The 72089-nt window shown below is 40.2% G+C and overlaps 1 protein-coding gene across 4 annotated transcripts; it reads left to right on the top strand.

The window, feature by feature from the left end:
- The first annotated feature begins 28706 nt into the window (after window positions 1–28706).
- On the top strand, window positions 28707–56701 carry VEGFA (vascular endothelial growth factor A). 4 transcript variants are annotated; one of them, XM_087935622.1, is made up of 9 exons: window positions 28707–28847; window positions 29644–29800; window positions 35901–35952; window positions 42382–42578; window positions 44417–44493; window positions 45773–45805; window positions 48754–48807; window positions 49938–50069; window positions 52456–56701. In XM_087935622.1, the coding sequence occupies exons 2-9, from the start codon at window positions 29735–29737 to the stop codon at window positions 52475–52477; spliced, it is 633 nt and encodes a 210-aa protein (XP_087791748.1). In that variant the 5' UTR covers window positions 28707–28847; window positions 29644–29734; the 3' UTR covers window positions 52478–56701. The 4 variants fall into 4 exon arrangements, with proteins under 4 accessions (XP_087791748.1, XP_026551344.1, XP_026551345.1 ...); XM_026695559.2 differs by having other exon boundaries at window positions 48754–48825; XM_026695560.2 differs by lacking the exon at window positions 48754–48807.
- The last annotated feature ends 15388 nt before the right edge of the window (window positions 56702–72089 follow it).

Here is a 72089-nt window from a genome sequence, read left to right as displayed (position 1 = left end):
AGAAATACTGAATAACTCTGTTTCTTTTCAAACAAAGGGTGATCCATGACACAGCTTCGCTCCTCACACCAGTAACTATATCATTCATTTGGACCATTCTTTAACATGCTTGAAGTAGCTTCTTTGCTAAAGCCTTGTGAGCAAAGAAAAATCATACAAAAATAGCTAATGCATAAATTAAAACAATAGATAGAGATGGTTTTAGATTGCGTAGTGCTTTTTCAACAATCTTCTGTAAAATCGACATGTATTAGATCATTGTAGTTTTCTGTGGCTCGGCTAGGAAATACTGGGCATGATTGGTGCATTCAGTCTTTATCTGGTGGCATAAATTTTTGTATCGGCTTTTGAAATTGGCAACGTGACCAGATTTGTTTTTCCGCCAGAGTGATCTCTTTTTGGATTGAAGTTTCCTTATTGTTATGGGTAATCTGTTTTTTTTTTTTTTTGGGGGAGTTGTTGTTGGTACATATAGTTTGATGATTCTTTTGACTTCAAGTAAAAATATGTTGTAATGGTCTTCAACAGTATTGCATCCAGTGAATAGAGATTGCCAATCAAGGGATGAGAGATCGTTGTCTATAAAATCATAGTTGCCTTTTTTGAAGTTATAATTGGGGATTACATCATTGTGATGATTTTTGTGTGGGCGTATGTTGAGACAAAAGTCAATCATATTGCGGTCACTGTTGGAAAAGGGTTCTTTAGTTTGTATTCCGTAAATTAAATTCAAGCTATCGGATGGAATATGTGACTACTTCTTTAAAAAGCTATCCACTGCCATAGCAGAACCTCTAAGCATAATCTTTGAAAACTCTTTCAGGTCCAGCTCCTTGCCTAACCTATGGTCACAAGCCACGGTCATCTCCTTCTTCAAAAAGGGAGACCCCAGCCTAGTTGAAAATTACAGACCAATCTCCTTATGCTGCATCACCTGTAAAGTCATGGAATCAATTATTAACCAATCCATTATCCTCCACTTAGAGACAAACAACTACTCTCCAATAAACAATTTGGTTTCGGAAAAAAACTATCCTGTAATCTGCAACTCTTACACTGCAAAAACATATGGACTACACAACTCGATCAGGGCAAAACAATAGACGCAATCTACATAGACTTCTGTAAAGCCTTTGATTCAGTGGTACACGACAAACTACTCCTAAAACTAAAATCTTATGGTATTTCTGGACAACTGCATAACTGGATAGAAGCATTCCTGTCAAACAGACAACAAATGGTCAAAATTGGGAGTGTCGTATCAAATTCTATACCTGTCAATAGTGGTGTCCCCCAAGGCAGTGTTCTAGGACCAACTCTCTTCATACTCTACATAAATGACTTCTGTGATCATATTAAGAGCAACTGCGTTCTCTTCGCTGATGATGTAAAACTGTTCAATACCACAGACAATACTGCTACCCTTCAAAAAGCTCTTGACTATGTATCGGAATGGTCAAACAAATGGCAACTTCAAATTTCAACAAATAAATGCTCTGTCTTACATATTGGCAATAAATAAATAAATCAGAAAATAAAAAACTAGCTGAATAGTCGAGACCTTGTTGATGATCCAAGCTCTGTAAAGGACCTTGGAATACTCATCTCTAATGATCTAAGTGCTAGAGCCCACTGTAACTACATAGCCAAAAAGGCATTAAGAGTTGCTAACCTAATCTTACATAGATTTCTCTGGTAATATCACACTACTAACTAGAGCATACAAAACATTTGCTAGACCAATAATCGAATACAGCTCATCAGTTGGAACCCACATTATGTATCTGATATTAGCACAGTTGACAAAGTCCAGAAATATTTCACAAGAAGAGTTCTCCACTCCTCTACTCGTTGTAGAATACCTTATGCCACCAGACTTGAAATTCTAGACCTAGAAAACCTTGAATTACGCCGTCTTCGGTCTGATCTATATAAATGGTATATAAAATCATACATTGCAGTGGCTTACCTGCCAATGGATACTTCAGCTTCAACAACACAAGAGCACACAATAGATACAAACTCAAGGTTAACCGCACCAAACTTGATTGTAGGAAATATGACTTCAGCAACAGAGTGGTCAATGTCCGGAATACTCTAACTGACTCTGTGGTTTCTTCCCAAACCCCAAAAACTTTAATCTTAGACTGTCTACTATTGACCTCACCCCTTTCCTAACAGGTCTGTAGGGGGCATGCATAAGCGCACCAACGTGCCTACCATCCCTGTCCTATTGTTTCTTTTATTTTTTTTATATGTACCCATTTCATGTATTCATAACTATGTATATACTTATACCTATTATCTTGTAAGCGATTGACAAATCAAATAAATAAATAAAATAAATAAATAAAATTGCACACAAAAGGCACACAAAATATATATATTAGGGAAAGTTATACAAATAAGACAGGTATTGAGAGAGAGTTTCTTGAATGAGGGGTTTCTCAGGATTTTTTTATGGATTCATATGTATGTGTGCATGTATGTACACCTACTTTTGGGTGGGAGAATGCAATGGATTACAACTTCCGAAAGCAGCAAGAAGTAAATGCTTTTACAATCCTAGCATTCTCTGCATTTTCAAAAGTTATTTAAAAGACTTCATTAAAATTTATTTCAAAACTTGCAGAGGAGAAACCAAACAAAAATGAAAGGGAAGCCTTATTAGAAAAGTAGTTTTTAAGAGAGGAGACAATTTTTTAAAATTTTATTCTGAAACATAGTCTGCTTCCTCAGTGAAGCTAACATCATAATGGGATTTTTCCCATTTTTCAGATTCATGGCTTTATTGAGCAACATTTATCTTTCACTTACAATTGTTTTTGTGTAGAAAGAAGATATCTTCTCAGATGTGCTTAAATTTCAGGTGTCAGAAATTTCTTGATTCTCAAATTATGCGTTATAGGAATAGAATATAAGTCAAGAACAGCCAACTTCACTAGTTCAGGACATCTTCCTAAATGTTGATCGCAGAGATAACACTGCAATTAAATGAGATTTGTGCATGTAATCTAATCCTTTGAATAAAATGTTAGAAGAACATCATAAAATTAAGCAACTCATATTTCTTAAACAAAAAGAGACTCGTACACAAAACAGATACACAGTATGGATGAAAAGGCACACCCTAAAACAAACTTCTTATAATTTTCTTTCAAGTTAAATGTGTTGTTCATTTGAAAGCACAATTTGGTTTCAATGGAAGACAAAAGAAATATGAAAACATGCAGATGTCCTTCGGTGTCCTGGTATCAAGCCAGGCTAGGCCCTTCCTCTATGCAACAACTTGTTACCCTTTATATCAGGGGTCCCCAAACTTGGCAACTTTAAGACTTGTGGACTTCAACTCCCAGAATTCTCCAGCCAGTATAGCATAGCTGGCTGGAGAATTCTGAGAGTTGAAGTCCATAAGCCTTAAAGTTGCCAAGTTTGGAGACCTCTGCTTTATATGATGTCATGGGTCTAACCCAGTGGAAAGAACAAACAAAAAGATCACATCTTGAATTGTGTTAGTTAGAAATTCATGTTTTCACCAGAATCCTAGGAATGATCCAAGTAATGTCGTAAGATACAACATGTGCCTAATGAAGTGTTTTTCTTCATAAATTTCAGCTGATATAGCCAAAATAATTAAATCTTGCAAAAATGTGTTTAATCTGTTGCTATTTCACCTAATTTGACAACAACTATGGGGGATATCTTTGCAAGATCTTTTCCATAACGTATTATTTTTTACTTTAGCTGTACATTTTACATATTTTTTTTTCTGAGGAAATTCTTTTTCCCCATTGCTGCTATTTTTGAATTTTGCCATACCTATAGGCATTCCTTTTTTTTCTTTCCAATCTCTTTGTATTAAAAATCCCATAAATGTTAATATCCTTATTTTCAATAACTTCCTCGATTTTGTGGTCATACCACATTTGGAAAATTTCAAAATTACAATCTATGTACAGAAACATATTTTAATTAATTTCTTGATTAGATTTTAATATTCATACCTTCTGTTGTATTTTTATATAGAAGTTAATATCTTCGAACTCTTGCTAAATCCATCAGCAGTGGCTCTTTGGCTTAAGTTCTACTTTTAAAACCATTCTAGTTGTTCTGAGCCACAGATGAACTTGATTTAAGATTGAGACAGCCCGGAGTGAAAGTTTTGTGCAAGGATTGGCTAGTTGGGTCTATAGCCGCTTAGTAAATATCTTCCTACTTCGTTTCTCTTAGACATCAAAAAGGCTTGCCAGCATGGTTTTACAAGTAGGGTTTCATTCTTTGAATCTCACATAAAATTCATACTCTTATCTACAGTTATGATCCAGCTGAGACATGCTAGGTCAGTCTGGTCATGACCTTCCTGTATGGTTAGTATACATGCACACAACTATTTGTATATTCCCCTTCTACAATGTAGTGTCTCTGGGAAAGTAGGATCCTTCTCATAAATAAATGAGCCAGAGCCATTTGAACTGCTAGCAAAGCTGCAGTTTGCGCATTCCTTTTTTTTAGCTGTATTTTAAACATATACAGAGCATTCATACAGTTCATTCACAGCCAGAGGAGGCTGAGGCAATGTTGGCAAATCCATTTGTCTCATCTAATTCTAGGCAGGGAGGCAAGGAACAGGTTTTTTTTTTTTTTTGTCCTTCCCATTTTAATCAATGGAAGGGGATTAACTGTTCATGGCTTTGTCTTGGCATCTTAATATTCACCAGTGAGTCATCCAAAAACATCCTTTCCCCGCCCCTTCATTTCATGAATAAGATCCGCAAAATATGCAGAATGTGCGAACAGAGCAAGGGTGTTACCTGTTTTGGTCCATTTCGTTTGAATGTGGTGTAAAATCCATCGTCTTTCTCAGGAAGAGACAGGGGACCTCCATGCTCAGGTTGAATAGAGAGACCATGATTTCCAGCAATAGGCCTAGGGTGCTCACTGATGAGAGAATATGAGAAGCAAGCAAATAGGTTCAGTGGGTGTGAGCAGACTAGCCCAGATGTGAGGCTACAGGAAGTAAGTGTTTCAAGGAGATGCTGCCTTAACTGGCTTGCTATAAGTCCATCTGGGAAATCACTTTTACAAGTTTCAAATTTAGATATACCTTTGTGAATTCCATATGGTTCTCATTCTTGTTGGGTTAGCAGCTACATGGGGATTAACAATACCCTCACTATCTATGCTTCTGCTGGTCACTTCTCCTGAGAGAGAATGACTGCCGGCTTTCATGCCTAAGGTGAGACTAAAACTCACCATCTCCTATTTTCTAGCCTGGTGCCTTAACCAGTAGACCAATTGGTCTCTAGGTTTTTTGGTTTTTAATCTTCTGTGCTATCCAGAATAGTGGCTGTATAGGTTGTATCAATCAACTTATCAATATAATAAACTATCAATATAATTGATATATTGATCAAATTATCAATATAATTGATAATATAACAATGATACTTTTTATAGAGAATGAGCGCTCTGTCAAATTGTATAATGAGAAATATATTGTTACTTCTGCACAAAAGAAAGTAAAAACTCCTCAAATGTCCTAGTTGCTTGCAGGATCTCTTGTACCAGGGGTCCCCAACCACTGGTCCCTGGACCAGTAACCGGTCCGTGGATCATTTTTTACCAGGCCGCAAAGCTTGGGCACCGCCATCTTGTTTCAACAGTGCTTCCGGTTTTTTGGTTGGAAAGTGCTTCCGGTTTTTCAGTTGGAAAGTGGCGTTTGGGTGCTCGTGCCTTAGTTTTGTCAAAGGGGAGCCGTCCTGATGGCGGTGGAGTCTCACGTTACTCAGGTACCGGTCCGTGGAAGAATAAATAATCGTGAAACTGGTCTCTGGTTTGAAAAAGGGGGGGCACTGTCTTGTACAACAGTATCCAAATGCTCTGGGATAGATAAAATATTTCTCTAACATGACTGGCCAGATGTTCTTGCTATTTTCAAATAGGATGCTTAACCAGGAGTGAGACAGGTAATGTGATAAGAATAAAATGAGATACCATAGATTTCCCTCCCCCTTTCCCCCTCCTTTTCTGTCTCTTCCTCTACAGCTTTATTTCAGGTTTTGCAGTTGCTTTGATATAGAAATGTGGCAGTGATGGGGGAAGCCTATATGAATATAGTTTAGATTTCCTGAACTTCATGGGTTCAGACCCAAACTACAACAACAAACATCTTCATCTACATAATTTGAATTCTGTGGTTCAAAGGAATCTGAATTTCTTTACTCATATACATTATTGAGTTGAAGCAAATATGCATAATTTATTCATAATATATTCTGATTTTGCATAATCTAAGTTTTCTGGCCATATGAAAGAGGAAAAATAAAAACTTGACAATAAAGCTATAGCTATTACTGGAAACTAAAATGGACCATTACCTTTTGTCCTGGCAATTTATCACACATAGACATCTATATTGCTAGTAAATTTTTTGAGGCTGACTTGGGAACTGAATTCTCTGCCCAGTACCATATTAGGTACATTTTTATGCCCTGAAAAATAATGAAAAACTGTAATATGTTCCTAATGAAAATGCAACAGGCTTCTAATTGCATTTTGTACACTGCGAATGATGAAAAACATGGGTGAATGAAATATAGCAAGATCATATTTGTGGAGGAGGCTTTTCCCCCCACAGGCAAATTGCCTGTTCCTGATTTCTTTCTGAAGCAAATAACTCTTTTAAAATTAAAACAGAACAAAAAATAAAATAAAATACCCCAGTCTTGCTTTCCTGCAAATCTATTTGTCTGATTTATCTTTCTAATCTTACATCTTCAGAAGTAGACAATTAAGAGCAATTCTAAACTGGTGTTTTTGTCTAGAAAATATTGAAGGTCATGACTGAAGGTGAATACATGTGTCCCAGGATAATGATGCGAGATCAAATTTGGGTCGGTCACCAGGACCAGAGATTTACTCTTCTGAGTTTTTGGACTCATGCTGGAGCCCATCCTCAGGAAACTTTTATTTTTTTATTTTTCTTGGACCAGAGGTGGTATTCAGCAAGTTCTGACCAGTTCTGGAGAACTGGTAGTGGAAATTTTGAGTACCACCACCTCTGACTAGTCTTGCCCCATCTATACTCTGCCTCCTGAGTCCCACCTGATCGGCTGGCTCTACTTTTGTTGCCCTGCACAGGAGAACAGAGCTTGAAAGTAGGTTAGTGGGGTCTTGAGGGAAGGGGATTTTGCAGTATCCTTCCCCTGCCACACCCACCATGCAATGCCCACCAAGCCACGCCATGCCTACCAAGCCACGCCCACAGAAGCGATAGTAAATTTTTTGAATCCCACCACTGCTTAGGACTATTCACGTTTATAGCCAGGGAAATGATTATAGCCAGGGAAATGGGCCCAGGCTTGTCAGTTAACGGAAGTGCTGAAGATCACCAGCTTATTAAATACTTAGGAGCTGAGGGCTTGACAGAACAAGGAAATGACAGCCAATCACCAGGCATCACCACACCAATCAGCCAGTAGGAAGGCACCGCATAAGCACAACTCACAGTATAGCCCAGTTGAATAAATTTCTGATCCAGGTGACTGACCCAAATTTAATTTCACAATATTGAAGGTGCTTAACATATTCAGAGTTGTAAAGGGGACAAAACGACACAAAGTTCAGAGTCATGTCTATCAGAAACAACTTAGGGGTTAATTGAAGACTGTGTAGCTCATTCTACTAAAACAACAGTATTTTCATCCTTCCTTGCTCAACCATTACTAAAAGGGACAAATCTGAAAATCTATACTGAGACTGGAAACATTGAAATCTTGACAAAATAACATAATAAAAATGTTGATGGACCAAAACAATGATCTATCTAGTTCCATATCTTTATCCAACAGTGGGTAATTAAGCTCCTTTGGAAAATCTGCAGATACAAGCATGGTATTACCATTCCATTTATGCTTCTCTACAATTGTAATGAGATGCAGATGACTCCTAACACCAGAGAGTCCTTGCCCTAAACAACCACTGATGTCTTCTTTTCTATGCATTTCTCTCTTTTCCTTTTAATTTGGACACTTCCAATTCCCCATCATTTTTGCCCTCCAAGCCATAGAATTGCCCTTGCACCACTGCACAAATATCTCCATGACTCCTGTCCAATAGGGGAATGCAAAAATCAATGTTTAAAATAATGTGCTTTCTCACTCTTGCCTTCTGTGCTTTAGGACAAGAAAAGCCAAAACTGCCCATAAGATCCAACTGAGAGGATGGAGGACTTAGTACCAGATAGATAGTACAAGGGACCATTGAATAAATAGATAGATAGATAGATAGATAGATAGATAGATAGATAGATAGATAGATAGAGACAGATAGATATAGATCAGAGTTTTCTCCACAGTAGATATCCCCAAGAGCAATGGTGACATTGTGATAGAAGATCATGGGTGCAACTGTATATGTAATAAGAGTTTATTTTATGATGTAAGCCTTGTAATTTTACTAGGTGCCATTGAATAAATATTTGTCCCAAATCTCTCACAATTGGACTAGCAGATGGTTTGTTTTCTAGAGGGATAGTTTTTCATCTCATCATGCAACATTTTATACACTTTTATGAAATTTCCTCCCCCCACCCCCATATATACATAATGTAACATGTACAGGGGTGTTGTTACAGCTTTTGGAATATATCCAGATGCTTTCTTAGTTTTTTTTTAAACCTAGAAAACAGAATATGTTCACAGACCCCAGGATTATTTAACAGCTATAAAGGATCCTTTTTGCAGTGGAAAGTTAAGACCTGGCTCACAGTAGCACTAGCTGTGCGATGTATACAAAAGAAATCAGTTCAATCAGTATACTAGCCTGGGGATTCTCATGAATTGATGCTGGTAGAAATCCAGAGAAATTGTGAGTTGCTTCTCTATTCCTTTCCTCAGTTGTTCCTGCCTGAATAAGTCTTTTGGATTTTCAAGTAGCCAACTCCTCCTATCTGATATCTAAATCCATGCTGAATACCATGGGTCATTGTCACATATATTTGGGAAAAATGTTAATTTCTTCTCCCTGCTGTAGAGTCTCTTGTGTGCCTGAACACATGAATTAGGAAAGAGCTCAGGATGAAGGAAGGTTCAGTCTCATTAGAAACTTACCCTGAGTGAGAATTGTCAGTAAGAAATTCAGACATGAAGAAGGACATACTATTTTGTCATGCTACGTAAAAATATTACAAAGTATCTACTGGAGACATGGGCAAGTGTCTTCATAACTTCAGTGTCTTTATAGTTGTGTCGGGCAAGGCCAGTGAGGGTAATGAGAACTATGTCACTTGTAACAGAAATTTCAGACCTTGGGTAGCATTGACATTTCATGAGATGAATGACACTCCCCCCCATATTTATCTGAATTGGAGGTACTTTCGTGGAGGTGCTTTTTCTATAGTGGACTATAGAAGGAATAGGTCAGGAATAGGTCAGACATCCAGCCTTGCTTATCAATGGAGACCGTGTGGAGCAAGTGGCAAGTTTTAAGCTTCTGGGTGTTATCATAAAAGAGGACCTGACCTGGGGGACTCACATTGCAGTACAGGTCAAAAGAGCCCAGCAGAGATTATACTACCTGAGACTTCTCAGGAAGCAACAACTGAATGAAAAACTGCTGGTGACCTTCTACCGCTGCACCAGGGAGAACATTTTGACTTACTGTACCTGTATATGGTTTGCCAATTGTGCTCCAGAGGTTTAACATCATTGCCCAGAGGATCATTGGTTGCCCTCTCCCCTCTTTGGAAGAACTTTATAGCTCCCGCTGCCTTAAGAAAGTTCAACACATTCTTAAAGATCCATCTCATCCTGGGCACCCTTTTTTTGAATCATTACCATCTGGGAGATGGTACAGGATAATAAAAACAAGGACAAATAGGCTGAAAAACAGTTTCTATCCCATAGCAGTAGCTATATTGAATTCTACTGTATAGTGCAATATTAATGCAATACTGGGTTTTCAATTCAATTGTATCGAATGTGAAGGATGTGTGTTTGTGTTTTGTATTTATAGTTATAATGTACACGGAAGATGGCATTTAATTTCATTGTACGAGGTGCAATGACAATAAAGTAAAGTAAAGTAATTGTATCAAGGGATTGCTTTTTTATTTTCTGTTTTAACTTCAAATAGTGTGGGTTGGACGGGACTGGTCTCCCCCTTCTAGATGATGACAAGCATTTTCTTTTAATTCACAACTTGCAGCAACTATCTTCCTGGGAACAAAGGGTTGCTGAAGAGGCCAGGGCCAACCACTCTGAGGAGAAAATTATTAATGATCCTTATCTTCTGGAATTTGAGTAGATTTCACAGATTGGCTGTCCTGCGTAGAGAATTTACTTCTATCCTGCTGATCTTGTCTTCCATCTCATCTAGCATTTAGTGTGATATGCTTGGATCCTCTGGGGAATGAAAGCCTGAAGCACAGAGAATGCAAACACAAGAGAATACAGTTATGCTCAGTGGCGTGTGGAGACTTTTTTTTGAAGTGCAGGACAATAATCAGATAAGATTAGTTTTTATAATGACTATTTACTTTCTTATTTTTTATATGGCAGGGAAGACTGAGGAAACAGAACTATAAAGACAAGACTTAAGCTTTAAGGCTACTTTTGTGCCTATGAGCAATTGCTTGGAATAATTATATAAAAGTCCAGAAAAAGATGGGCAGGGGGCCAGAAGGATAGAACAGACAACCAGCAATTGTTCTTTATGAATGCAGTTTTTCTTTTCCAAGATACACATACCATGTTATTTAAATTGCTGTGTGTTCAACAAGTGATGTCAAATACATTTAGCATAGCTTCAACTTCATGTGAAGCTGAGAGATAGCATGCAGGATCGATAAATTGAGAAGTAGACAGGCTTTCTAAGACTTCGTCTGTCTACATAATGTACTTGAATTTGCTGTTGTTTCTAATTCATTCACAGCCAATCTCACTGGGCTAGCCTGGACAAGAGGCTTTATGTGACTTTCTCACAGCAGCTAACCTTTCTTTTCAGAGTGTTCCTCAGCTGGTGATGGAGAAAGTCACCTCATTTAAACCACATGGATCACACTGAGTTCTCCACTTGCATGGCTCTTCCTTGATCTCAGTGGAGGGATCTCACTATCATGCAATTGGATGCTAATGCTGCCCAAAGACTACTCCCAGTGATCAGAGATGGCCACAAACTGTATGTTGGCAGCAATCAGTGGTATATTACCCTTTTCTCCAACAATACGGCCTCCCCAAATAGGAAGTCCTGGCATGTTTTATAGGCATGAAATGAAATTAAGCCCCTCTCCCCAAATTAAGGCCTATATTAAAACATGCGAAATGGGGGGGAATGGTGGGGGGGGGCTTGCCGTTAGGAAGTACTTTTGTGGCACACCCGGATATGGTGCTGCCTGCGTTGACCCTGATACGAAGTGCCCCACCAATGCCGAGGTCAACATCCAAGCCGTCGCCGCCCACCCGCCTGAAGATGCAAGGGGGGGGGAATTAAGTCACCCCCAAAAGACGGCCTAGCCATTTTTTCGGGGCTCAAAAAAAAAAAAGACCCGGCCTTATTATATGAGAAACACGGTAACTATTAAACAGACTAAACACGTGCTTAGGGCACGAGGCCCAAAGCGGGCACAGCAAAGTTGAGAATATGGCTTCGTTTGTACAGTATGTATAAAGGAGGGGAGCACCAAGATTTGTCAGTGCTTAGGGCACCAGTGAGCCTTAATCCGTCACTGGCAGCACTAATGCCCAGTGGGTCTAATAGCTCTGGCTATAGAAAGCCAGCTGCTATAAGGAAGCCACATGGAGGCTTGTACATGGACTGATCTAGAGGTATTCATGGTGAGCGAGTAAGGAGAATGAGCCAAAAATACAGGCATATTGTGTAGATAATCTTTAATGGGAAGAAAAAGATAGATATGATTGCGAGAGGAAGAGGATGATGACAGGCTCTAGCCTTAAAATCCCCATACCCATAGATTCAGGTTTTCATTATTTATGGTTGTGTAACCCACAGCTTTATCCTGGAACAGAGTTTTTATGAATTACAGATATATACAAACAATATCCAATATCTGAAACCTAAAGAGGATTCTCAAATATTCAGTTGTTGGTGTCCTAGGCAGTATGTATTCTAGCTGGTATTGAGTTGGGTTCTTCTTAATTAGCAAAAGTTATAGTTGACTCTAACCTCATACTACTGCTCATCTCTAGCAGTGGAACAACCAACTAAAAGAAAATAGCATCAAGCTAATAAACAACCTAGCATGAACTGTCCCCTTCATTTGCACCATACTAAGTTTAAATGGGACTTAGTCTCAAAGGCTCATTCACTTGTCAGTGATGAAGTTTCTAACTACAACTAATGAATAAGTGGTTATTTTATAGTAAAACCTTCGAGAGCAGGGCTGTCAAACTGTTGGCCACAGGCCAGATACATCATGCATTGGCCACACCTATGCCCAGTTTAGTGAAGGGGAAATAACTCCCAATATGTCATGTGATGCATGAATGATGCATGAATGATGATGTGAGTTTGACACCCCTGTTCTAGAGTATCTCAGGAAATAGATTTATTAACATTAAACAGTATGGAAGCAGAGCTCTGAGATACAAATTTAATATACTTAAAACAGATCTTGTTCCTTGTGATTGTATTAAATGTTATGGATTTAAATGCTATGATTTTATTGACACAAACCATGGCTTGTAAACCACAGTGGAAAGGTTTATACAGCATGTCAAGTAAGATCTATCCAGATCTTGCCTGCAAGACTCCAGAAGACCACTAAATGGCAGAAGCAAGACCTGAACACTCTTTAACTTCTGGATTAATTACACTTTAGTGTCTTCCACCGTCCAGCAGTTCAGATCTGACAGATTTAATCAAATAATATTGTGTTCTTGCCATGATGTTGGAACCCCTGATATGATTTTAAAGCATAATAATGGAGTTCAAGCCTTGTAAGTCAAAAACCAGGTCTGAGTGATTTAGCACTTTCATGAAAGACTTTTATTTTTAAATGTAGATTTCCGAAAAAAATCAGAAAAAAAGATATAAAATTTCTGTCCCAGTCTCCTCCATTGTCCACTACCATGTTTCATACATTCTGATAATGATGATAAAAAGTTTAATTTGTAAAAGGCATACCTTGCCTGGCCACAAATAGATTGCTTGCCTTTGTTATAAACTATAGTCAACAACCACAATATTCAAATTCACAGGATGACATTGTCAATAGCCAAACAAGTCAAACAATCTTATGAAATCAGCTACAAAGATTTCTTTCCATGCTACCATTCGGGGTTGGGTTGTGGTAGGGTTGAGACTGTGTATGTGCTGATATAAAATAAAACCCCAACTTTCTATTTGCTTCACTTCTGGCTCCTTGGAATGGTGGAACGTGGTTTGCTCCAACTGCGAGCAGTTATTGCTATTTAAGAAGCCTAAAGAATGTTCTAGTGGGGGTTTTGTAACTTCCTGCAGAGATTACGTTTAATGTGGGATACTGTAATTATTTCTGCATTATTTCAATACCTATTTAGGCATTAAGTAGATTATTTAATTACAGGAAATATGTATTAATATGGAATAGTTTGGTTAAGCTATTAGTATTTCTGTGGCTATTTAAATGTTGTGGATATGTCTAGCTATTACAAACGCACTATTTTGAAATATTGTTATATTCTGTCGTTTCTGGAATAAAAATATAATATGAAACTTTTTCTGACCTTATCATAAAATAGGACATAAATAATCCTAAACTTTTTCAAGGGTGGTTGCTGAAGATATAGAGTCTATATCTTCAGCGACCACCCTTGAAAAAGTTTAGGATTATTTATAGACAGTTCCTACTCCATAGCCATTCCAAAAATCAGTCAAAATTGGCTTGTTTCAGTGAACCTTAGTTAAATTCAGTGGTGCCTGCAATACATTATATTTCTTTTTTTTTTGGAAAACAATTTTATTGATTTTTAAAAACAAACAAAACAAACAAAACATAAAAGCATCAGTTCTCTTCCATACATATATACAAACAGTGTGTCGGTTGGTTCATCAGTTTTTTGCATTCATTTCGTAGTCTCAATTACAGTTACATTACATAATAACTCATATTATCAATTATTTCTATTGTTTATATTTATTATTTATATATACTTTTTAGTGTGATGTTCTTGATTTGTGATTGAGGATATTTAAAAAATGTAGAAATAGCTGATGGTAAAGCTGTCTGAGTGACTTTAGGCCAGTCACTCTCTCTCTTAGCCCACCTAGAAGTGGTATTCAGCAGGTTCTGACCAGTTTTGGAGAACTAGTCGCGGAAATTTTGAGTAGTTCAAAGAACCAGCAAATCCCACCTCTGACTGGCCCTGCCCTCATGTATTCTCTGTCTCCCAAGTCCCATCTGATCAGCTGGGTCTTCCTTTGTTGCCTTGCACAGGACAACGGAGCTGGAAAGCAAGCTAGTGGGGTGGGGAGGAAATGGAGATTTTACAGTACCCTTCCCCTGCCACGCCCACCAAGCCAAGCCACGCCCACAGAACTGGTAGTAAATTTTTTTGAATCCCATCACTGAGCCCATCCCATTTCATGCAATTCTTGTTGTGAAGGAAAGAGGAAGAGGAAGAAGAAGTTGTAGCTTTTCTATCTTGGGTTGTAGATAAAAAAAAGGTAGGATAAAAATATAGTAGTAATAGTTATCGTAATACTAGTAACTGTCTAAACATCTAGCTGACTGTATAACTAACTATAATAATAATAATAATAATTATATAACAAGTTATTTTTTCATAATTGTCATAACTATGGATGGCTGCTAAACAAGGCAGTACTAAAGGAAGCTACCTGAACAAATAGTAGATATGAGCCAAAGGAAAAATTGCATCTGCCATACATTGCAGTCTCTTTGTACCCACAATAGCTTTTGCAAAAAGTAGCTTCATTATTTATCACAATATATGAGAGAACAGAATTACTAGGGCAGTATTATTCCATCCCCTTTCCAACATCAGCAAGATGGCAGTTTGTGTAGTGTAAAGATGTAGGGGCAATCTCCCATTAACAACCTCCAAATCCAGGATTCTTACCTGAACCTGTTTGTACCCGAGTACAAAGGATGGAAAGGGATAAAGTTTGGATGGATCTAGTATATTCATTTTCATCCTCCATCCTATATGTCATTTGTAAAATTTCTAAAGACCATGTGGCTTTCCCTTACATGCTATTTAAAGCCGTGGCTTAATTTGTGTGTTCATTCAAATGATTTTGGCTTGGCTTGTCGTTTCTTCCCTCTGTCCTTCTTTTAAATCCAACTTTTTCTGCTGGATTAATAAATTTATTTATTTATTTTATTTTATTTATATTGCTGCCTATTCGTCCATAGCGACTTGAGGTGGCTTACACAATGTAAAACCATATTTAAAACAAAAAATAAAAATAAAAAACAATAAAAACTAACAAAAAGAATCAAATAAATAAAGTACAATAGAACAAAATCTGGAAAAAATGAAAATAAAAAAACACCTCCCTCCCCAATGACAGCAGATCACACGAGCCATTTGATGGGCTCCATCCCACTCTGGGTTTCCTAGGCCTGCTGGCAAAACCAGGTCTCCAGTACCTTTTGGAAGAGTATTAGAGAGGGGGCCATTCTAATCTCTGGGGAAATGATATTCCAGAGAGGGAGCCACCATGGAGAAGGCCCTTCTTCTGGGTCTCATCAGGTGTATTTCCCTCAAGGATGGGACCCGCAACATTTACTGCCTCCCCGTTCTAATGGGTCGGGTAGATGTGACCAGCAAATCCTAGTGAGGTGATCAAGGATCTTTCCCTTAGCCACCATTCAGAAAGCTGGAGCTTAATGAGCTGGAAGCACTTCATGTTTATTTGGTGGGTGGATGCTAGAAATCCACAGGCCCATTTTTGGCAGGGGAGAAATCAGGTCTTATAAATTCAGTCATGTGACCAACTAGGGTGATCTCACCACATGACTCTCATGGTATGACCATGTGAGGTGACCAACTGACCACGAAAGATCTATAAAAGCAGGAGAGAACTGAAACAGGACCCTTCAACTGAAGTTCTACTGATGATGTTACCTGATGTTGCCTGGTGATAAAACATCCAGCAATTAAACAAGCTTGGAGGACAAACCACCACCAATTTATAAATTCTCACCACAATAAGGAGTAGATGGGTTGGGGGTCACTGGTGGGCAAGAATGTTAATACTGAAAACAAAAATAATTCTTTGAGGAAAAGAGAAAGATACTACAATTGAGAAGGGTGATTGTAAAAAAAGGAAGGGAAACAAACTTAGTGGAGAAATGGTAGTAGCCTGATGAAAGTAGCTATAAATTTAAGAGTTACAGCTTCTCCTGGAGGGACAGATAACAGATAATCAAAGTTGGAAGGGACCTTGTAGGTCATCTAGTCCAACCCCCCATCCAAGCAGGAGACCCCACACCATTTCTGACAAATGGCAGTCCAATCTCTTCTTGAAAGTCTCAACTGATGGCGCTCCCACAACTTCTGAGGGCAAGGTGTTCCATTGGTTGATTGTTCTGTCAGAAAGTTTCTCCTTATTTCCAGGTTAAATCTCTCCTTGTTCAGTTTCCATCCATTATTCCTTGTCTGGTCTACAGGGGTTTAGAAAATAGCTTGACCCCTTCCTCCTTGTGGCAGCCCCTCATATATTGGAAGATCGCTATCAGGTCTCCCCTGGTCCTTCTCTTTACTAGACTAGCCAAGCCCAGTTCCTGTAACCGTTCTTCGTATGTTTTAGCCTCCAGTCCCCTAATCATCCTGGTTGCTCTTCTCTGTACTTTTTCTAGAGTCTCAACAGCCTTTTTATAATGTGGCAACCAAAACTGGATGCAGTACTCTAGGTGTGGTCTTACTAAGGCTTTATAGAGTGGTATTAGTACTTCCCTTGATCTTGACTGTATCCCTCTGTTAATACAACTTAGGATTGCATTAGCTTTTTTTGCTGTTGCTGCACACTGCTGGCTCATATTTAGCTGGTTGTCCACTAAGAGTCCAAGATCCCTTTCCCAGTTATTGCTATAGAGCCTGGTTTCACCCAATCTATATGTGTACTTTTGGTTTCTCTTGCCTAAGTGTAGGACTTTACTTTTCTCTACATTGAATTTCATTTTATTAGACATGGCCCAGTGTGCTAGTCTGTCAAGATCCATCTGGATCTTGAGCCTATCTTCTTGGGTGTTAGCTGTTCCTGCCAGCTTAGTATCATCTGCAAATCCCCCAGCCCTCTAATGACCATAAAATCTAATTTATTCCTTTCAGAAAACCTAAATGAGTTAGTAACTGTATTTATAAATTAAGATCTGAAGGAAGAAAATATGCTCCCATTTTAAAGTTCTGTTTATCAGACACATAGAAGACATGTGACCCAATTTGATTTAGTGGTTAAGGTTCTAGGTTTGAAACCCCCTTAGTTCTAGTCCCACTTTAGGAATGAAAGCTGGCTGGATGACTTTAGGCCTGTCACTCTCCCTCCCAGCCCACAACATCAGGCATGGGGTGACAAGCTGATTGGTTTATTCCTGTCAAAACCAATGGATCAACACTTGGTTGATTTTTTTAAAAAACGTAGATCCTCCACATGCAACAACAACAACAAACCCTAGGAAGAAGAAGACCTCCTTTTGCTTCATTCACAAGCTATAAAAATCCTTTTAAAAGTTATATTTAACTCTTACTTTATGGAGCCCAGGCCTTCATCTTCAGACAGTCCTTTCCTTTATAGACTTGTAACGTGAAAGTTGTAAAAGTGAGGATTAGTTGAAAACTTGCTTTTTCATCACTGTTGAAAAAAGTGAAAGGAGCTTTGTTGGAAAGTCAGTTGTATATTACTTGTCACAAACTGTTATAGACTCTAGCTGATCTCCCATGTTATTTGACCTCTCTTGGGAGAGTCAGCTAGAAATTTGGAAGGAAGTGTCTTTAGTATGAAATAGCACCCGCCTCTATTATTCATTGGTGATGCTAAGAAAATGCTAAATTAGTCTCTAGAATAATCAGCCGGATATAGACTAATAAAATAAATTACAGGGAATTATACTTCGGAAGTTCACAACTGACAGTAAACAAGTTCTAATCTTGCTACTAAATGATCAATTCCTTCTAATATGAAAACCTATATTATTAATCCCAGATGTGCTTGAACCTGTTACAGCTACGATTTTTCATTGAATATTCCAAAACCATCCAAAACTGAGGTTTCTTCTTTCTCCCTGATCTCCTATACCCGTGCAATTAATAAAACCTTTTCTAGGATTTTAATGATAATGATAAGTATCCCATTTTTAAGAGAATAGCAATAAACACTACCCAAAACAAGACAAGAGAAGCAATTGACCCTTTCTATAAAATCCCCCTTTGCTTAGAACTTTTACTGTCTAAATTCCCAGGCACAGGATTTTTGGGGAAAAAAAATTAGCATCCATACTAGTTGTTTTAAGGAGCAACCCTGTACCAGAGGTGGTATTCAGCAAGCTCTGACCAGTTCTGGAGAACTGGTAGCGGAAATTTTGAGTAGTTTGGAGAACCGGCAATTACCACCTCTGACTGGAGATTTTACACTATCCTTCCCTTGCCACGCCCACCAAGCCACACCCACAGAACTGGTAGTAAAAATTTTTGAATCCCACCACTGCCCCGTACATAGCTCTCTAATTCCTTTCCTCCCTTTTCATTATGTTGCTATAAATCTTTGTACCTTGTATTGTTTATACAAATTAACTGAAGATTATTGACATTCAAATAACTTAGGGTGTTAAAAAAGAAAAAAAGTATTTTCTTAATATTAATTACAGTATAGGATGTCTATATTACAAGCATGAAATTATTGGACTTTTTTATCCAAAACTGACTAAACAGAATAGAACAGAACAGAACAGAATAGAATAGAATTATTTATTGGTCAAGTGTGATTTGGTCAAGTGTGACACACAAGTAATTTGTCTTGGTGTAAATGCTCTCAGTATACATAAAAGAAAAGATACATTCGTCAAGAGTCAAGAATCACACTTAATGATAGTCATAGGGTACAATAAGCAATCAAATCATACTAGGAAACAGTCAATATAAATTGTAAGGATATGAGCGACAAAGTTACAGTCATGCAGTCACAAGTGGGAGAGGAGGGGTGATAAGAAGTGATGAGAAGATTAACAGTAATAGTAGTGCAGACTTTGTACATAGTTGAACAGTGCTGAGGGAATGATTTGTTTAGCAGAGTGATGGCCTTCAGGAAAAAAATTGTCCTTGTGTCCAGTTGTTCTGGTATGCAGTGCTCTATAGCGTCATTTTGAGGGAAGGAGTTGAAACAGTTTATGTCTGGGATGTGAGGGGTCTGTAAATATTTTCACAGCCCTCTTTTTGATTCGTGCAGTATACAGGTCCTTGATTGAAGGCAGGTTGGTAATAATTGTTTTTTCTCCAGTCCTAATAATCCTCTGAAGTCTGTATACTCTACAGTATACTCCAGTTCATTGATAGAATATGGTGGAAGCATTGTATGATTAAATAGTGTGGCCAAACTGTTGAAGAGACAGAAAAATTATGGTCTGTGAAGGTTGTGCCTTTCTGAAAGGCAGCAAATGTTAGTCAACCAAGAGTGGCTATTAGAGAGATTGGGCAGGCAGTGTATTAATTAATAAATGAACTTGGGAGACAAACACCTGGCAGTATGGCCGCAGTATGGAAATGTAATTCATTTTTCCAAGTGGACTGAATCAGACTGTTGCCCTAAAAAAGATGCAGCAGCCTGGCATCTTGCCACTAACCGGTCTCATAAATTTAATTCCAAATGTAAATTTATTTATGATCTGTCCCCCATCTCCCTCTCTCCAAATGTCCATTCAAAGTGATTAGCACATATGTTCTAAATATATTATACAGCAATAAAGCAGCTATGAATTGGTGTTGCTGACATTTCCTCCAATTAAACTCTAAGCAGTAGCTAATTGAAAAAGTGGTTTTAATGCCATTGTCTGCACTACCACAGAGCTCCCAAGCTGCCAATCAACTGTTTGAGATGCAAAACAAGTTCACCCAACAGCTGATCAGCAGCTAGTAGAGACTCACAGTAAAGGAGGCTCCCCCACAACTTCCCCAAGCTGCTGATTGACTGCTCAGTGAGCTTGTTTTGATAGTGCTTTTACCATTTTAAAATCTGCTAAAGCTACAGTCAAAACAATGGCCGCAGGAGCTGCACAGTAAAATGTGGAGTGCTGATTCTCTCAATGTCTGAATTTTTACAGAGATGGCTCTCCTGCTTGACCATGAAGTTCCACCGGTCCACAAATCTGCCGCTTGTCAAACTCCGGGCAGGGGGAAAATGTGGTGGTAGACCACAGAGCTCAGAATCCTGCAATAATCCTGCAAGTGGTCTAGTGTCAGCTGTCCCCAGATCTATGGATGGCACTGCCAATAGAAGAGCTGGCAAAAGTGCATCAGCTTTTTTTTTTTATAATGTTGCTGAAGGTGTAAAACCACTGTTTAAATTTTGGAACAACTAAGAATCCCTTAAGCCAAGGGTCTCCAAACTTGGTGACTTTAAGGCTTGTGGACTTGGACTTCCGGTTTGCTTGTCGTTGGAGACGGAGTGCAATCCGCGATCGTGCGCAATTTCGATTTGAGCTATCTTGCTAGAGGGTCCCAATCAGGACCAGAACCACCCTGGAGGGGTGGTGAAGAAAGGGGAATCAACTGGAGGGTTGAGGGGAGCTGCAACTCCCCTCTCTGACAGGAAAAACCCCTTCCAAAGGCAAGATGTAGTGGTGGTCCTAAAATTGCCACCACGAAGACTAAGAACCGCTCAGAAAACGAAGACTGTGCTGGAGCAGAGAAATAGCAAGCAGAGTGTGAACCAGGCAAAATATATGGATTTTGAGGTACCCCGGTATTAAAAAATAAAGCGACCAGAGAAAGTGAGAACGAAATTGGATTTTATAAAATTGGCTTTGAATTATTGTATTGGCTTAACTTGGAGGAGAAAAATTAAAGGAAAATATTTGAACACAGCAAAAGTTTAGAAATTAAATGGGAAAACTATTGGATTATTGGCACTTAAGGGGCATAATTAATTATTGGCACTTAAGGGGCTAAAATTGAGTGTGTTGAAAAGAAAAGAAATAATAGCTAATGATTGAAATTAGCGAACTTAATAAAAGTACTATATTTAACAAACAATGCTAAAGTTAAGGAAGGAGTGGATTGTGGAAAAGACTCAAGAGCGCCACTTGATGGTACAGAAAAAAATTTCAGTGACTTTTTTTAAAAAAAGTGCTTGGTCTTTCTAAGAAATTGGACTTTGGAACTTAAAAAAGAGTAAAAGAAACTCAATTAAAAACCCTGGAAAGTGATATTAGAATATTACAAAGGGGAAGATATTTGAAAATATTGTCAAAGAACCACCCGATGACTGTGAGAAACAGTTGGGAAAGGGCCAACTAGAAGACCTAGAACAAAGACTTAAGGACATTGATTGTTGAAAATAAACTTAAAAGACACTGGCTGAAATAATATACTGGACTCTGGGATTGAATATATCTATTAAGGAAGAGGAATACATCTATTAAGGAAGAGGAAAGAAAAGGAAAAAAGGAGAAGATACAATGGAGGAATCATTTATTGAAATAAGATTGGACTTGCAAGACATAAGGGAAATGATGAAAATCAAACTTGAAATGCATTACAGAAATTAGAAATGGTGACTCAGCTTGTAGAACAGCAAAACAAACCAGAGGGGGAGGAGTTTAACAAAGAAGAAGCCAGCTTTGAAGAACAAAGGGAAGAACAATTATTTAAATGGGGGAAAAAGAAATTAAAATTAAAATTTTGTGTCTGATGTGATAATAAAAGGGAGAATGGTTCAGAAAATGAAAAAAAGGAGAGGGAAAACGCAGAAAAGGGAAGTATAAAAGAAAAATCAAAAGAGGGAGGGAGAAAAACATAATAATTGGAATGAGAAATGGAGGGGAATAAGAATGGGGGAAAAGGGAATTAAGAGAAAGGAGCAGAAAATAAAGAGAAACGGGAAGCAAACAAGGATGAAAAGAAATTACATTGTTAAAAGAGTGAGAGATAATGGGTGAAAAAAATGGATAGGGAAGGAGATTCCACAAGGTAATATGTTATGATATATAAGTACTTAAAATAGATAACTATGTAACTGATATGGTTTTTTCTTTCTTTCTTAGTTTCTCTTTCTTCTCCTTTCTTTCTTTTAAAGGATTATTGCTACATTAGACATGGAACCTAATGAAATAAATATGGAATTGGGAATTTATAATAAGAATATTATATATTAATTGATATTAGCGATGTAGTGTGTAATATGTAATGTATAGAAGATTTATAAGGTGATTGAGAAAATGTAATGTGGAATCTGACACACACACACACACACACACACACGCACACACATATTTATTTGTTATATCGTGAAAGAAAAATAAGATTTTAAAAATGCTTATTTAAACTTTTGGAAAACTGGGTTCAAGTGTAATTTAGGAATTCCCAGGACCAGAGCCAAGTGGGAAAAGTTTCTCAGCCACAATGTGGCCCTTCCTGTATGGGGGAGAACCTGGTCTAATAGCTACCATTGGGTCTTTCAAATAATTGGGTTTGCCCAAATGCAAGGCACAGTAGATCAGCACCTTTGGTATTTTGCATGAATATTAGGTAGGAGCCAAATAAAGAAGGTCCAGAACAGGAGGACAGCAGGATTCTGGCCCCACATAAGAGGGCAGAATGAGATCTCAGGTAAATCTGACTATTGGTTACTTACATTCGTTCAAATAAAAACCCATCAGGTGTGAAATAACTGCTTCGTTGTTTTAAAAATAGGGAACCAATGGATTGCAATAGCAGTCACTTAATGAAAAGTACGTTTTTTGATTTTAATGAAACGCTTTAAGCACAGGTGTCAAACTTGTGTGTCATGTTGCTGTCATGTGATGTTTCATGACATTTTCCCTTTCACAGAGCTGGGATGGGTGTGGCCTGTGCGGGACGCATCTGGTCCACGAACTGCGACTTTGACAACCCTGGTAAGGTATACTTGTGTTGATTTGCATTTCCAGGTTCCCCATGATTAAGGAGATCTAAGGGAGAGAGAGGAAGGGAAGGCAAAAGAGGTTTAAGATGGAAGATATTGGGAAGGCATTAAAGTTTTTAAAGGAACTAACCTATTTTTCTTGTGAATAATTTGCTGTGTTTCTCATTTTGTTAATAGGCCCATAATAGAGTAGCTACTGTAAAACTAATCACTAAATAACAAATCACCAGGCCAGCCTTCCCCCAGTCCAATCCTTTAGGCAGAGAGACCATACTTTTCAAGAAATGTTTGGGTTTTTCGGCAACCAGTAAGAGAGAATCCAGGCGTGGTGGTGTTAGCAAATTCCCTATAGGTGTCTGGAATGTGCGTGTGCTGTCCCTTTTGTATGCTGCTATTAGTTAAGAGATAGAAAGGAAGGGTATGAATCAGATTATGGAAACCTCGTGGAGCTTCATACACGAGTCTGAGATAGTGGGTTCAGCAGATGCCACCAGAGAGAAGTGGTTCAAGCGTATCACAAGTGATGCTATTCCCAAGAAGGTTTGAGTACTGCAGCTGCTACTTCTATTCCTGTAGGCTCTCACACTGCTAGATTTAATAGATTTGGGCTACAAAAATTTTGAGGTCAAAAGGACATAGCACAATCTAACCCTGGTCTTGTTTGGATTCTTGCAGCTCAGGTCTGATGGCCTGAAAAAGAAAACCCAGTACAAATATAAAATACGGTATCTTTCATATGGTCTCTTTATAGCCCTGTGATTTTGTATACGAAAGGACTGTCCTGAAAAAGGGAACTTCTGGTTTAAGGTAATAGCTAATTCAATTCCTGGTTTGAACTTTATTGGAGCTACTAGACATGGTCTGGAGAGGTTCCTGTGACTCTGTTTATAAGAGTTAAATACAGAAATAAAGGGAAATGGAATCATTTTTAAATATGTGTGACTCTCTGAGTCACTTGCCCAGGAATATCCAGTTTATTTCAGAGAGATTTAGAGGAATTCCCCCCGCCCCACTATAGACAATTCTAAATCTGTCTGATTAAGTTTAGGATTAGGAGTTCAGATTTAATGCATACCTTATCAACTATTGGCTCATTAGCAGTCAGTACTGGGAGGAGGAAGGGCTGCAATTTATACGGAGTAACAAAAGACTCTCAGTTTTAAGTCCTTTTTGTTATCTAAGATTTATTTGTCCTTAAAACTTATTTTACCTTGTGCTTCCTGAATTGTAAAGAAGATGAAGCTGGGCTTTTATGAGTTGATGGCTGAAAAAAAAATCCCTCTATGTTTTTTTTCAGCCATTAAAAAAAAAAAGCACCTCAAAAATTGAAGAGGATGGAAACTGATCAAGGAGAGATTCAACCTAGAAATAAGGACAGTGAGAATGATCAACCAATGGAACAGCTTTCCCTTGGAAGCTGTGGGAGCTTCATCACTGGAGGTTTTCAAGAAGATACTGGACTGACATTTGTCAGAAATGGTGTAGGGTCTCCTGTGTTGGCGGGGGGTTGGACTACATGACCTACAAGGTTCCTTCCAATTCTGTTAATCTGCAGGAATATTTTAAGTATATTTGGGGAAAAGCAAGGCTGCCTTGCCTGGCATAGCATATTTTCTGGTCCAGGCTTGGGTAGAGATGATGGGACTTGTAGTCCAGAATATGGAGAGGGTACTTGGGTGAGGAAATGTAACATTTATGTTACATTTGTCATTTCATAAGCTCCTTCCCAGACACCCTGATTTATAATTTCTGTTTCAGGACCTCTACAAAACACTGATGCTGATTAATCCTCCCCTCACCCCTGCCCTCAAGAAACTGAAAGTACCTGTCATCCTCTGCTGTAAGAAGCAGCAAACCAAAAGCTATGGCCAAATATAATATTTAAATAATATTTCATTTCTGTCCTACATACCAAATGCTAAAAGCACGAGTGTACCTTCAATTAAAAATGAGCTTGGCTAATTTCTAGAATGCCTGAACAGGATGGCTACTAAACAAATATTAGGCAGAATAGTAATCTTAGCAATGCATAAGATGATGTGCAAAGACAGGCAACAGGACGTGTAAATTTCACCTCTAATGTTTGTGTTGTGACTTCAGTCCTATGCATATTTATTCAGAAGTCAAACTCATCAAATTCAGTGGGCTTCATTCCTAATTTTCCATAGGATTACATCTAAAGCCTCTCACTGGTACCGCCTGTAAAGGCAGCAGTTGCTGAGTGTATTTCTACTTCTATCACACCAGAGGGAGTGTTGGCAAAGCAATGTTGAAAAAGAACAGCCACTGTTTACAACATGCATGGAAGTTAAACGAAATGTTACCAAAGACCTTTCATCGCTTGTACTTAAGCGTAGCAACATGCCCTGGCAACAACCTTCTTTCTGCTGTAGCTCCACAACATTACCTTCATCTCACCTCGAACTTATTATTGATACTGGCTTAAGTCATCCTTGGATGTACGGGTGTTAAAAGTTGAATCCCCTCCTTACTCTTTATTCTGAAACGGTGCAAGCCGTCTTTAAAATGTACAAAATCTACTAGGTTGGTTGCCTTGGAAGGAACTCAAGAAACTACTTAAAGCCAGTAGGGACAGGATACAGACCAGCAGCGATTATAGCAAATGTGATACTGGTATAGTTTTGTTTCATCTCGAGACGGCACTTCAAAGCCAGTAGCAGGGAAAGGGTTTGCTAGAAATATAGAAGCTGAAAGCCGGCACATCTGGAAGCCAGAGTATGGAAGGGCTGTGTTAACAGCAGGGCTGACAGTGGGGGTGGCAGGAAGAAATTAAATTTGTCCCCTTTCTGCTGCAATTCAGGTGGACCTTCTGAAGTTGCGGTTTATATTTGAAGGGAAGTTTCTGCTGATGTCAACTGTAAGTTTATCTGAAATGTAAACAGCAACATCAGAAGAATCAACAGAATGGGATTCACAGTTATAGAAAGTGCCAGTGTCCTTTTTTCAGGTCACAGATAGGCAACTGGTTTTTTTTGTTGTTGTTGAAAGGATTAAACAAAAAAGGAAATGAATAATATCAACAACACTTTAAAAACAATTAAAAGGACACAAGAGTTTATACGACAAAAGAGATCTTATAAGACTGGGCTATTTTGTGAAATCTCTGCTATTTTAATTTTTTAATAAAGAGGCTACAGGTGCCATAGCACATGTCCTGCATTTAAAGTATTTCTCTTCACTCCGTGCCTGAAGCAGTTCAGGCTGCCTTTAGCTTTCATTTACCTAACAAAAGAATGTGCCTATTAATTGTCCTCATAACAAGTCACGACCTCTTGTTTGACACCTAGCACTACACCATATTTGTCTCAAACACAAGGCAAACGCTCTTGCATCAGAACCAGGAATCCTCCCTACTTGAGATGCTAAACTACATTGGAGAAAAAGTCAAGTCCAGCTGAGCTAAGGGAGAGATAGACATAGATGCAAGGAATGATGCAAGCTTCCCACTTGGCATCTGACCATTGTTGTTTTGCAGCTGTTATACCAGGCCTTAGTAGAGTTGTGGTGGTGGAGAGCCTCCCTTTCTTCATACATCACAAATGCTACCAAGGTAGTGAGCCAGGAGATGACCAGGTAAATCCACAGGGGAGCCAATAAGGCAATAAAATACCTAGCTAAGATGCCTAACTGGAAGTCACATATAGCTTCCAAAGACCTTGACTTCCCTTCCAGACTGCCAGCAATTTATACATTCTTAATGTCAAGGAATTGAGGGGGGATGATATACATGGAGCATTATAGTAACTGTAGGTCATCAATTAGTTTGTTATTTTCCAAACCTAATATAGATCAGGAGTGCTTCTCTCAATGCATTTCCCCTATAACAATTCCCAGTAACTCTGTAGCATCGCTCACTACAAGCAACTAGCAGTATAACCCTGTTCCTACTCTTGCGGGAGAATGATTGGGTGACTCTACAAGATGCTGGAGCTTGTGAAACGGCATTGACATAGGTGGGCATTTCTATTGCCAGCTTCATATGAATTTCACTTTTTACTACATGGAAATTCTTCTTGACTGCAGCAATGGAGAAAAAAAAAATAGTGGAGTTCCCTTCCCTCCACTTTCTCCTACCTGCTGAGAAAGAACAGGGTATTTTCCTCAAATTTCAGATAGCTACCGCCAGGCTGTGCTACAACCATAGCGAGAGCTCTGTCCTTTTTCCTTCCAAAAGCCTAAGTGCAGACTGCTTTCTAATGATATTTTCCTCACATACACCAGCAATCTTGCCCCCCTGCCCCCTTAACAAACCTTCCCCATTTTCCTCAAGTACTAGTTTTCTTTGGCTGAAGCTGGAACGTGTGAAAGTTATTTATTTCCAGGATTTTTTTTTTTTAAATAACTGTTTTGGCAAATAGAATAAAATCGTTTTCCCCAGGAGTGAAAAATTGTTCATGGCTTTTCAAAACCAAAGGTGGCTTTGGAGAATCTAGTAAGGGAACGGCGACTGTCATATTTGGCCCAAACATGTAAGTATCCACCAAGTAGAATAAGAGTTTTGTGTCCTTCTCAGAATAAAGCTGCTCCTTGAGGTGGTGCAACAACATAGTCACACCCAGCTCCCTAGAGACCTTTATGTCTTTTCTGATGTCAAAATTGAGGGAGGGGGCTCGACAGTGACTTCCCTCCCCCGCAGTTGTAAAATCAGAAAAAGAAAAAAAAAAGAAATATGAAGGAGGCCCATCAGAATTCAGACAGTGTGGTCTAGTTGTCAAAATGCTAGACTTGGACTGGGATAACCAAGTTCAAGTTTGCATTTGACCTCAGGGTAAGTTTGTGCTAGTCACTCTCAATCAACCCATTTCAGCCGTCTGAGGATAGGGGCTATTTTGTTCCCAAATGATTTTTATTGTTTTTCCACCAGTACAAATAGCATTTACATTTTCAACAGCATTTTAGTATCGACATACAACATTGTCTTATGTTTTCTATCATCTATTCATATACATCATATACAATGATTATTGTCCTTACTTATGCTTGTTATTAATATCTGTCTTTATCTATTTTACATATCTACATATCATTCTCTTAAGGATTCTTCTATAGGATAGGGGATATTTTATGGGGATGAAAATTAGGGGAGGGCAGCCATTCATACCACTTAAGAGTTTTCAGGAAAAAAACCAGGGATCCAAAAGTAATTAACTTCCAATCCCTTTCCTTCTCCATTGCTTGTTTTTCTAGACCAAGTATCCTCAATGGGAAGGAAAAAAAATGCGCGACTTTTAGTCCTGTCAGGAAGCCATCTATGATTGATCCGATTATTATTATTATTATTTTTACAGATTTCTGCACTGAAATTATGGATCAGGCTAAAGACGTTCAAAAGGAACACACGACCCAAAGATCCTTGTTTTCTCAATTTTCTGCCCATTCTTTCTCCAGAGAAAGAGAGCACAGAGAAGAAAATACATTCCGGTCTTATTCTCATCATTATAAACCTACGAAACCTTTTGTGTGTGGCGGGGTGGGGGGGGGGATGGGGTGGTGGAATACAAGAGATGTTTTAATTGAGGTACTAAGGTAGGAGGAGTGACGAGAGGGCGGGAGGAGGCGGAGGAGGGACTACGTACCCTGAAAAGCTGAGAGTGCTATATAGTTAAGAGAACGAGAGACAGCGCTACCCGGAGCAGGCTGCGCTTCTGCTACTACTCCGCCTAACATTCGGGAGAGAGAGAGAGGCAGAGCGAGCGAGAGGAGCGAGATCGGAGGCGTTCATTGACATAAAAGTGAAGACGCTCTCGGTATATATATATATATAAAAGGAAGCGAGATCGGGCAGGGAAACGAGATCCAGAGTTCTTCCTTCTCTTCCTTCCGACTTCCTTACGCTCTAAGGATCTGCGATTCATTCTTTTATTCGCCCTTTATTTATTCCCCTTCCCTCGATCTGCTGAGAAATTTCTTCGCTTAAAAGAACTTGGATTTTTGCCCTCTTTGGTGGGGGAAAAAAAGTGGGGTTTGGTTTTTTTTGGAAGAATTTTCCCCGGTTTTTTTTTTTATAAAAGCAAGAAGAAGGGGCCCGAATCGAACCGGGCTGAATGAAGAGTTCTTCCTAAACAGCTTGCTGTTCAAACAAACCCAAACCACCCAACTTCAGCTGGGAAGCAGCGAGTCATAGCAGCTGTAAGATCCGAGACCTTGGAAAGGGGGAAAAAAAATGCACTGAAAGTTTTGGAAAACTTTTCTTCTTCGTCTCGCTTGCTTGCTTTCTTTCTTTTTTGTCTTTTCTCCCCCCCGCCGGTGCTTGTCTTGGTGGTGAGAGCGAGCGCGCTCGCGCGTGGTGGTGCCTTGCCACCGAGGGCTGGAGTGTGCGTGGAAGAGAGGGGAGAGGGAAATCGGCTACTATTCGCCGTGCTGCCCGGGGCGGGGGGGGATTGTTCTGGAGAAGCGGAACCGGCGGATCGGAACCTTTGCTGAGCCGAAGACCTTGAGCGAGCGCGCAAGCAAACCGAGGGCAAACTGCGTCTCTGGGGCCTCGGGAGAGGCGAGCTTATGGACTGGTGAAACCAGAGTCTAAATTCTCCCCCCCTCCCCCAGCTCAACTCCTCAGCTTGATCAGAGCGACCGCCGAGCAAAGAAGGACTTAAGACAACCCGACCGAGCCGATCCACCCCTCGCTCCTGGAACCATGAACTTTCTGCTCACTTGGATCCATTGCGGGTTGGCGGCGCTGCTTTATTTCCACAACGCCAAGGTAAAAAAAAAAGAAAGAAAGAAAAAAGGGGGCGGGCGGGCGGATCTGGGGCGGCGGGGAAGCCTTCCTCCTCCTCCTCCTCTTCTTCCTCCTTCTCGTGGCCTGTTCGCCGCATGTTACGCTGAACGTGCGTGACGAGCGCGAGGGGATCGCGGGGCCCAAAGGGAGCCCACACGCGTCGGAGGAGAGCGGGTCCGCGAGGCGCCAGACAGACCCCCCACCCCACCCCCAGCCGGGTTGTCCCGCGCTCAGCCCGCGTGTGCTTGGTTGACCTTGTGAGGGGGCAACGCGGTTATCTCGGCTCGGAGTCGGCGCTCTTCGGGACTGCCGACAAAAGACCGGCCACCGACCCCCACCCCACTTTTTTTTTTTTTTTTTTTTTTGAGCCGAAGGCGAGCGAGCAAAGCCGATACGTTATGGCGTTTTAAGCTGTGACTGCAACCGCCCGCGTGGGGCCTGCTGGAAAAAGGGAGAAGTAGATTAGAAGCTGTTGCCCACCCCGGCAGGTCTTGCTTCCTTCTTGCACGTTGCCTTAGCTTAGCCCATTCCGAGCAGGTTTCCTTTCTCTTCCTGCTTGGGTAGTTTGGAAACCTGGGGTGGTTTTTTTTTTTTTTGAAGGACGCCCTACGGAGGAGGCACGTCTCTGCATCGTCATTGATCGGAGCATATAGGCTGACTTCTTGTAGCAGCGGCGGTGGCAGCCAGCTGCGCGCACGCTGCTCTCTCTGCCTCCCTCCCTCCTCCCCCCTTCTCCTGACATTGCAAAAGCGGTGTTTTTGGCTTGTTTGCTTTAGTTAGTTAGGCAGGTTTACTGACCGGAGTTCAAAATTCCTGCCTTGCAAAAGCAAACAGAGATCAAAGACCGCCAAATGAATTCTGTGGCTCTTCCAGATTGATTTTCAGACGGGAACGACCCTGCTGAGTTTCCATAAATAAGAGTTCTTTCTCTATACCGTTTCCCCCGCTTCTAAACCCCTCTCATCTTTATTCGTTTCCTTATTATAAAGGCCATTACCCGAAGACCCCACTAGCAGGAGCTTTTGACTTGCTCCTTAAAGGAATTAAATAAGCTGGAGGGTTGGTAGCGTTTGCTTGGGTTTAGCTCCTGTTTGAAAGAAAGGGGATGCAGGTTATTGGTGGTTTTTAGGAGAGAGAAGTGAAGTCTTAAAAAAACCCCACTTCAAATGCAGGCATGCTGTCCTTTGCCACTTTTCAGAAATCTTGGACCAAAAGGCCTGTCATCTCTAGCCAATAAATCACCTGGTGGCGTCGTGTTAAACAAGAGTGTAGAAATAGTTATAACTTCCTTTTTTCAGTCACAGATGTAAGATATCTGCCATTTCAGATCAGTCTAGTTCCATGTCACAAGCTATTCAGAAAGTCCAGCTTTCATGCAAGTGACAGCAGCACATTCATCTGTTCAGGACAGGAGATGTTCTTTGAGGGGAAAACCTGTGAATAGGTTAGTCTGAGATGGCCATGCTTGCTTTTTTAAAAATGATCCTCGGGTTATACAGTTTTGCCAAGCCTGGTTTTACAGATTCTGTCATCCTAAACCAGGGGTCTCCAAACTTGGCAACTTTTAAGACTTGTGGACTTCGACTCCCAGAATTCTCCAGCCAGCATAGCATAGCTGGCTGGAGAATTCTGGGAGTTGAAATCCACAAGTCTTAAAGTTGCCAAGTTTGGGCACCCCTGTCCTAAACGATCTGCCCAGTGATAAATTTCATCCAGTTTGTCTGGATGCCACTAGATTGAGAAAACTGATTTATGCATGAACGACTGTGAAGACAAGTAATAAATAGAATATATATTAAAAAGGTACACAGAGGGAGAATATGTAGAATGATGGGAAAAAGAGATGACTTCCCCTCCCCCAATTGATGGTCCTCAACTCTTAGGACCCCACAAATCACTCAGGTAAATTGTTAGGTGCCATAGTCTTATATATTACCAACCCAAATCAGATGCAGTATATGAAGTAGGAATCTCTGGGGAGCAGACAATAAATGCATTTACATTTTTTGACCCCAGAAACAGCTTAACATATATTGGAAACGTGGAAGGTAAAAACTATTGGTGAGAAGAGAATTAAGTTATTCTATGCAGTATGGCACTTTAAGGGAGTGTGGAAGACAAGTGTAATCCTTTGCTGAAAGTGAAATAGCATTTATAATATAAGTTATTAGGAACTATTAATCTTTATTAATATATAATATAAACTGATTTCATAGCTTTAATGCTCTCTTATTAATTATTATGTAATGCTATTAGGAACTGATCGTTTTATTTAGTTTACTGCTTAATTGGATGACTGTTCATTGCCTAGAGTTGCTTTTGGTGAAATGGGCAGCTATATAAATTTGATAAATAAATAAAATATCTAGCTTTGACTTGTTGAATAAAGCCATAGTTAACTTGTTTTATATACTATGTGAAGTTCTAACCCATGGTCGACACACTGTAATGGTTGGATTCAAAAAAGCAATCAGCCAAAGCCAAACAAACCACAGTATAGCTTAGTTGTATAGCTTAGTAAGTTGTGAGCGCATAAGTCAGGTGAAGGAAATGCAGGGCATTGGTTTCCTCTTACAGCTCAACTGTTGGCTGTAATAATGGTGCAGCCCCCCTCCCCCCCAGTGATTAATCACTTTTGAAAGTGTTACCCTTGGAGTGAAGCATGAGTTAATGGTGACAAGACCCATGGATGAAAAGACTGAAGTCCAAACCAAAATCTGCCTGGCTTTCGTTTCGCTATATTGATAATACTTAGGGCCCTTTTATTATTATCTGATGTAATTGGTGGTGATGCTAAGTTTGTTGCAGTGAGCAAGTCCTGGGGCTCCTTCTCAAGACATCTTTCTGGTCTGAGCAAAGATCAAACAGTAAGGGTGGAAACAAGAGCGTGTGACTGGACTGCTAATGATCTCACAGCCATCAGCCTTTTGCTCAGGCCACATTGGGGCTCCTACTTGCCATCCAGCTGCTGTTTCTAAGGGAAGGCAGTGGGACTTCCTCCTTTTAACTGCGTAGCCAAAGGTGGAAAACTCTCCAAGTAATATCCCTTCCCAATACAAAGTGGGTGTTGGAGCCCTCTTTGGTGTATCCTAGTCATTTCCTGAACTCATTTTCCCTCTTCTTTGTGCCATGTCAGAAATGCCTCCCTTATTGGGCCACTGCACTTTCTTTCTCCTTTGAGTGCCTAGCAGGGGGAGGAGGAGGGGAACGGCAGCATTTTAGGCAGAAAATACCAGAGGAGGGCTCCCCCCCCCCCCCGCACCTAAGATGGCATGGTTTTTTAACTCTAGTCCCAGGGGCCCTCCCAAAGTGGCTGGATTGTTTGCTCCAGTCCAAAATAGTTACAAAGCTCTTTTAATGAGGCTGTGAGATTAGGAGAAGGAGAAAGCTAGAGAAAGAATGGTTTTGATGTGAAAGAATAGGAAGTGTGTGTGTGTGTGTGTGTGTGTGTAGAAGCAATTTATTGAGTTAACCTTTTCCTTGCTTCATATAGGAATGAGTAAGATATAAGAGTAGAATTGCCAGCTGCCTGTCAATGTGCTGTTGCTCAAGCCTTAAAGGAGATATTTCCTCTATTGTCTGTGTTGAAAAATCTAACACAAGACAATTAAGTACCTTAATGGGGAAACAATGAGTAAAACCTCCAGCCAGGGAAGAAAGAATGGGACAGGCATTGTGACCTTCAAAAGGGCACTTGTCCCTTGAGAAAAAAAAAAGTTTGTCCTTCCTTTGATGGGAACGGAGAACATTTACACCCTTCATCTAAAGCCCTGAAACTTGGGTCAACGGAGCCTGTCAGCATTGGCCAGAGAGAATGTAATTCATCAGCATAGGAGCAGAGAAGAACCTTCAGATTTCTCAAATGCATTCAAGGTGACTCTGCTGTATAAATAGCTCCTAGATTCAAAGGCAAATGGCACGAGCAATGGTGTGAATAGATTGTACATGATGGTTAATGGGGTTCCTTTTCCTTGTCTGGCTGGTGAATACGTTGCTTCCAGTTTCTGCTAATCAGGAAATAGTAGTCTAGCCTTGATAGGAAGTTCGAAAGAGGGAAAAAAAAAAAGCAGATGGACACAGACCATACCAAGTCCCTATTTGCTATCTGGAATCCCTTCTAGCGATTTTTCAGGTCTCTTTCCTAAATGATTTTCACTCCCCCCACCCTTTCCCGGCTTTGAGAGAGAGAAGGAGAAAGCTGTTTTGGAGAAGGTGAAGCAGCAGCAAGGGACAACATTAGGCCAGAAGGGAAGAACAGTTTCTAGCTGATACTGCAGGACCCAAGCAGGCCTTTGAAGAATGAAAGCCAGGGGTGTCTCCTTCCCCAGAGCCCTGACCAAGTTATGGCAGGGCTGCATGCTTGGCTGCTCAGTCAGGGCACTCGTGGGCAGCTTGTTTTGCCACAGTCCCATCCTGCAGATGGAGGAGGAATCCCAGGACAGCCTGCCACAGCCTGCTGGCTCAAAAAGAGTACGTGCTCAACGCGATGCTAGAGAAATGGGCGGACACCTGCCTGACAAGGAGCTGTGGCAACTTGCCACCTCACCAGAGAGCTGCCCGTCTGAAGCGTCTTGAGAAGCAACGGAGGCTGTGCTTAGAACTGATTGTGGCAGCTTGCTGGCCCATGAAGGCCTTGGTGTTTAAGCTTCGACTTCCCCCACCTTGTTTGTAAAAGTTGCTCTGACCTTCACCTAGAGATAGAAAAATCTTGTTCAGCTTAAAAAGGAACATTGTCACCTGTGTGTGCTGCCTGGCACCCTTCTTTGAAGATCCAAGTGATTCTATCTGTTGGGCCACCCCATAGATCAATCCTCCGCAGCTCCTAGAGTTCCTAGTCATTGGCCACATGGGGCTGGGAGTTCTTGGAATTGTAGTCCCAAGTCAGGTAGGGGGTATCAGTTTAGAAGGATAACCTATGTAAGTGCCACAATTAGAGCGCAGCATTGCATTCTTAGCCTCTGTTATCTTTTGCTGACAGCCTAGTGAACCAGTTGGATTGCTCTTGAAATTCACTGGCTGATTCTGACTCCATAATTTGCGAATCAGGAGGTTCTTCCTCTCTGCTAAAACTGGGCTAATGACCTTGGCTAAGTACCCCAGAGATCTGAAACACTGACATTCAGATTCCTTGTCATGCCATTTTTAGAAGGTCACCAATATTGTTTTCTCTTTTGCCAGTCACCTCCCCTGTTCAGGTTTGCATTGTAGATTTTGATCTTGATTATGATAATAAATGCCTTAAAGCCTAGAAAAACGAGAGTGCTGTCTGAGAAAACTTTTTGAATTCTTTTTGTCCCACATACCGAAAGCAAACATATAGCTGAATTGGTTCTTACTGAATAGAGATCTTGCTTTCTCACATTTGTACCTCAGAGGATCTTCCTTGTCTAGAGTATGATAATAGTTTAAATCTACTTTTCTTACATACTTAGAAAATGACAACTCAGTGTTTTGCTAATGTATTTACTTGTATTTACCCAATGTCTGTATATTTCTTAGCTCCCTTTCAGGCCCTGAAAGTTATGTGATATCTTTCTATAGTATCTTCCCCTATAATATAGTTTCATTAGCACTGAATCATAAAAGCAACTTAAATGTAGCTAAAAAGCAATTTCAAAAGTGAAGGACTATTTAACCTTTTAGACAACAGGTAAGCCACAATTTGCCAACTTGGCACTTTCTAGGTGTATGGAATCGAAGTGGGAATGCTGGCATGGTATGCAACACTTTTAAAAGCAGATGGACATGGAATCTGGCCATGTACAGTACATTTTGTAGGCCACCACTACAGAAACAGAAGCAAAAAGTATTCATTAGTACAAAAAGTATTCCATGTTTCCAACAAATGTTTTGGTTCACAATTCAGATGCATTTCCTTTCTGGATTTTCTGCAGAGAAATGGGTGTTAGAACATAATTGGCATGTGCCATTTTTGGTTTTCTTTTGCATTCTGCAAAGTGCAACAGATTCTGATCTTTATTACTGAAAACCAGCAAAGTGTCAAGATCGAAAAAGGGCTTCAGGGTTTGTAGGGTGAGGGCACCGGATTTGTGTTCTGATTAGTTCTCTGTTGGTTTTGCAGGTGTTGCAGGCTGCTCCTGCCCAAGAGGATGGAGAGAAGCAACCAGATGAAGGTAAGTGCCCCCTCCCTCCTTCACTCCCTCCCTCCCTCTCCCTTTCTCTTCTTTGATGAGTATATAATAAGGGTACCTTCAAGGAGCTGAATGTGTTGATGGTTTGAGGAGGAGGAGGAGAACTGGCATCAGTCCATTAGCTGGGCTGTTGGGCAGGGAATATTCACATTGCTAACATTTGAAAAATGAATATATGTGAGGGTGTGGGATGAAGGTGGTGTTGGACTGTAATTCTGTGGACAGAAAGAATGGAAGTAACATCACTAACGAGTGAAGTAGGATAAAGATTTCCAGCATGACTACACTGAAAACGTTTAAATGAAGACAATGGGGGATTCTTAGTTGCTAGGTTTGACATCTTGGGTTTCAAGATTTCCCAGGATTTTTTTTTAATCAAGCAGCTGCAGTTATGCACAACAGTATTTTGCTTTAAAGGAGAAATGAGATAACACCATGTTTTTATTAAACTTCAAAGAACAATCTTATCAACCCAGATGTGTTAGAGTACAGCTGCAGATCACACAGACTTTGAATGGCAGGAGTTCAACCTACATGGAGAATATCCAGCAAAAGAAGGTTGTCAGGGAGAATATATTGGACTGCAATGTTGGCATTTTAGTCTGTTTTGAGGCTTACTTAAAACTAAGATCAGGCATCTCAGCAATTCTGGGAATAATAGTTGGAGGAAGTTACCATGATTTTTAAAGGGAAATCACCTTGAAAATTTCCTGTCTCTCATCTTTTTGCTGACAGACCTTTGACCTATGTTGTTTTGGTCAGACACAAAATAAAGTTATCCAACTATCAGTATTTAAGTTTGCAAGGAGCACAGCATTGTCCAACTGAATGGATAATTTTCCAGAAACAAATGAGAAGTTTGATCCATCTTTTTAAAGACCACAGTGCTACATGCCTACATGCCCTACTCTAAGGAATAGTAATTTTTTCTGCATCAGTATGCACAGCATTCGCTGTTGGCGTGTTTAGAAGAATCACCTGCACCTTAAGGCTGAGTCTGGGAGCATTTTTGCAAATAGGCCATTATAACCAACTGCATTTGGTCTCTTGTTGGACATTGTATTTGAAAACGTCAGAAATGAAATAGAATGGAAGCTCCATTGTGCTTCTAAAATTTTAGACCAGTCATCTCCAGCCTGGCTCCTGGATCTGCATCTGTGGAAATGTTTGCTCACACTGGATGGGGATTATGGCAGTTGTAGTTAGGAAGCTATCAGGTTGTTATAAAAAGTTCTGTTATATCTGGAGCCAGAATACTCTGGCAGTGTGGGTCTAAATGCATTTGTCTTTTAGTCGTTTGCTTTTTAGATTTGGGTCTTGCAAGAGAATTCTCATAAATTCCCCAGCAAAAACATAATTTGTGACAATATTCAGTAACCTTCAAACCTTTGTACTTTGCAAAATATGTGGCAGGAAGGAAGGAAAGGAGAAGATGTAGAAATCAGACATACTACAAGTAAAGAAATTGAGAGGGATTCAGAGAATAATGGCAGTTTCTAAACTACTGGTAAGAGGTTCACAGTGCAGGGAGCACTGGTTTGAAGCTTTAGGCACTAGACGTTCACCTAACTTGGAGATTTGTAGTAAACAACTGGCTTTCCACAGTGTAGAAAGAAAGTCTGCTGTGGAATCCCTTTAGTTGGGGGCATTCAGGGAGTGGCACTTGCTGCTGTTCTTAGAGTTAGACAGCAGCAGGGGGCAGCCTTTTCTCTTATCAAGGTTAGTTTCAATTGCAATCAAGTTTTTGGCCTGGTGAACTCTGGAAGAGTGTTGTCAGACTCTTAAGGGAGCGTAACTTTGTAAGAGCACACCCTTATATTGTAATCTAATGGCTGTTCTGGTTTTAACTTTTTTTTTTTACCCTGAAAATGAATACATGGTTGTTCCTTTTTCTGTGTATGTGAGAAAACAACTGCATGGCAGGTTGATATTTAAAGCTGCTTGGGCTCTTTGTCTCGAGCTGCAAATGCATGAGTGACATTCAAGCACTGGCTTGTATTTTGTGGTGCTACTCTGTCAAAAAGGAGTTATTTGGATTTCTTTGAGCTCAGAGACCGATAGGAACTCTGCAGAATGCTGTATTTCAGAAAAGGCCAGCAAGGGTTTTGCAGGTTATAGTAATTACATTTTTCCTTCTGCTTAAAGGTTAGACGTTATATCACCTAGTCAACCGGTAGCCAGATAAAACCAGGCTTTCTTAACTAAGTCCTGATCTGATTGACATAATCGAATATCAAGAGATGTGATTAGCAAGCCACTGCAAAACAGTTGCTGCAGTAACTTTGCACAACTAGATAATAAAGATCTGGGGTTTCTACAGGGCCATAGAGCAGCTTATTGGGGGTGAAGCTTTAAAGATTCAAATGATCAATTTGGACTATTTAAGACTTCACATTATTATATGTTAAACTGGAAATGAGGAGGCCAGCAGCCAAGTAATTGCCTCTTTCTGCTTGTGTATCAGTGACTAGTCTCTTTTAAATAGAGACTGACAAATATCTCTTAATTTCCTTTGCTTTTGCATTTGTATATTAAAAGTTAGAGTAGCTAGAGTACTCACATCTCTATTATTTTGCACCATTTTTCTTGTTTGAATATCATTCATATGAAAGGGTGGAAAACAACAAAACAATTTCTTACCTTTTTTTGCTGATGTGGCTGCATTGAATCTGCTTTTGTAGGAGTCTTTTGCTAACGGATTGGCAGGTTAATTTAGGAATGTTACTTCCATATGAAAAAGCAATAGCACTTAGACTTTATAGTGCTTTACAGCCCTCTCTAAGCGGTTTACAGAGTCAGCATATTGCCCCCCAACAATCTGGGTCCTCATTTTACCCACCCCTGAAGGATGGAAGGCTGAGTCAACCTTGAGCCTGTTGCGATTCGAACTGCCAAATTGCAGTCAGCAGAAGTAGCCTGCACGTACTGCACTCCAACCACTGTGCCACTGCCGCTCATAGAAGAATAATGCTTTTTTCTAGAATTACTATCTTAATGAGTGTGCCAGCAATGGAGTTTAGTATTCTAGGTATATTCTAGGGGGCCTTCTAGATTTGATATCACTGAGCTACTAACCTAAATTTCATGTAATTCATGAAACTATATAGGAAGTAAGCAAAGAATTCAGAAATGAGGAAGTACCTTTATTCACTTTTCATATCATTTTGATAATAATCAGTTTTTGGAAATTGATAATTCCCCCACTGTCCTTCTCCCTTTCTCCCATATTTATACATTTGAAAGGGATAAAGCAAAAATAAAAACTCTGTAGAAGGTGCTATATGTCTGCCAGCTATATGTGGGCATAGGATGCATCTCTTTGGATGATCCACAGGTTATATACTACTATGCTTTTTTTAAAAAAACAACCCAAACCATTTAGGACAGCCATTTTGTTACTTTTAGAGAGATTTTAGAGTCACCTGATGGTAAGATAGGCAGCATATAAATTTAATAAATATTTGTGGTGAAGTTAAAGGGTGAATTAGCTGCTCAGGCAAAGACAGTAGGTACCCTATGACTTTCATACTTATTCCTATTTGGGATACCTCCCCTGCAGTGTATGTGGGGCATGGGATTCCATTACAGGAAATCTTTGACTTAACAACAGTTCATTTAGTGACTATTCAAAGTTACAGCGGCACTGAAAAAGGTGACTTATGACTGTTTTTCACACTTACAACCTTTGCACCACCACCCTGATCAAAATTCAGATGCTTGGCAACTGGTTCATATTTATGGCCGTTGCTGTGTCCCAAGGCCACTGGTTGTGACCTGACAAGCAAAGTCAATGGGGAAGCCAGTTTCACTTAACAACCACTTAACAAGCAATGATTCACTTAACAACTGAGGCAAGAAAGGTTGTAAAACAGGGCAAAATTTACTTAACAAATGTCTTCCTTAACAAGAGGAATGTGGTCGTAAGTACCTGTACGTGGAAAAACTTGTTGAATTTGTTTCACGGCACAAGGGGCAAGTTGTTTGAGACGCTCGAGTCCTTGTCTCTGTCTATTAGCTTTCTTCTGAATGCAGATGCATGAGGAGGTAGCTAATAATGTTTTCAACTCAGTGTTATTATAACAAAGTTTCTTGCGCTCTTAATGCTTAGAAAGGAGTGAATAATCAGCAAGGCGTTACATGTCTGGCTATGTGCCGACAAGTTTTCCAGACACTAAATTGTTTAATTCTCTGGTTTATAGATAGCTGCATTTTAAGGTTAAGGTCAACCTGAAGGGGAAGAAGGAACAATTGGCCCACACTAATTGCAGGAGACCTGAGAGGCTGATACTAGATTTTGGGCTTGGACATAAGGTTGCTGTGGAAGGAAGTGCTGCTTTTGAGCTGGAGACCGCCCGTCACTACACGCTTTTTCTCTCTGAGCAACTGTTTAAACAGGCACTTAGGCTGTGCAGCCAGTAGAAACCCCAGGCAGGGTCCTTCTCAGATGGTGGCCCTCTCAGCCCCACATGACCAAGAATTAACTTTCTGCAATTATCAAGAGCCCTGAGCTCACAACTGCAGCACTCTTGATTCTCTCTTTCTCTCCTCCCTCTCCTTACCCCCAGCACGTGCCTGCGCTTCAGCGGAGCAACCTTTATGCTGGTTTGTCACAGGTTCAGGACTGTTCAAAACGCTTACCGGTTTCTGTTTTTTCCATGATGCAAGCAATTTGTGCTTGTTATCACACTGGGTTATCAACGCAGACACTGCAGGCCTTGGAAGGTGGGGAAAAAAAAGCACTTAGGTCAAACAGTATCTCCTGCTTCTGCAAGGACTCCCATTAGCTGCTTCTAATGTGCCTGTTGGAGGAACAGGCACGAGCCCATGTTTTGCTTAAAAGATCTCATATTCTGTTGGGAAGATAGATTTTGTACTCTTGCATTGAGCCATGCATCTCGTATCTCCTCTCCTCTGTTTTGCAATGAACCATTAGCTTTTTTAGCCTGGTCATGGTAGAATTGTGTGTTTTGTGTGTATGTATAAATTTGTTAGGGCTGGAGACCTTGCATTCTTTTTTTCTCCCTATGTTGCATTAAAAAAAAATTGGAGTGGCATGAATTCCAATTTCATGCGCCTTTTCCTGTATATTTGGATCAGACTTTCTCAACCCTAACTGTAGTCCAGATGCTTTGGATATGACAGCTAGAATTTCTAGCCATTAGCCATGCTGGCTGGTAACTGATGAAGGCTGAGCTAAATATTGATGACTGAGCTGGGATAAAATACATAATTTCCCAGGTAGAACCTCCCCTGCTTCATTGAAGAAGGTAATCTAAAAACCTTTCAAACATTAAAACTTAATGGTAAATATCATAATGGGGGCAGATCCGGATTAAAAATTGGGCACACTGAAGTTCTTTTGAATGTTAGTTTCAATTGGATTGTAGCCTCAATCCAGTCCAGAATTACTGCATATCAAATTTTACAGCAATTGAAGCAAATGATGAGGCCCTTTGGGTAAATACGAAATTATGAAAATGTTTGGCCAGACAACCAGAGTGCACAGCACAGAATGGTGGCAACGCTTTTGGAGGGAATGAGGTGATTGTTTGCTCCTTGTTGTTTAGAAACATAAATGAGGGGCATTTCTGTGGAGTAAAACTAAAATTAAAACATTTTGGAAGGGGTCAGCAAATGTTATGGCATGGGTTTACGGAAGGGAGGGGACCTTCCCTTCCATTAAGTTCCTTGATTTTTGTGCTGAAAACTACGTGAGTGATGCACTAGAGTTAAGAATGAGTTTCTACTTCTCCAGCTACTTTCCATGTAGTCTTGGCAGTAGCATAAGACTAGAAGTTAAAGGAAGAAGCATATTTTCCAACTACATGGCACTGTGTGATGAGTCCTGGAAAATGTGATATTCCCACTGCAGAAAATTATCTGAGGAAATTGAATCTGGTCCTGCTCAACAACTGTGCTTTTGAGAGAAGCTTTTAGGCTAACATCAAATAGTTATTTTATATGTGAAGGGACACTGGGTTGGAGCCTCTGGGTTTCTGAAATGACCAGGTTCCCTTTCGATTCATTTCAAGGTAAAGCTTCTCTAACAAGCTGCCACCATGCCTTGAGACTTATGAATCACTTTTATTTCCATCTTGCAAATGCATTCTGTTTCTAGCTGGTTAAAATTCAGACAACACAGATGCTAAACTTGTCAGTGATTCATCATATCTTGCTCATCCACAATCTCTATAGTCTGCCTTCTTAGGCCTTAAGTACATTTTAAGTAGGCTAATGCATTTACTGAGAGACTGTATTTTGTTAAGACTGTTAGATAAGAATCCAGTAGAAGGGGCAGTGATTCTTGTGCCTTAAGTCTGTCTACACTATATTGTAATGTTAATGTTGGACTTCATAGAATAAGTGTAACTAATCCCTACTTTTCCTTTCTCCCTCCCCTTTGTTTCCTAGTTATCCCATTTATGACGGTCTTTGAGCGGAGTGCCTGCAGGCCCATTGAGACCATGGTAGATATTTACCAGGAGTATCCTGATGAGGTGGAATACATGTTCAAACCATCCTGTGTGCTCCTGATGAAATGTGGAGGATTCTGTAATGACGAAGCGCTAGAATGTGTGCCCACAGAGGTGTACAATGTCAGCATGGAGGTGAGACTATGGTTTAACAGTCAAGGTGACTTAGCAGTGAGGACGAGTCTTTTGACCTGCAGTTGTTCTTGTTTTCTTTAATAAATTCCACTATGGATAGTTTCTATAGTTTTGGGAAGGATCAACTGGTGGTCTGGGACCATACACAGTTCCTAATATAACCACTTGCATCTGCTGGATATGGAAAGAATAGAGAAAGATGAATCATAGACTTATAGGACTGGAAGGGACATCAGAGGTCTTCTAGTCTAACTCTAGTTGAGCTTGAGGGCAAGAGCCTTATATCATCTCAACTACATAGTTGTCCAGTCTAGTTTTGAAAACTTCCAGTGATAGAGCATCCACAGCACCAGAAGGCAATTGTTCTAACTGTCAGGAAATTTCTCCTTATTTCTAGGTTGCATCTCTCTTTAACAGGCTTACACCCATTACTTCCTGCCCTTAGAGAATAAATCAATCCCCTCTTGTTTGTGACACCCCCTTGAATACGAAATACAGTTATCATGTCGTGCCCCCATCCTTCTTTTCAATAGGCTAGACAAACCTAGCTTTTACCTATTTTTAATGTGACCAGAGCAATCTGACTAGGTCAGGTTGTCCCTGGGCAATATGAGTAGGTCAGAAGTGCTTCTGAGATTACAAAAAGTGCAGCCAACACTTAAAAACAAAAACACCCCCTGCAACAAAACAACGGAAAAGAAATTGCCCTGGTGTTCTTTGTTATTTCAAGAACTATAAATATGGCTGTGACTGCTGTGATGCTCTCATATGTTCTCCAAAGGGAAGACTAGTAAAGTTAGGTGATGTGCTTTGTACACATTCTTTTGAACCTGAGTATAATTCCCCCTGAAAATTCAGAGGCTGGTATTTGACTGTACTACTACACACGTAGGAACGCACAGAGAGGAGACCTATAGATCACATACCCGTGTAATAACAACCTACATTTCAGGTTTCAGGTTCCTGTGTTTGTTACACTTTCCAAACGCTTTAGAAGATTTTGGTACTTAGCCTAATGAATGAAATAGCCATGTTACTTGCCCTAGATCTGTTATTCTTTATATGCCTTGCTTAATTCTCTTTGAATAATATCCAGATTTTAGAATCTGTATATCAAAGGATCTGTGTGAGGTAGCCAAGACCACTTGGGTAAGGCAATCTGTTTTGGAGAGCAGGGCAAAAAATTCTTTTAACTTTTAACTTTGTGGATATGAGCCCATTTATGAAGTAGTCCTTGTTGAGTGACTGCCTCATTTAGTGATTGTTTTCGGGTATTATAGGGATGAAAAAGTGACTTTATAATCAATCCAGCTTGCAGGTTTGTAAAGCAAAGGAAAACTGAAGTAAGATCATAAATATAGTCATGGTTTAATCTAATGACTGATTTGCTAAACCCAATTGTGATTGCTAAATGAAGACTAAATTGTACTTTTTTGGCATGGCCGTTCATATCAGGAATTTAGCATTGCTTATTGCTTTTGAGCATGTTCCTATACATTCCTTCTCAAAACTGCGTCCCATGAGTTTAGAGCAGTGTTTCTCACACTTTAAAGATGTATGGATTTAAACTCCCAGCATGGCTGGGGAATTTTGGTAGTTGAAACCCACATATCCTAAAGTTGCCAGGTTTAAGAAATACTGGCTTAGAGGGGTAAAAAGGGGATAGGATGGTGGCTTAAGGAAGCTAGCTAATGTAGCCTTCATTTTGCTCCCTTGGTTTAAGCATTCATTTTGCTTGCTGGTTTTGTGAGATGGCTGTTGAACATTACCCATTTGTAAATGTGACTCACTGTTCATCTTTTTTCTTTTTCCTTTCTGCCCACATTTTTTCCTTCTAGATCATGAAACTCAGACACTTTCAGAGCCAGCATATACAACTGATGAGCTTCCAGCAGCACAGTAAATGTCAATGCAGGTAAGGACAGAGAGTTTTTCTGATTGAATTTGGAGAAGAATTATGCCATTGTGTACCAATTGTACCCAGCTGCCCACCTGTATCCATCTTCCATCCAAAATCTTGTGGTGTAGGTCTTGCTTTGTATTGGGAAGAGTTTTTCCTTGCTAGCCAACTGACTTGGTGATTTCATCCATCTTGATTGACAGATGATGTAAGTCCACTGTCCAGCAACAGGAGGGCTTTATCTTGTCATCTTAAGAAACCTCAGTTGCATCAACATTGCTTCAGCAGGGGAAGCATTCCTTAAGGGGCTGCATCTAGGTCACAAAATGAATGTGTTTGTGTGTGTGTGCTTACATGCTTTCAATCTCTGTCATGGAAATTTCACTGGCCGCTTGGTACATTCTTTGGGTAGGTGCAATTGAGAACCAGCAACTGGTTGAGAAACATTGTATTGCTATTATACTCCAACTGAGTAAACAGGTGGTTGTGCCTATGTTCCTATGTGCTCTGAACCCTTAACCCCCAATCTTTGTTATACAAGTTTATATGATCATGAAAACATAATTAAAGTCAAGACAGCCACTTTGGTGTAGTGGCTAAAGTGTGGGGCTAGAATCCCAGAGAACCACAAGTTATAATCCTCCTTAGATGTGAAAGTGAGTTCAGTGACTTTGAGCAGTCACCTCTTTAGCCCAACTCACTGTACGGGTTTATTGTAGAAAAAACAGAAGGAAGAAATATTGTATATTTTGCCTTGAGTTGTACAAAATAACAGTGGGATATAAATCTAATAGTAAATAGATCCATATAAGGCAGAGCTCTGATGTCAATGCAACTTATATTCATTTTCATGTCAATATGTACAAAAGTCTCCCTTCAGATTTTGCTGTTAGTCAGTGTTGGGCAAAGGGAAATAGAGCTGGGGATATTGAGGGCAAGGACAAAAGGTATGACTTTTTAATGCATATATTTGGGCATAACATCTGAACAATGTTTTAATTTGGTCAGAAAGAAATGTGCTTCTTTTTCTGCCCCTGGCTATTATAATTAAGGCCAACCTTCACCAACCTGATGGTCCTATGGCATTTTAAGCTTGTGCTGCCATTATCCCCAGATAACATTGCTAGTTGACATGGATTAATGGAATTGGTACATTTGGAAGACTGAGATGGGCAGTGCTGGAAAGAGCATCCTTTATTATGTTTGCTGCTGAAAGTGGGGCGATCCAAGGATGGGATCTTTGCATTTATTGCTAGTTCTCTTCTAATCCTGCTCTTCTTTTCTTCAATTATAGACAAAAGAAACCAATGAGAATTAAACAAGAAAAGTAAGTGACCTAGATTATATCCCTCTCCTAAATTGGTGTTGGTGATCTCCCTCCTTTCTTTCCCAGATCACTACAAATAAGAACTGGTTGTTGCTGATTCTTTTTAAAAAGAAATAATCTAAAGAATTATACCTTGAATCCATTCCTCTTAGCTACAGTCACACATGTAGCTTTGACAGCTGTGGTTCCCTTATGCCTTGAAGCCATTTTGAAACTGTTTACTTATAAAAAATATGTCAGGAACAGCATGGAATTAACTCAAAAGCTTTTATCCCTTTTCAAAAGGATTCTTGCTGAAACTTTCCTTACACATTCATTTGGAGACCATTGCTCTCCTCTCTCTTTGCTGCTTTGATAAAAACTTGCTGATGTTTACAGCAACTTTCATAAACGTCTAACATTAAGGCTGTGCATGCGGGCTATGCTGTCTCACTTAGAAGAAGAGAGTTTGCCCTTTCATGAACCAAAAGCCACGTACGCCCAATCAAAGGTTGGGTAGTGTTCTGATGTGAATTAACTTGGCATATCAATCATGAAAGGTGGAATAAAAGAGAGTTATGTTCATTTTTTTGCCAGCACTCCCCAGCACGGTGCCTTCTATAGTGCTTTTGGAATATTTATCCCAGGCTATTGGTGTTGCAGTCTGGGACCAATGAGATAGTAGTTCAAAGCATCTGGAAATACTGCATTGTGGTGACTGTAGACGAGTTTTGTTATGGGAATGGAAGTAGCTGATCTTGTAATGTGACACTGACATCTACCTTGAGATTTGTGTAGTATTATTGAACGATAAAATAGACTTCTCTATACATTATCCAGCCGAATCAACTGTGGATATACTTTTTCAATTTCTAGCTTACAAATAAATGCATGCGTGCACTGTGAGGGGATATTAAGATGGTTCATGGTCTGCAATTTGGCTTGGAAGCTGGGGGAGAAAGAGAGAGAGAAAGAGAATGGGGCTTGGGGAGGATATTTTTAGTTAGTTGTGCTGTTCTCATACATGTCCGAGCTTAATGGAATTCTCATGAATTCACATTGTGGAGACATCAGTGGATTACCCAGGGAAATACTGCTAGCTTGGCTTACTCTTCTGGTGCACATGTTATTCAGCTGAATGGCAGAGTGACTCAGAGATGTAAGAGTGTTGTGACTGAGTGAGCACTGTGGCCATAGTCTTCCCTCTGGGACTATAGTTTTCCACTCCTTCAGGTGGCTTACTTTGCTTTGCAAATCTCCAGATCAGTATCGGGTTCCCTCTAGTTTGGGTTAAGCTGAAATTCCTCTTATGCTTGATGTCTTTTTTTCATGGTGTGCCTTTGGATGAGTGTGGCATTAATGGATGTAAAACTTTGTGAAAGTTTACTGAAGTAAACATACTTTCTCTGCCCTGCTAGTGTGTTCTTGTGGTTACTATGCTTGTGGTTAGGAGAGAAAAACTGATGCCAACCAAGAGATTTTAACAAGATCCAGGGCACATCCTGTCCATTAACCTCAGGGACTTCCTCCTTTATTGCAGCATCTCCTTCTTCCACAGTTTAAATAAACTGTTTCTAGGAAGAAAAGGAGTATTTTTGCATTAGGTATTGTCCCAAGATTATTGCATTTTTTCCACATGCATTTCTCCCAGAGTTTACTGCTGGAGCAGTAGGAACCTACTCAGTTTCACCTGATTTTCTCCTTGGCTGGGATTGCTGCTCAAAATATGATCAAAAGTACATAGGAAGACCTTAACATGTGTGGGTAGGAATTTGCTTCACAGAAGGCCCCAAGGATTTCCCAGGCAGAGCTGAGAAAATCACTTGAAAACCTACCAGAGACTCTGGCGTATAGTGTAGACAATATTAAATCAGATGAACTGGTATACTGTGCAGTAGAGTTGGTTTCTTAGGATCACCATTTTTAATAAAAGGGTGGAAAACCAAACCTGTACATTACTTTCTCTAGCAATTGCAGCAGGGAAGGGGGCTCAAATTCTCTGCTAAAATATATATATTGTGTCATCTTCCGAGGAATGATAGTTAGATTAGCCTCATTGCCTTACCTAACAGTGTAGAGGTTTTCTTTTAAATCTCTAGTACCAGCAAGGGCTTCAGAGCAGGAGAGAACAGAGTTCATTTGCCTGTATGTAATAGCTCATAGAGATCACTTATTAGTGATAACTCCTATAGTAATGGGTTCAGACAGGCCATAATTACCTTATGTTCCAAGTAAGACCAGAGCAATTGAGGTTGAACTGCATATTAATAGTTTACCTCCTTTTTTCATAGAATGCAGAATTACCTCCCCATCTTACATTGTTACCTGCCTGTAGGTGAACAGCCTAATGATGCCTTCTGATGGTTCCAGTGGGAATACTCAGAAATAATTTGCTGAGGGTAAAGCTTGTACATGTCAAAATGAAAACCATAAAACAAGCCGGTGCAAACGGAGCCTGTTTGCACATTGTTAAGTGTTGCTCACCTTTCTTCCTTACTGAGGCTGGAGAGCCCATTCTATCTGGGGACCAGTGAAGTGACTTTTTGGGCCCATATTGGAGCCAAAATAAGACATTTCAATTTTGGGGGGAAGAAGCCAGAGGTGTAGGTTGGGTCATATATGAAGTGAAACATGAGATATGCCTATCTGTAACTGGAGCGAAGTTGAGAGTCTTTTCAGATTTCAACTTTATCGATAGAGTTGTGTGAAGTGTAGAAACACATTTATTTAAAAGATTTATATGGCCACTCATCTTAAAAACAACAACTCACAGCACGAAAACAGAAATGCCTCAACTCCAAGGACTTCCACAGTATAGGTGCTTATACTTTAGTTAAATGCCTATGGTAGCTTCTCCCTCTTTTTCCTCTTTCCTTCCCTCTGTGCACTTTCCCTCCCTCCCTCCCTCCCTCCTTCTCTCCTTCTCTCCCTCCCCCCCCTCTCTCTTGCTTGTTTTGTTTTTCTTCCAGAAAATCAAAGCGAGGAAAGGGGAAGGGTCAAAAAAGAAAGCGCAAGAGAGCCCGGTATAAACCACAGAATTTGTACGTTTTTGCATCATGTGCTTTTAGACTCTGCCTTTTACCCATTTCTTTCTATTCACCCCTAAAATCAAAACCCCTGCTTGCATTACATCTAATTAAACAATCAAAGGAGCAAACAATTTTCACTCGCATCTCCAAATCACTTGTTCTTGTGGTGGCACTATAAGTTTGGGGACATTGGGGAGCACATAGAAGCTGTGATCTGTTTGTTTTTTTCTTGCTTGGGATTATTCTGGTCTTTGAAAGACACAGTGACCTAAAAGGATAGGCAAATTTCTCACATTTTCACTCTTACTTTCCCCCTAAAACGCTCTTACATGATTTCCCCCAACCCACTTCCTTAAATTTCCTCTTGGCGGTCACTTACAAACCTGTTGGTGTGACAGCAAGAGCTTCATACTTGTCTTTCATGCATGTTTGCCTGTGTGTGTGTGTGTGTGTGTATGGAGACTGATGGCAACTACTAACCATTACCAGAGGCAGCTAAAGGATTCTGGGAAAATTTGGGGAGTGCTCTCTCTTTCTCTCTGCTGGAATTGGGTGCCCTTTCTCTTTCTGTGCCTTTTCTACATCTCAATTCACCAAATCCTGCATTTCCAGTCATTCTTAGGTGGCGGGGTGATGCGGGCGAGGGATTTCAAGAGCTGCTGTTTGGATTCAATCTGTATGGAAAAAGACACAACTTGAATGGGAGCAGTTGGGTTCCAAAGTCTGTTTTCTCTCTCTCTCTTTTTTAAAAGAAAGACGGGGGTTTCTCTGTAGAAAGAGTTGCCCTTGAGTAGTAGTAATATTTTGTTGCTATTGGCTCAGAGACCTCAGTTAACAATAAGGAGGCTCTCCTTTCCACTGCAAATTGGACTCATGCAGGATTTGTGGATTAGGCCATTGCAGAGAGCCCATTTCTGCCTTTTAAAAAGCTACTGCAAGTAAGTGTTGGAATGCCTTTGGGAGTGTCCACCTCTCCTCCCAGCAGTGCTCTAGGCATGCAGTGTTGGGAGTGGTGGGCAAGGGGTGGGGGCAAGGGTTGCTTCAATGTGTAGGGTGTTGCATGTGTAAATTTCTTCCCGCTAAAGCACTGTAGCTTAGACCTCTTTCCTTTTGCCTTTTTGCAGTCACTGTGAACCTTGCTCAGAAAGGAGAAAGCACTTGTACAAACAAGATCCCTTGACCTGTAAATGTTCCTGCAAATTCACAGACTCACGTTGCAAGTCGAAGCAGCTTGAGTTAAACGAGCGCACTTGCAGGTTTGTGTCCTGAAGAATGAAAAACAGAAAATAAACCCCACATATACAGCTCTCTCAGACGTATTCATTCACACATCTAGAGAGAGATAAAGGAGTGAGCTTTTGCTGGCTTTTGGTGTAATCTGCCTAAACTTTAAAACTTCCCTTGTTCTGGCAGAGTTGAACTGTATTGTCTGCCTGTAGGGTGATCAGTGATGTGTTTCAAAAAAATTTCCTACCGGTTCGGAGTTTGCTTCCGAGCTTGCATGCGCAATGCTCAAACTCCGCCATCTGGACCAAAGCTGGTGAGCTGTGCAGGCACGCCTATCACGCGCGCACGCCAAACGTGTGAATCGTGTGTGCGCAAGGCTCAGAGATGGTCCTTCCCTGGTGAGCTACGCTGTTTTTTTAGCTCAGCTGAGGTGCGGAAATCCACTCATGCGAATCAGCTGAGCTAATAAACAGCCAGATATAGGAGAGGTGAGAAGTAAGAACAGGGGTGGGTGGGTGGGGCCAGTCAAAATGTTCCCTACTGGTTCTCTGAACCTTTCAAAATTTTCCCTACCGGTCTGCCAGGACCGGTCAGAACTTGCTGAATGCCACCTCTGAGGGTGATGATAAATAATCTAGAATACATCTCTTAGGGAACAAGGTGGCTCCTTCCACATTGCTAGCACTCAGGAGAAGTCCTCAAAGACTTTTATGCAAGTCCTTGTTTAATGCAACCGGCTGTTTAATGAGATTGCCAGTTCTCTTTTTTTTTGGCGGGGGTGGGGGTGGGCGCTCAAAAGCAAAGATCTTGTCCCAATCCATCTTTTTAAGCTCTAAATCTACCTGGGACTGAGTCATAAATCCAGACATGCATTCTTTCCTGCACTTCTCTTTTACTCTAGAATGGGCTGTCTGCAACCCATGGCTCCAGAGCCGCATTCGGCTCTTTGGGCTCTCTGCTGTGGCTCCCTGTTGGGTGATCCCACCACTGGCTGGTGCCACCCCTTGCCCTCTCCTCCCAGTCACTCCTTGCCTGGCTTGAGAAGGTAAGGGTGATGACGGGGGCTGGAGAAGTGGCCAGGGCTGATTCTCCGATGCCTCACTCTTGCTGGAGCTTCTTCCGGCTGTTATTGGTGCTGGGTGTGCCTCGGTTGCTTGGGGAGATGCGCAACCTGCTCTCTGCCCCCTTTCTGCTCTCTGCCCCGAGATGCTGGCCCAACCTGGCCTTGCTAACACAAGGGCTGGTGGGTTGGGAATGGGATCCAGGAGGAGGGGACGATGGAAAGGGGGACGGGCCTGCATTGCTCAGACGTGGCTTTAAAACTTTTGCTGCCCAGAGGATGCTTTTCAGTGAAAGCCAGCGGTGGCACCGCTCTGCTGGAAGAGTAAAGAAGCTCAGAACAGTGAGAAAAGGGGGCTGGCCCCACCAAATCCTGCACGCCCACCTCTCTCTCTCTGTCTGTCTCTCTCTCTGTCTCTCTCTCTCGACTTGAGACGTGGCTGAGTGTGTAGGGAAAAGATGTGAAGGTCTGTAATCTGAGTGTGGATGCCTAGTGCCGCAGCAAGAAGAGAGCCAGGTCTTCTTGAGTTACAGTTCACCGTGCAGAAGTAGCCCCTGGAGAGAAACCAGACAGTTGTCTGACCTTGACCTTTATAGTTCCCCCTCAAATTAACCCATGAGAAGTTTGAAATAAACCTCGAAGTAAGTGCCATGCTATTCCCAGAGGAAGAAAGGTGGGGAAAATGGCTAATTAAAAAATTGTCCCTGTGTTAGGACCAAGGCCAGCATACAGGTTGTCCTTGAGTAGTGCCAAAGGATAGGTTGGATTGTTTTGGCTTTGGCAGCTGCTTGGCTACTTCAAATGAACTCTTCACTGCAGGGAGGAAATCTGGACCTCAAAGGGCACAGTTGATTCTTCATTTCCTGGCTTCTGCACAGCTGCTATGGTTGCTGCTGTGTTTAGGCACTAATCTCTGCCTCTGCAAGCAGTGGAATTAAGCTCTTTTCTCCCCTTTTTGCTTGCACAGGGCACCCTGGCTTGCTTTGGCTGCACCTCTTTCAAAACATAGCAGAGGAGGTTAGTGTGGCAGAACAGGGTAGATTGTTTCTGTACAGGTATGAGTGAGAGGCATGGCAGGATGTAAAAATCAACTTTGGAGATGAAGTAGTATTCTTTACAGTACTCTTCTCTGCGGGGAGAAAACTAGAGGAAATGCAGTGCTTTTTTCTTTTTCTTTAAGAGCAAGTCCTTTCCTGTTGGCCCCTGTATAGGATTTTGATTTATTCTGTGGCAAAACACTTCTGCTAATCTTTTAACCCAGGAGGCTCCTTCTCACCTGTTAATGCCATGTTAATGCTGGGGAATCCTGCATATCGCGACATAACCTCTCATCCCTTCTCTCTTCTTCTTCACAGATGTGACAAACCAAGGCGGTGAGCAGCAGAGAAGAAAGGGAGTGCGGGCGCAGCCTTGATTCTGGAGCCTGACATCTCACCTGGTCAGAAACAGAAAACAAACACTAATCCAAATGAACACTAAAAATGAAGGATCAGCAGCGCACAGCACTTTTGAGTATGAACGATGGACTCTGGAAGGAACATTCCCTGAGGATCTGCGCAGGATTCACCTATTGGTTTTGAACTAGTTTTACAAAAAAAACTTTCCTTCTCATGCTGCTAAGATATAGAGCCAGGGAGAGTGGAGTGGTATATGCTTGGGACTCCCAAAACACATGAAGTATATGTATATGTATATATATGTATATATATATATACTGAATTTCTAAAACATTGCTAACATTATTGGTGTCTTCACTGGATATACTCAACTGCTGTGGACACAAGTGGGCTATTTGGGACATAGAAAGAAACTACGACTGGACTCCAGTCAATACTGCTCAATATATTCTTCATACTCTTCCTGACCCTCTAAAGCCTGCTGGTCTCACTTCCTGTCCCCACTCTCCTGCCCCACTCCCGTGTGGTGAAACATTTGTACGAGAAGAGATGGCAGGGGATTCCCAAAATGGCACCTTGGAATACTGTGGGTCAAAAGGTCAAGGAAATAACTTTTAAATGCTGGAACTGATCATTCAATCAAATTCCCTTCCCCTTCTTTCTCGAAAAATCTCTTCTGAGTCTGGCTTACTATCTGTTAGCTTCACTGGGTTGTTGGTGTATATTTTTGTATTGACTTGCTGCAGGAACATTTTGCCACAGATAATGTGTTTTGGCCTTAATGATGGGAAATGGCTGACGTTTGGACAGCTCAAGGAGGCATCCCTGGAATCCTGCCATCCCTGTTGGCTACTTAAATAATGGATGTCATATCGGCAGAAGGAGATGGAGGAAAGAAGGGGAACTAACAGAGAGCCGGGCAGTTGAACCAGCACTGTCAACCATCATGCACAGAGCTGCCACTGAAGATACTTCTGGAACTTTTCTGGAAAGGGATATTAATTTAAGTATATATGCGCAATAGACAGGATGTGTGAGTGTGTGTGAGTGAGGGGGTTACATACATACAACTGTATAGGTTTTTTTTTTTGTGCCTAATAAGTTTTAAATTGGCTTGTTACATTTTGGGCCTTTGAGGGTAAAGCTGGTGAGAGCTTATACTTTAGCATTGTAAATTTGTTACTCTCAGTCTTGTCCTATGAATATATTAAGACATATTGTTCTTTGCTGGACTTGTAGAACTTATTACCACCACAAAAAAATTAGCATAGAGTCTCCCCATTATCAATAATGTCTGATAATTCGGCCCAACCATCCAGATATGACTTGCATGAAAAGTCAGTGGGACAGTACACTGAATTCCAGAGTTACTCTGCGCCCAGTGTTGGCAGAAGAACTTTTGAATTAAAGAGGGACCTTGTGTGGCATTCTAAAAGAACCTTGACTTCCCTAATTAAGAATATTCTACAGTTAAGTTACAGAGAATATGGAGGATGAAAGGAGCCATGTGATTTTGGGGTGGTTCTAAATGTGTTGTTCAGTTATTCACTGCATGAGCTGAAATAATATTAAACAACACTGCTAATAGAGCAGATTTGAGAAGGGAGACAAAGCCACCATGCTTCCCTCTAATCCTTAAAGCCGTACCCATTTCCAAATTAGGCAATTCACCTTGATATTTACTTTTACTTTTCAAGTGCCCACTGTAGTCATTACAAAATGTGATTGTTTTATCCAGTTTCCCCATTGACCTATACAGACCAGCCATGTAAGCTTTTGGTTAGCCTCCCTCAATCCAAGCTCTTCCACAGCTGTTAAGAGTTCAGAGCCAATATTCTGAATCAGCAAGCAAATAGGCGGAGGAAAGTGGCAGTTGCTGTTGGTTAGTTCCGGAAGGTAGCAGATTGGGGAAGGCTATCTCAAGCTTTTTCTGTTAGTTTCTTGAATGGTTGATTGTTGTATTATTCCTGTAACAGTTTTGGAACTTCATTGAATAGCCTTAAGTGCTTCTATGCAAAAAGATTTAAGTTCTAGTGCGCACAGAGTCTGATCTAAGTCCCAGAATTAATAGCATTCTAACAGGTGTGGATTTTGGTTCATCACCAAAATCTAAGCCAGTGTAAATCTGATGAAAGGGGGAGGAGTGATGGTTTTCTTTTTTGCATATAGGTCCAAAACAACAGAGGTTTTTTTGATAATTGTTTGTAACCAAGCCAGTATATATGTAACTTTCAGAGACAGTAAACAAAGCTCTAGTACCAGGCAATTGGCAAGATTCCATTTAATTCTGGTTTGAAGATGTCCTTTGAACAATGTTACTCAGATTGGCAACTTTAAAATATGTGGACTTTTAACTCCCAGAATTCCTCAGCCATGGGGGTTCTTACAGTTGAACTCATACCTCTTTAAAGTTGTCAGGATTGAGAAACACTGCCTTAGAATATGGAACTTGGACCAGCCAATCTGATTTGTTGAAATTCAGTTTTAGCAATCAGTAATTGTTCTTGGGGAATCAAGCTACAATTCTCAGTGCCTTGCATATAAACACTTGAAACACCAAAGCATCTCCCAAATCACCAGGCATTTAATAGGTATTTGGACAGAAGATGATAAGGCGGATTTTTAATTCTATTTTTTACACTCTATGAATGTCTGAAGCAATTTGACTTGTGCATAGAAGGCATGGCTTCAGCTTGCTTTGCTGGGAAATGCAAAATGATACTGGTTGACACCTCTGGGTACCATTCTCTGTTAAATGTTCTGCAGTCCCAGATCAAATACGTTAGGAGAATTGAGGCTGCTGGACACCACTGAATCTGCAAGGACAGAATTCCCATTTTTCTTACTGCGTGGAACTTTGTATGACTATCCCCAGGCAGCATGCCATCCAGCTATTTTAAGTCCAGATCAGTATTGCTGTCATGGGGAAAGCTATTGCTGTATGGTGTGTATGTGATGCTTCTATAGGTTTCTCATTTCTGTGAAGTTAGTGAATCAACTCTGAAGAGGATGACTGTCTGTATATGTTTGTGGGGGACAGAATCCAAGCAACTCTTTTCCCTACCACGAAGTAGTATGAGATCCTCCATGCCCTTGCCCTTCTCCTTACCTGTTTTCTTTCCCTAAGATCTTTCTCTAGGACATGAAATGGTGCTTGGATCCGGCCATCTGTTTGGCATTGTCAGAACATTTATCAATCCATTGTTGGAAACTGATTGCATAGCTGAGTCTGCAAATGTAGAGCACAGTTCTGTGTACCTGGAAAGTTATGTCTCATTGCCTTCATTGGACTGGTCTGTGTGCCTGCTTCTCAGTCTGTTTTTTTTTTGTTTGTTTTTTTGGTACTATACTTGGTCTGTGTCAGAATCCTGCCAAATGCTTGCTTGTTTACAGAAAAACAAGAAAAACTGGCCTTAAATCAGCCTTTGACGAGTGTGTATTAACCACTATAAAATCCCCCTCTAGCTGATAGAAATATGGTATGCATTCAGTTTGTATGCGTCTGTGTCTGCGTGGGGATGTGTGCACATGTGCACACATGTACAACTGAAATGTATATGTTCATGCTGTGTGCAGTGATGTTCTATATACTTGTCTAATGTCCCTTTAAATTTAGAAATTAAAAAGTAATAATAATTTAAACTAGGTATTTTTCAATATTCTTTGTTTAATATTTAATTTTACTATTTATAAGTTGTACCTTTTTTTTTGTACTGTTTTAACTCTTCTGTTTCAACCAATCTTCCCCAATTGTTGAGAAAGTAAATAGCATGATCAGTTATTTAATTAATATCTTAACACTCATCCCTACACATTCCTTTTAAGCAAAGTTTATGCATCTACATCTATATATATATATATGCATATATATATATATATATGGCTGTACATGTGTATGTGTGTATATATATATATATATATATATATATATGTTTATGTATATGTGTGATTAATTAGACACTACATTTTTTATATATGTAAACTTTTCTTCTGCCCCAGATTATAGAAAATTTTACTATCATTTTATTTATTGGTGCTACTGTTATTATTGGTGTACTGTGGCTAAAAAAAATCACTAGCCACACTGGTTAATCTCAAAATTCCATAAGAAATATTTATTTTTAGACAAAAAAATATCTTTAAAAAAAAACCATCTATGGTTGTTTTGTTTTTCCTTTTTTTGTAATAAAGAATTTAATGCACACTTGCTTTCTTTTCTTTTTCTTCTCCCTTCTCCGCTTTGCATTTATTTTTCTGTTTGAGGTTTTGGTTTTGCTAATTGGCTGTAAGGGTGGAAAAAAGGCCCCAAACATACTCAGGAACCATCCAAATATATTCCCAGAAAGGAGGATGTTTTTTAATGCAAGATGAAAACAGGTGGTTCTCTGCAACCCCTTTCAAAAAACAAAAAAAGCCAACTTCTCTTATCATATTATAGAGAATGCACTGTTGCTGTAACTTGCTATAACAGTTATAGCTGTAGCTTGCTATAACACCATGCCTTCTATGCAGCATGTACATTCATTTGTGTGAGCAGTATCAGCTTCAATAGAGTTTCTCCACTGGGCACTCAAAAGAAAGCCCTACAACTAAATTAATGGATGACTTTCATGAAACGGTGTCTTTGGTTTAACCCTGTGGAAATGCATCTCCCTGTACCAGACCTGTATTTGTGCTTCTAATCTGCACTTGAGATTTGAGGTGCCTGTAAAACAGAGTTGGCTGGGAGGAGGGGGAGGGGTGCTGGCATGTCAAGGGTATCAAAAGTCTTCCCTCAGGGCAGGAGTAGATTCATTGGTACAATGTTGGACCTTCCACACACCAAAGCTGCAGATAGAAAGTATTCTTCACAAAAGGAATAGAATTCTTTCCAGACAGGAAGGAAGCTGAGTCACAGGGGAAAACAGACATCAGTGTAAACTCAAAGTGCATGTCCTGTCATAAGACAATTGCTTCATGTCATAGACAAAATAATTTTGCTAGATAGGGTTTCTTTAGCTGGATGATGATCAAGAACCTTATTCTATGGCTTTTCAAGGAGATGAAAACATTTGTGCCCCTCCCTCACCTCCGTTTTGGTATTTGTCCAGTCATGTTAGCGCAGGAATACTGGGAGTTTAAGTCCACAAGTCTTCAATTTGCCAAGTTTGAAGACCCTTGGTCTTAGGGTTGTATATTGAGACCTTCCCAGCATCACTTTGGATAGCAAGATGGGTGGTATAAAAGATAGATAGATAGATAGATAGATAGATAGATAGATAGATAGATAGATAGATAGATAGAGAGAGAGATAGATAGGCAGGCAGGCAGGCAGGCAGGCAGGCAGGCAGATGTCTTCTGGCAAGTGATGCACATGTTTGTTACTTATGCTTAGAATCTGACCACAAGATGTCTTCTTGATCATGTGGGGAAAATTACTTGTTTTTCCAAGGGTAACTTAGCAAGTCACAAATCATACTCTCCCATTCAGCTGTTTTGCTTCAACAAATTAAAAATTAGAAATGAACCCAGTGGAGGGACTGTATTCACCTGAAAGCTCTGAACCTACAATGCAGCCGGTAAAAAAATGGATAAGTTAGGGGCGGAATATGGCCATCCCCGTATTACAGAATTATGGTTCTTGGCATCTCTTGATATTGGTGAGGCTGACTAAGTATTGGAAATATTAGTCCTGCAATGACTAAAGTGAACACTGACACAAATCAGGTAAGCTGCTGTGCCTGTTGAATTGTCATGTTACTCTGAAACTTAAGATTTAATGATCAGAGTTTGAAACAGCTTTTTCTAGCAGAAACAGAAATGATGAGAGCCACTAGGGTTTTCCCTTTGATGGTTTATGGAAGTGAAAGTTGGATTTTGAAGAAGCAGAATAGAAACAATATTGATGCTTTGAATTTTGAAATTGAAATAGACTCCTGTAAATACTGTCAAGAAAAAGAACAAACAATCAAACAAATTGAGCCAGAGTTATTACTTGAAGCACAGTCAGACTCATAATTTGGATGTTATTTGAAGAATACTGTTGGGAAACGGCAAGAAAGAGACTCAGAGGTCAACAGAAGATAAGTGGACTCAGTTACAAGGATAATGGGTGCAACCATTGGAAGACTTGAAGGATGAGGCTGAGAACAAATCCATTGGGAGAAAATCTTTGTGATTGCTAAGAGTTGATGTCAATTTGATCATACAATTAATAAAAAAAAATTAATTGAAGTTTTCTTGTGATACAAATGGTTGATGAAAGTGAGCATCACAGTTGCAATCAGACTTCTTCTAGTAACATTGATGGAAGAAGAACAACATTACAAACTCTAAGAGATAGCAGATGAAAAGACAATCATCACATTGTTGATTTATGTTCAGAATTATCTACTGAAACACCCAGATCTCATACATATACCCATACTACCCTGTTAAGCAGTTTCAGTTGTTGGATGTTCATCTGTATAGTATCAAGCCAGTGAGTTCTTTGCTTGTCCTTTCTTCTTGATCCACTAATCATTCTTAGCATCACTGATTCTCCAATGAATTTGCATGCATGACATGGCCAAAGTAAATCAGATGGATCTTGTGATTCTGACCAGTGATGTTTCTCATTTTATATGATTCTCTGTTGGTTGCTTTAGTTGTCCATGGTATACATAATAATTTACACCAACCCATAGTTCAAAGGCATCAATCCTTCTCAGCCCTTCTTAGTGCCTAACTCACACCAGTACATTGCTATAGGGAAGATTATTGCCAGGGGTGGGATTCAAATTTTTTAACAACTGGTTCTGTGGGTGTGGCTTAGTTGGTGGGCGTGGCTTGGTGGTCATGTTATTGGCTGGGCGTGGCCAACTCAATAACACTCCCGTCGAGGCATGCATCTCCTCGCCTGGCCTCATGACTGTGGGGATGCTGCAAAAGTCGTAAGTGTGAAAAATGGTCATAAGTCACTTTTTTCAGTGCCATTGTAACTTTGAATGATCACTCCACACAAGCAAAGTACCAGCAAAGGAGGGGAAAAAAACTCCAGAGAAGTTCCAGAGACAGGAAATCTAGTCCTGCCAAAAATGTAATAAGGGTTAACGGAGAGGCAGTTTCTGTAAGCAACATCAGAATGTTTCCTTCCTGCCTTCCTTACAGGATTAGGCCAGTAATTGCTTCTAACAACCGGTTCTCCAAACTGCTTCTAATGTTAACTACCAGTTCTAGAGAATAGGTGCAAACTGGTAGAATCCCACCCCTGATTATTGCTCTAACTAGCCTGCTTTTTGTACTTATATCAACATCTCTGTTTTTAGAATAGAATAGAATTGGAAAGACCTTAGAGGTCTTCTAATCCAGCCCCTTGCCCAAGCAGGAGACCCTATACCATTTCAGACAAGTGACTGCCTAGTCTCTTCCTAAAAACCTCCAGTGATGGGGCACCCATGATTTCTGAAAGCAAGCTGTTCCACTGGTGAATTGTCTTCACTGTTAGGAAGTTTCTCCTTAATTCCTGATTAATTCTCTCTTTGATTAGTTTCTTGTCCTGCCCTCTAGTACTTTGGAGAATAATTTGATCCCCTCTTCTTTGTGGCAATTCCTCAAATGCTGGAATACTGCTACCATGTCACCCCAAATTCTTCTTTTCTTTAAACTAGACAAATTCAAAACTTGTAGCCGTTCTTCTTATGGTTTAGTCTCTGGGCCTTTGATCATCTTAGTTGTTCTTTGAACTTTTCCCAAAATCTCAACAATAGTAGTGGTACTACTACTACTACTACTACTACTACTACTACTACTACTACTACAGTAGTAGTATGGTGACCAAAATTGGTTGTAGTATTCTAGCTAGGGTTTTATAAAGTGGCACTAATATTTCACGTGATGTTGATTCTATGCTTCTGTTTATACAACCCAGGATTGTATTAGCATTTTTGGCTGCTGTTGCAGACTGCTGGCTCATATTTAAGTGATCATCCACTAGGAGTCCAAGGTTTCTCTCACAGTTATTGTTTTTGAGCCAGGTCTTGAGTAATCTGTACTTATACCATTGATTTTTCCTGCCTTAATGTAAAACTTTGCTTTTCTCCAAAGCTCAAAATCATTTTGTTGGATAGGGCCTATTGTTCAAGTTTGTCCAAGAAGTAGATTGTGGTCTATTTTGTCAAATGCCTTACCGAAATCTAAGTATAGTATATCCAGAGCATTTTCTAGATCTTATTTATATTAACCATTGCACTGTGGCCCTAGATTATTCTGCATTTGGTTTCAGGTATAGAACTACCACCATGAACAATTTTTGGTCCAAGGAAGATAAATTCTTGAACTAATTCAATTTCTTCCTTGTTGATTGTGAACACCTCATGTCCTTCTGCAGCTATTGTTATCTTTGTTTTCCTGAAATTTAGACTCAGTCTTACTTTTTCACCTTATTCTATTCTCTTTATATCATTCTAAATATGATTTCAAGCCATTGGATCTGGTAACTTCCATCCAAACTCATCCAAACCCCATCTTCCAAATTCCAAAATACAAGTCTGACTCTTCTTTATTTCTCTTCGTGTTGATATTATGAACTCAAGTATAACATGGTAACTTTTTTCTCAAGGTTTACTTCTTCAACACATTCCACCATATTGGTAAGAATTAAATACAAGATAGCAGGTGCCATTGTTATTTCTTCTACCTTCTGACAAACAAAGTGTCATAAACTTAGGATAGGAATTTGTTAGACCTCTGACTGCAGTTAGATAGTGTTAGAATAGATGAAATCTGTCATTGTCATTATCTGCATATATCTTTAAGAGCTTGGTAATCTCATGTAGATGTATTTTTCTATCTATATTTTCTATATTTCTACATTTTCTACCTTTCCAGACAGCCTACTATAACTTTTACAGTGATGACAGTTTTTATTTTTGTTCTTATATTTCAACAGAACTTCCATGTTCAGTTCATGAATGTATGTCCTAATCTTCCTTATGTTGAAGCTACTCCTATTAAATAAGTTACAGACTCTAGGACTGTGTTCTAATCATGTGTAATAAACTTTCATTTATGCCTATAACATTATATTCAGGGGTGAGCTTCAAAAAATTTAGCAACCAGTTGTCTGCCTGGTTGCTGGGTGGGTGTGGCCACGTGGGTGTGGTCTAGTTACCCTCCTGTACCAAGGTGGATGGCTGTTTCCACCCTCCTCAGGCTCCAGAGGCTTTTTTCGAGCCTCCGGGAGGGCAAAAATGGCCTCCCTGGGCTCCGGAGGCTGTGTGGAGACCATTTCTGGCCTTCTGGAACTTCCAGGAGGCCCATTTTTTTGCCCTCTCCAGGCTCCAGAGGATTTCCTCAAGCCTCCAGGAGGGCAAAAATGGTCTCCTCAGGCTCCTCTGGAGGCCAGAAACAGGTCCATTTCTGGCCTTCCAGAGCCTCCAGGAGGCCCATTTTTCACCTTCCCCGAGCCTCTGTGTGGACCCTGCATTTACCTGGGATCCAAAACAGGCCATGTGGAGACTCCTGGGAGGGACAGGGCAGGGTTGGTGGAGCCAGCCAGTTGTTGCAACTTCCAGTTTGGTGAACCAGATGTAAAATTAACATCTGGCTCACCTGAACTGGTGCAAACCGGTAGCAGCCCACTCCCGATTATATTTGCCTTCTACTGTTAAGATTTCAAATTCTCCCTGCTTGTTTTTGCTATTGTTCTTTCTTGCAAATCTCTAAGCTGCTTTCCATTCTCATGCTTTTGTCTTTGTCTTCTGCATTGTCAGCTTCAGTCCTTGATGGTGTATTTGATGGTTGGCTTTTATTGCCCTCCCCTTCGTTCAAGTTTAACAAAGTTGATAAGATTGGGAAAGTTCCTGTCAAAGTCTGCATGTGAGGCAACCTATTATAAATGGTTTGCCATTTATTTTTATTTATTTATTAATTTTTTATGCTGCCCATTCTTCCCTATAAGATGATTCTGAGTGGCTTACAAATAATGACATCTTCCTAGGGCTGAGAGAAAACGATTGTCCCAAGGCCCTCTAGCTGGCTTTGTGCCTAAGGAAAGACTTGATGCCTTCACCACTATACCAGAGGTGTCAAACTCACATTGTCATGGCAGTGTAACGTGATGTATCAGGACTTTTTTCTCCTTAGCTAAACCAGGCATGGGCGTGGCCAGCCATGATGCATCCAAGAGTTTGACAGACCTGCATTTGGTGTGCAGTAAGGATACAAGCTTGCAGTTCTAATAGGTATGCTCTGGGTTGTCTTCAAATAGGAGGACAAACATTGTGCTAGTGTGTACTGCAAACAGTGCAAATCTTGCTCCATTATCCATGTTACTTGGAGTTGGAGTATTCCTGCAGAACTCCTAGTCCAAAGTTCCCTCTGCAACTTTGGAATAGTTCCAATCTGGGTGAAACTCCTTCATCTAGTTTAGGCACAGTCTTATATCACCCTTTCTATTTCCAGTACACACATCCCATTTTCTTCCCAACATTATTTTCCAGCTTGGGTGACAATGTAGTCGAAACATCTCCAACTTGATCTAGCAGGTGATGTACAGACAGATCCAGTATAAATCTGGTAGAAGTCAGTCACTAAGCATTTTACAAATGAAAACATTCATATTCACTATGGTGAGTGCTTCAATCTGTGGATGTACTCAGCGATTCATATGCATAAATATCTCAAACAACATAGCCTACCAAGCAAAGAACAGTTAAGGATAGTATAACTAGGCTCAGAAGATGACGAATAGCCTCTTTACAAGAAATAAGAGAGAGGGGAGGTGTCCCTAGACATCTTGAAGGAGGGGGTTGTAAGACTATTCCTGTAAAACTCCTCCCTAGGCTCAGAAAATTGCAACAACTATGGCTGGTTGCTAATATTATTTTCTTGGGCAAGGTGCTTGAGTGGGTGATAGTTGGGTAAAATCAGTATCTCTTGGATGTGATCATTTCCAATTAGATTTTTTTTAAGCCTTTCATACCTTAAATGCTTTGGTTATCTTGATAGATGACCTATAGTAGAACAGGAACTAAGCAACCCTTCTTGGCTGCTCTTGTCTTTCCCTGTTTTGCACTCAAATCAAAAACATTTAGGCCTGCTTGTTTAAGAATGCGACTTTAATTCCCAGAATGCTGGCTGGGAAATCTTGGAACTTAAAAGTCCGCACATCTTAAAATTACCAAGTTCAAAAAGCACTAGTCTTAGAAGATAGTGCAGTAGGTAAAGCAAAACTCTTTGGATTCTTGGCTTTTTTATAACATTAAAACCTTTCTGTTGCCTTTTTAAAAACTAAACTGGGACATTATCGGTTATAACATGGAAGAATGCAGAAGTTTTCAAGTTCTACAGTCTTTTTGCTTTGGGGTCAAGTCACTGATGCAGCCTTCCTAATAATTATTAGTTGTTAACAGAGACACCTCTGCTCATCCTATAGTTACTGTAAGTAAAATAACTTTCACACATAATGTACATGCCTACAAGTGGAATTAAAATTGGAATGGGAAGGAGTACTGCATATAATGACAACAAACTGAACAAAAAGATAGAGGAAAGGGAAAAAAATTAAGCACAGAGACATCATTTTAAATTTCTTCTGTTGGGGACACCAATGATTTTTAAATTTTATTTTATTTTTGCAATTGCCTGTGAACCAAAACTAGAGCATGTATAACTTGGGATTTAGCATTTTAGCAAATTGCACTGTGAGGACAGGATGGATGCAAGGCATTTCAATGCATTTCTGGCATTGCCAGAAAACAGATTGCAGAGCAAGATATACACCTGGCACTGTGGAGCAAGCAGGACTTCCTCTGAAGCAAAAGCAGAAAACGTGATGAAAGGCTATCACTTCCAGAAAGGGAAATTTATTTACTGATTGTGGTGTAACTGAAACGAATTCCCCACCCTTTTGGTTCCAGAAAAGATGACTAAGATGCACTTAGAATTCCTTCCAGCTCTGACCACAGTCAGCCTCAAAGAAAACACTCATTGCTGGATGGATAAAGCAATTTTTTCATCTTACCCTAAATTCTGTATGCCACCCAGAGTCATTTTCATGGGCGGCTTTACAAATGTGATAATTAAATAGAAATAAATTCTTGCCCCTATAAGGACTATAGTTTTGAATGCCAGTAGAGAAAGAAGGTAAGTGGGATTCCTTTGAAGGGTGTGTGGACATTTTGGGCTAGACATTTACAATAGAGGCCAATCTCACCACTGTTGGCTTTTATTTTTTTTAAAAAATATTTATTTTGAAACAGTCAAATTTTGACTGTTTCAGTTAAGGAGATAAGAGAAGAATATATAAGCAGCCTCCAGTCAATTGTCTAGCAAGAAATAAATAGGCTCCAGGTTGTCAGTATTTTTAGGAAATACAAATACTGTATACTGTAATCATTGACTGACTTTTGACTAAATTTTGGTTAAAATTTAATAATGGGTACAAAGAAATTAATAGTAACATACTTCTGATACTTAGATGTTTACTGCTTCGGTTGAATTCACAATTGTTCTTGCAAGTTGAGGTAATTTAGCCCAAAAATTTCTGTTGCTGAGACATTTGTTAAGTGAGTTTTGCCCCATTTTAGGATCTTTCTTGTCACATTTGTTAAGCGAATCGCTGCAGCTGATAAGTTAGCAACCTGGTTGTTAAGTGAATCTTGCTTCCTCACTGACTTTGCTTGTCATAAGGTCACAAAAGGGGAACACATGACCCCAGGACACTGCAACTGTCATAAATATGAGTCAGTTGTCTGGATTTTGATCATGTGACCCTGGGGATGCTGCAACAGTTGTAACTGTAAAAAATGGTCTTAAGTAACTTTTTTCGGTACCGCTGTAACTTTGAACAGCCACTAAATGAACTGTTGTAAGTCGAGGGTTACCTGTATTCTTCCTAGCTTCCCCGAAAGTTAGATTTCTGGGTAAGCTGCCAAAACAGACAGATTATGAAATTACCATGTAGAAATCTCCTAACTCCCATTATTGCTGGAGAGGAACACTGTCAGTCTGTGTGCCTCTTCCCTTTGTGTGTGTTGGGACTCCAACAAATCCACCCTCATTCAAATCAAAAGTCTCTAGCCGCATCTCAGAGAAAAGTAAATTGATTTATTAGGAGTGGCCATGTTGGTGTAAGCTGGATGCAGCCGATACTAAATTACATCATACATTTCCCCCGACCCTGGTCTTCCCCCCACCCCCTGGATGTGACTTCTCCAATCCATCTCCAAGAGTCATCCATCATGCTCTTCAATAACCTTCTTATCCTCTGACAACTTTGGGCTACCAGGGTGATTATCTAGGCATTTAAGGAATGCCTTGTTTTCCCCCATTCCCTTTTTCTGACAGCTAAAAAGACCAAAGGAGTATCTTTTTAGTTGACAGTGTGCACATGATAGACATGTGCCTCAGTAAGATATACATGTCTGGTAATAGCTGCTCATTGGCCCAAAACATGGCAGTCCAAAAGGAAAGGCAAGTTAGAGCCTATAGCAGGGTTGTCAGACTCGTGTCTTCACGGTGTTGTCATGTGACATCTCACAACTTTTCCCCCCTTTGCTAACCTGGGTGTGAGCATAGTCAGTGCGTGACACATATGGCCCATGGGCCCTGACTTTAACAGCTCTTGCCTATAGGATTTTGATGTTGCTTCCTATAGAACACCACTTAGGAATGGTGCCTCGCTGAGACACAGTGGGTATCTTGAATGGGAGGTGTGTGTTGAAGAAGCATGTGCGATGAATGCTACTGTACTTAATGAAGAAAGTACAATTCCAGGTCTGTGGAACTTCAAGCTCTTCTGGCAAAGGATTTGGGAAGGTGGTTCTTTGTCACTCAATAGAGACTTGTTAAAAATTTTCATAATAGCCTGGAGAAAACAGTGGGTTAAATAAAGGAGGCATAAAAAAAAGCAAAGGTAAAGTAGGAGAGAGAAATGAAGAAATGAGGAAATGGATAGAATGGGCTGGGTAAGGATTTGTGTGAAAGAGTATGAGGTGACTGTGGACAACCCACTTTAATATTGACTCCACCCAATTTTGCTTCCTGTTTACTGCCCACTGCAGGAGATAATATGGCTCACAGTCTGTATCCTTTATGGACTAGCAACTACTGGCACTTGTACCCATAAGAGGACAGGTCAAATGCCCCCCCCCCCTTCTGATCCTTCTCTATACTGTAAATTATGTCTAATGATTATTCAATTAATCTAATTTTATGAGCTTACATCAAGCAGCTGTAAACTACCTAGGTACCCTGGCTAAGTTTGCACAACCCAAATAAAACATGGTTGGCTAATTTATGGTTCGGTGTGTTATACAATGCAGCCCTATAAAGTTAGTTGCAACCATCCTAACGTCTTTATTATTGTTTTTTTTTTAAATAAAGCATTCCAAAATTCACCAAGAAGAGAGTCACCTTGTTTATGAACCCACCTGGTGATCTTTCTTGTATAGATTTGCAACAGTGACTGGCACCTGTTTTCACACTTTAGTCCAAAGAAAAGAGAAAGCTGACTTCTCTTCACAAATGAACAAAGTAATAAAGTGAGTGAGGTAACATACATAACAACAAAGTCTTCAAACCTTGGCATGTATTATCAATAACCTCTGAGCTACTAACTGTTGCTGAGCTATAAACACCTCTCACACTATTAATAAAGCCCTGTCAGCCTTGGTATTTATAATAATAGGACACAGCGCTCTAGTGCGCAGAATGAAGGCTAAATTCAGAGGCACATTTTGCAGCTGGTTTGACACACACCTTGCTTTGTTGTTCCTTCTATGAATATGCAATCATGATTTTCTCACTCAACTAGATGGAGAGAGAGATAGAGTTATACACATTGGGTATTATGCTTCCAATCTGTCCCTTCACTACACTTGTCTTTTGTAAGATATAAAGTTACTCTTATAACAATAGCAATAACACTTAACACAATACCACTTCAAAGTGCTTTACAGGCCCCTTTAAGTAGTTTACAGAGTCAGCATATTGCCCCCCAAGAATCTGGGTCTTCATTTTACCAACCTTGGAAGGATAGAAGGCTGAGTCAAACTTGAGTCAGTCAAATTCGAACTGTTGGCAGTAAATAATGACTTGGCCTGCAATACTGCATTCTAACCATAGTGCCACCACAGCTCATGGCAAAGTTACATGACTATTGCTCACTTTTAAGTATCCTTCATCTTGAAGGAAATATGAAGGGGTATCTAAGTTCTACCAGACTGATGTTGATCAGTGCCATGGAAAACATCTTTACATCTCTGCAAGACTTTCTGCCTACAAAGATATCATAGCTTCTTCAGGTAAGTCTCATTATCAGAACTCATCAAAGAAAGAAGGTGAAGTTAAGGGATACTTCAAACCAAACTGTGCAACATCAGCATGGGTTTCAGTCCATTCCCACAGCCATAGGACCTCCTCTCTAGACTGTGGTTTTAAAACAAGTGAATAGCTTCCAAGCCCAGAAGAGCACTACTGCTATTAGAAAATGAGATTGTCCAGAGATGTAGAAATTCTATTGGAAAGGATGCCTTGGTGTACTTTTCCCAGTTTTGTCGGGAGTAAATGATTGCTCTTGATTAGACTTTTGCCATAATTAGTGTTATCCACTCTCAGGTGAATGTTGGAACTTCCTGTATAGAAATGTCAGTCTGAGGAAAATAATGGCAGTTATTGATCTTTGCTCTCAGAGCCACTGCTCCTCAGATCTAGGAGAGAAGGAGCCTAGAACTAAGAAGACATTTTCTGACAGTTAGAACAATTAATCAGTGGATCAACTTGCTTCCAGAAGATATAAATGCTCCAACACTGAAATGGTATATCTGAAATGGTACAAGGCCGTGATGGCAAACCTATGGCATGCGTGCTGGAAGTGGCACACATTTCTGCTGGCACGTGAGCTGTCACCCCAGATCAGGTGCACTGTGCATGCACGCATGCCTCCCACCAGCTAGCTGATTGTTGGATATCTGCCACACATACGCAGAGGCATGCAGCGTGCGCAGGGGGTTGCACATGTATGCGCAGAGGTGCATGGTGAATGTGGGGGCTTGCGCATGCATACGCAGAAGCACATGGCACCGACAGGGGCGGTTGTGCATGCATGCGCAGGGGCGTGGGGGAGGTTGTACATGCATTGCATTATGGGTGCAGGCATACATGCACACGCAGGCACACACATGCATGCACTTTTGCCATGCAAGGTTAGCCATCACTGGTATAGGGCTTCCTGCCTGAGTAGCGGGGTGGACTAGAATAGTGGTCGCCAACTGATGGGCTGGGGACCACTGGTGGTTTGCAAGAAAATTTCGGTGGTCTGCAGAGAAATGTCCCCCCCAAAGCACTCCCCCCAAATCAATTAATCGAGGTTGAGCAGGAACACAAGGCTGAACCACCCACATGGGCCACCCACCCACTGGCCCCCATCCTTTGGCTGAGCGCAAACCTTACCTTGAGTAGAGCCATGTGAGCTGGACCTGGAAGGTAAGACCAATGGCGAGGAAGGAAAATCTATCCTGGGTGGTTTGCTGACATTGGTGGGAAAGTTGGTCCCATATTCCAGAGCTGCAGTAGTCACAGGACTGGCCCTTTGGTCATCCCAGAGCAGCTCCTCCAGTCTATGGCAGGCCAGTGCACGTGGATGGAGGAGCAACTGCTCTGGGATGACCAAAGGGCCAGTCTTGTGACTACTGCAGCTCTGGAATATGGGACTGACTTTCCCACCAACGTCAGCAAGCCAACGTCAGTCAAAATTCATATTAGTGGTCCGCAGGATTTAAAATTATGAGTTTGGTGGTCCCTGAGGTCCAAAAGGTTGGCGACCCCTGGACTAGAAGACCTTGGAAGTCCCTTCCAACTATTCTATTCTATTCTATTCTATTCTATTCTATTCTATTCTATTCTATTCTATTCTATTCTATTCTTCCTGGATGGCCAGATATTGTTGCTTCTCTCTAACCATGCCTTCCCAATATTGCACATCATGGTGCAAAAGCTGCAACTTACATAGTTAAAGGTAGTCCTCAGCTTATCACCACAAGTGAGTGCAACTTTTATGTTGCCAAGTGAAAAATTTGTTGTGTGAGGTTTTGCCCCATTTTACAACTTTTTTTGCCACAGTTTTAAAGTGAATCATTGCTGTTGTTAAGTTAGCAACACATATGAACCAGTTGCTGAGCCTCTGAATTTTGATCATGTGACCATGGGTATGCTGCAATGGTCATAAGTGTGAAAAATGGTCATAAATCACTTTTTCACTGCCGTTGTAATGTTGAACAGTTACTAAATGAACTGTTGTAAGTCAAGGACCTGTACCTACAAGCGCAAAATATATGTGGATTGATGATGATCAATGCATTGGTATTGTCACTTTGGCATCATTGTTGTTTGCTGGTGTTACCATTGAATATTCTGCTACTTCCTTGGATTCTAAATGCAAGTTACTGTTTTCTAGGGTTGATTCTTTACTACCTCTTGGCTTCTCTGAATGTCTGCTTCTCATAATTGAAATCCTTCAATCAGAACATGGTTGATCTTTGTTTACATAGTTCCTATTAGTAAACCTGACATAAGGCAAATGAAGATTAACTGTGGTATGTGGTCGTAAATGGGCTGGGAATTGGAGGAGATGGGCAAGTTATTTGGAAGCCTCCAGTTTGGAGAAATATCTTTTTGATTGATAGTGATGGTAGTAAATGATAGCAAGGTACACACAACCACTAAGCTAAGTTACAATATGGTTAGCTAATTTGTGATCCAGCATGTCATGTGAACCCAGCACACATGCTTTATCATGTTGCTGAGCCATGTAATTTTATTAGGCCATAATGTAATGTAATGTAATGTAATGTAATGTACTATACTATATTATACTATACTATACCATACTATACTATACTATACTATACTATACTAATATAACATACAGTAGTTTATTCAAGCACAGCAAAGGACTTTCGCTTTACTGATCTGAATTTAGTATGAAAAGATTATCTTAATTACATTAACTCTAATCAAAGATTACAAAATACTGTGATGGCCATTCAAGGTGGTTAACGTTTATTACCAACATACAAACAAAACAAAATTATAACCAATACATTATACATTAAAAGTGGATCTCTAGAAAGAAAGAAATGTCATTAAGTCAGCCTAAATTGACTTCAACGAATCAGCTTAAGTGCTTTCCTACATAAAAAAAAATATTTGTGGAAGGACAACAGAAATGGAGGCAGGTCCCTTTGCAAGACCTCTAACCTAGATGGCAAAGATTTAATATAGGATTTGATTGTGATCTGCACACATAGCAGAGGAAAAGGTAACTACATAACTACACATGCGGCGCATGTCACGCAATATTCTTATCCATTCTTTCATCTGCACTTTGTTACACAATGTCCCATTCCAACATCAAATCACAATACAGTTTTAAATATGTACCGAATATTGTAGGGATGGAGGCGCAACATCATCTACTTGAGGAATTTGAAAAATTAAAGTGATTTATTAAGAAGCACATTCCATCTTTCAGAGCAGAAAGCTAGAAATTTTCCTTATACTGAACCAAGCCATTAATTCATCTCCTCTCATTAGCTATAGTTCTTCAGCTTTTTCAAACATGAATCTTTCCCAGTGTTATGGCATTTCTGTCTTTGCAGTGAGGATATGGAAAGATATATAGTCTTGGCCTAGCTTGGAGCTCATTTTACTTTTATACTATTGATCAGCTATTTCTTTTCATCAGTTGATAGAAGAGTTCTCAAACTGAGGAGTTGTCACCACCAGGGAAATCAACTTAAACCAAAATCATGCAGGTAAGAGAAATGATGACACTCACCTCTGTCTAACATGGGGCAAGCCTACTCAGTAGTGTCCATGGGAGGATTGCTGGTGATTAAAAAAAAAAAAGGCAAAATGGCCATCATGGAAGTGTGACTGAAGTTACTGAAACTCTATGGTTTTTCATGTGTATCAATATTGCCAGAGCAGATTTCTGAGAAAAAAGCAGAGACCAAAGTTCAAACCAAGCTTAGGGATAGCTGAACTTGTGGGTCAAGCCATTTGTCTTCATTTTTATAGTTATAGCAGTGCTATAATTGATCATGTTAGTGAATTTTATTCATCTACTATTTATTATTTACTACTACTTTACTAGTAGTGTTGATAATGTAAGTTTATGTTTAGAAAAATATTATGAAAAATATCTTTTTTAGGAAATGCTACGTATTTCTTGCCCAATCCTAACTTTGATGAAAGCATTGGTTTTATTAATGGGGAGAGGTATAAATGTATTTATCAGGTAGAGGGTTATGATACCATAAAGTCTGAAAAGTCTTGAGCTAACATAATATAATGTGCATTATTTGCAATTTATAAAGCACAAGCACTCTTTGGAATTGTGTACTTCTTTCTCAAATGACTGTTTTTTCCTTCTCTATATGCATATTTAATCATGAAGGCCTCAATAGCATCAGAGGATGGATCCATCATTCCCAGTACAGGTGACTGAAAACCAATATGGCAGAGATCTACCATTACTGACAAGACAATCTTGAGAAATCAGTACACTAAATCAGTCCCTTCTTCAAACACTAAATCTGGGGTCAAAACAGTATATTTTTCACACGTGA

This window comes from Pseudonaja textilis, chromosome 1, assembly GCF_049901715.1.
Source record: "Pseudonaja textilis isolate UNSWEBS1 chromosome 1, rPseTex1.2, whole genome shotgun sequence".
NCBI classification, from domain to species: domain Eukaryota; kingdom Metazoa; phylum Chordata; class Lepidosauria; order Squamata; family Elapidae; genus Pseudonaja; species Pseudonaja textilis.
The sequence above is the reverse complement of the archived record's forward strand: the minus strand, read 5'-3'. Positions and strand labels throughout refer to the sequence as shown.

Bases quoted from the DNA above. Each gene is read 5' to 3' on its own strand.
- VEGFA (XM_026695559.2), top strand. From the start codon at position 29,735: ATGAACTTTCTGCTCACTTGGATCCATTGCGGGTTGGCGGCGCTGCTT. The intron at 44,494-45,772 runs GTAAGGACAGAG...CTTCAATTATAG, and splicing joins CACAGTAAATGTCAATGCAG to ACAAAAGAAACCAATGAGAA. The intron at 48,826-49,937 runs GTACGTTTTTGC...GCCTTTTTGCAG, and splicing joins CGGTATAAACCACAGAATTT to TCACTGTGAACCTTGCTCAG.